The 69,893-nt window shown below is 37.5% G+C and overlaps 11 protein-coding genes across 11 annotated transcripts; 5 read left to right on the top strand and 6 right to left on the bottom strand.

Moving 5' to 3' along the window:
* Positions 1–151: 151 nt before the first annotated feature.
* EV154DRAFT_581703 (uncharacterized protein) lies at positions 152–1,517 on the top strand (the record flags this gene model as incomplete). The annotated part of the gene is made up of 4 exons (XM_051606650.1): positions 152–351; positions 401–911; positions 969–1,090; positions 1,154–1,517. Coding segments are annotated over 4 exons (1,197 nt in total), but the record flags the coding sequence as incomplete, so codon positions are not given.
* Positions 1,518–11,821: 10,304 nt separating this feature from the next.
* EV154DRAFT_487950 (uncharacterized protein) lies at positions 11,822–12,180 on the bottom strand (the record flags this gene model as incomplete). Its single annotated transcript, XM_051599045.1, has 2 exons — positions 11,822–11,915; positions 11,957–12,180. The coding sequence occupies 2 exons, from the start codon at positions 12,178–12,180 to the stop codon at positions 11,822–11,824; spliced, it is 318 nt and encodes a 105-aa protein (XP_051450982.1).
* Positions 12,181–23,140: 10,960 nt separating this feature from the next.
* On the top strand, positions 23,141–23,791 carry EV154DRAFT_487948 (uncharacterized protein; the record flags this gene model as incomplete). Its single annotated transcript, XM_051599044.1, has 2 exons — positions 23,141–23,383; positions 23,405–23,791. The coding sequence occupies 2 exons, from the start codon at positions 23,141–23,143 to the stop codon at positions 23,789–23,791; spliced, it is 630 nt and encodes a 209-aa protein (XP_051450981.1).
* Positions 23,792–24,103: 312 nt separating this feature from the next.
* Positions 24,104–24,841, bottom strand: EV154DRAFT_487947 (uncharacterized protein; the record flags this gene model as incomplete). The annotated part of the gene is made up of 2 exons (XM_051599043.1): positions 24,104–24,158; positions 24,423–24,841. The coding sequence occupies 2 exons, from the start codon at positions 24,839–24,841 to the stop codon at positions 24,104–24,106; spliced, it is 474 nt and encodes a 157-aa protein (XP_051450980.1).
* Positions 24,842–25,662: 821 nt separating this feature from the next.
* Positions 25,663–26,607, bottom strand: EV154DRAFT_487946 (uncharacterized protein; the record flags this gene model as incomplete). Its single annotated transcript, XM_051599042.1, has 1 exon — positions 25,663–26,607. One exon carries the CDS (start codon positions 26,605–26,607, stop codon positions 25,663–25,665), a length of 945 nt encoding a protein of 314 aa, XP_051450979.1.
* Positions 26,608–29,368: 2,761 nt separating this feature from the next.
* EV154DRAFT_571085 (uncharacterized protein) lies at positions 29,369–30,290 on the bottom strand (the record flags this gene model as incomplete). The annotated part of the gene is made up of 4 exons (XM_051606234.1): positions 29,369–29,700; positions 29,770–29,808; positions 29,867–30,166; positions 30,224–30,290. The coding sequence occupies 4 exons, from the start codon at positions 30,288–30,290 to the stop codon at positions 29,369–29,371; spliced, it is 738 nt and encodes a 245-aa protein (XP_051450978.1).
* Positions 30,291–45,149: 14,859 nt separating this feature from the next.
* On the bottom strand, positions 45,150–46,725 carry EV154DRAFT_581686 (uncharacterized protein). Its single transcript, XM_051606649.1, has 4 exons — positions 46,240–46,725; positions 46,054–46,163; positions 45,638–46,000; positions 45,150–45,571 (listed from the first exon to the last, which is right to left on the bottom strand). The coding sequence occupies exons 1-4, from the start codon at positions 46,505–46,507 to the stop codon at positions 45,245–45,247; spliced, it is 1,068 nt and encodes a 355-aa protein (XP_051450977.1). The 5' UTR covers positions 46,508–46,725; the 3' UTR covers positions 45,150–45,244.
* Positions 46,726–53,353: 6,628 nt separating this feature from the next.
* EV154DRAFT_487942 (uncharacterized protein) lies at positions 53,354–54,875 on the bottom strand (the record flags this gene model as incomplete). The annotated part of the gene is made up of 4 exons (XM_051599041.1): positions 53,354–53,463; positions 53,913–53,927; positions 54,095–54,422; positions 54,861–54,875. 4 exons carry the CDS (start codon positions 54,873–54,875, stop codon positions 53,354–53,356), a joined length of 468 nt encoding a protein of 155 aa, XP_051450976.1.
* A 1,096-nt stretch (positions 54,876–55,971) lies between these two features.
* EV154DRAFT_487941 (uncharacterized protein) lies at positions 55,972–56,699 on the top strand (the record flags this gene model as incomplete). Its single annotated transcript, XM_051599040.1, has 3 exons — positions 55,972–56,268; positions 56,361–56,481; positions 56,536–56,699. The coding sequence occupies 3 exons, from the start codon at positions 55,972–55,974 to the stop codon at positions 56,697–56,699; spliced, it is 582 nt and encodes a 193-aa protein (XP_051450975.1).
* An 882-nt stretch (positions 56,700–57,581) lies between these two features.
* Positions 57,582–59,282, top strand: EV154DRAFT_487940 (uncharacterized protein; the record flags this gene model as incomplete). The annotated part of the gene is made up of 5 exons (XM_051599039.1): positions 57,582–57,584; positions 57,960–58,077; positions 58,265–58,371; positions 58,461–58,508; positions 59,154–59,282. 5 exons carry the CDS (start codon positions 57,582–57,584, stop codon positions 59,280–59,282), a joined length of 405 nt encoding a protein of 134 aa, XP_051450974.1.
* Positions 59,283–62,789: 3,507 nt separating this feature from the next.
* EV154DRAFT_571075 (uncharacterized protein) lies at positions 62,790–63,647 on the top strand (the record flags this gene model as incomplete). Its single annotated transcript, XM_051606233.1, has 2 exons — positions 62,790–63,130; positions 63,530–63,647. 2 exons carry the CDS (start codon positions 62,790–62,792, stop codon positions 63,645–63,647), a joined length of 459 nt encoding a protein of 152 aa, XP_051450973.1.
* Positions 63,648–69,893: the final 6,246 nt, after the last annotated feature.

The following is a 69,893-nucleotide window of genomic DNA, read 5'->3' as shown; positions in this document are numbered from 1 at the left end:
TTGAAGGAGCTGCCATAATGTCTAAAACTCGTTTGAAGCTGTCTTTAAGCCCCAATTGGAAGCAACCGTTGACTCGTCTGGACTTCGGGTACTTCACGTTTCGTGGTGAGAGGGACTCTGTCAAGAATACCCACACACTTTGCTTTTGTAGGCCTTTTCGGAAGCCTACATGCATATTCATGTCCTCTTCCCGAACATGAGAAATGAAGCTTGGTGTAAAAATTCTAGAAGAATGTTGGGTGCTGCTGCTCAAAAGACTTTCACCGACCGCCTCCTTATTCCGGCCATTCGACGTGTTCTGATTTGTTCTCGTGCAAATCGATCTGGTGGATCTTATGGCGAAAGCCATTGGTACTAGGATTTGCATATGACGGTGCCCAAATTTTTGCTTGGTTCGGAGCTTAAGGCTCTTAGTCAAGTCTATGCGTGATATTGCGAAGGAGAGCGCGGATTTGGCCCGAAATCGTCATTTTGTTTTTGTGGTTTCTTCTTTCGGGTTTAAAAGCCCAATTTATGGTCCGGACTACACGTCCATTCTTGATACCATGGTCGACTGGTCCCAACTTGACCCTCAAAGATGCCTTATCGACATTGGCTTGAATCTGTTTGCCCAATCCGAGGATGGCCGACCATTGGTATTGTATGTAAAAGAGGAAAAAGTCGAAGCTATGGGAAAATTTTTTGGAGGTCCATCCATAAAGACCGATTTTTACGGAATGTCTTTGGGTTATTTTGGTGGCTTTTCGGGGAAAGGTCGTTCCGGTAGTCTTTTTACGCCTTCGAAAGTAATGGTATATAATGATATCAAGTATCCGTTCACGATGTCCAATCCTGGTGTAAACGGAAAGGTATCCGGTCCATGGATACCCGAGGAAATGAGAAATACCTTTCGACATCTTTTAAAGAATATGGTATGCAATACATTTAATATAAATTTTCCCATATATTTACTTCAAAAATTGTAATAGAGATGGTATAATGCCCGTGTTTCCGAATACCAAGGCCACCAGTTTACTACTCGTTTGGAGGTTCGTGTCCCGGCGATCTCGGCTACTACGGCTTACGTCGACGTCTTGGTCGCAAAGTTGAAGTAAGTTTTTCTACAGGCAACTCCTTTTAGATACTTTATTAATTATTCTGCTTTTAATGATAGGTCTTCTTTTGCTGATAAAGCCTTCATCCATATAGATTCGGGAATTTACCTTCAGTACGTTGGTCTCATGGCAAATTTTCTAAGTGACTTGGCAGAAAAATGTCTTGGTTCCGTTTTGTTGCAGTCGTTCTCCGGGTTGTATCTCTCCGCGTACATGCTAAATAACTTGATGCATTCTGATCAATCTTTAACCGACTCTTCAAATTTCGTATCATCAAGCAGATGTGATAAAAACAGGTTGTGTTTTTTGCCTGGTGCGTTTGCTGTCGATGGCGACAGAGTCATGTTTGGGCACACATTCGATTCTACTTGTATTCAACAGGCATTTTTCCGACTGCGCACACAAAATTTAAACACCTTCTAGGTAACCACCATTCCTTGTAGAGCAATTTAACACGAGTAGTTGTAAATCAACTTTATAAGCTCAAATTTAAGCACAAAGCAATTTTAAAAATATAGTACTTTTTTATATACGGCAATATATATCTTTTCCCCCCTGCGGCATTAAAAAATGTTTAAACTCCTTTGAGGTCTCACAAAATAATGTGGACCGGTCGGCACTTCTACATTCAGAAATCCCTTAAATTAGGTTAAATAATACTATTATGCCATGAATATGGTAAGGGTTTCAACGCAGCAAAAGTCATAAACATATTTAACAATTAGTAACTGTTGTTCCAAATATCGAAAGAATATTTTCTAAAAATCCAAAATTCCGTATAGAATTAACCACGATCTGCTAAACGTTTTAGAAGACTTTTAGGCACACAAATGCTCTTTTAATCTTTCTCGAAATTTTTATTTTAAAAAAATCAATAAAGCAACATTTTGACATATCGAATTCTCTACTCAAATATGGATATTTCAATTGCAGTTTGACCGTAAAGATTAACGGATGGGAACTTTGATAATTACTTACCACCGTGACGACGCGACAGAAAACAAGCAACTAGTGTTCAGCGAGGGTAGTTGAACCAAGAAGAACCAGGATCTGGATCTTCTGGAATGTTTGATAATGGGTGACACAACGTGTCAATCATCCAAAGCAAGGATAACAGTTTCGGCCAAAAGGCGGGAGGTTTGTGATTTTTCTTGGTGGGTAAAGAATTCAGAGCAAAATCAATACGGTGAACACCAGGAGGAGGGACAGGAAGAGAATCAATCAAGTCGGCGTCAATAGCACGACAAGTGAGAAAATGATCACGAGTTATGATTTGACCAAAGTCAGCACAAGGACATTCGTATCTTTCCATGGCAGTAAATCGACCAAGACGCCATCTTACCAAACGACTACGAGCGGAATTATTCATAGGGAGGTAGAGGATGGGGTCAGGAACAGAGGTGGATGGGCGACAAGCGCGAAGGAGGACATTTTTACCAGTAGTGGCGTGATGGGCTCTTTGATCGTCACAAAAATTCTGCCAATAATCACGATAGTGATTACGGAGATGGATTGGAGAAGTTGGTATAGGATCAGGGAGAGAGGTATAAAGAGCATTGGTTTCTAATTTGTTGCCAAGTCTTGTTTGAGAGAGAGATTCTTGGAGGAGGATGAGGAGAGAATCTTCTGGAAGGTTGGCAGAGCGTAGCACGTATTTAGTAACCAAGGTATTATAGCGGTGGAGCATACCAGGGAGACAAGTGATGTGTTTAGCAACTGTTGTATGTTTACTACCTACGAACATTGACACAAGTGAATTTTGTAGGGTGTCTAATTTACTCATTTCACGGGCTGTGAAACAAGAAATAGCCAACCCATACTCAATTTTTGGTCGAATGAACGTTTTGTATAGGCGTGCGGAGAGAAGGAGAGAAAAACCATTACGGTGTACACCGATAGAGGTAAGGAGAGACATGGTTTTTTTGGCTTTGGAGGATCGAGCTTCAATACTTTTACCGGCATTTAAACCTTTTTTAGTAAATTCCATACCCAGGTAACAGAACTGATCAACAGTGGGAATGGGTTCACCATAAAGAGAAAAGGCAAAATTGGGAGTTAGAGAGGAGCGAGGAGAAGGAGCGTTTAAAATGGCACATTTGGAAGGAGACCATCTGTAACCAAGTTTGAGAGAGTGATCGCCAGCGATCTGCAGCATTTTTTCAACTTCATCTTTTGTTCCAAAAATGGCAACATCATCAGCAAAGAGAAGAGAATTAATAGCTACAGGTTCATCATCGTCGAGACCGAACACAGTAGGAGTAGAATCAGAGGCAGCGCTACGCAATACACCAGGAAGAGAATCAATATACAGAGAGTATAAATGAGGACTAAGCACAGAGCCTTGCAACAAACCAGTGATGGGAGTGAATGGATCTGATCTATGATTGGCCAGCAATACAGAGATAGAAACGTCATCAAACATATGGATGAGCAGGTTGAGCAGAGGAACAGGAAAAGAGGATTTTGAGGCAAGGATATTCCAGACTACACGACGATCCACCGTATCGTAAGCTTGTTTGATATCCAGAAAGGCAACAGAAGGAAAATGATAATGCTTGTTAAAGTAATCATGCATAAGATCATGCAGACACAAAGCTTGGTCAAGAGGACTACGCTGTTTACGAAAACCACCTTGGGCGTGATCAAGAGCGGGAGATAGTTCTGTAACATGTGAGACTATAGTCATTTCAAATAATTTTCGAAGAACAGAAGTGAGTGAAATGGGTCTATAGTTAGCGGGGTCAGTACGATCACCTTTTTTAAAAATTGGAAACACAGTAGCCTGACGCCATAAAGACGGTGTGTTGGACCACTGGTAACAAAGAGTAAAATAAAGTTTGAAAAAAGGAGCGAGGATGTCAATGACAGGCTTGAGCATTTCGGCTTTGATGTGATCTGGGCCTGGAGCTTTGTTGTTCGGTAATTCCTTGATACGCCACGATATAACATCATCATCCAAAAAAAACCGACCTCCGGCCGGTTTTTTAGGCGTTCTTCAGACTGCCGATCGGGACCTGCGGCCCTCTCGTGTGACTGACGTTTTAGCTTATTTGCCGATCGGGACCTGCGGCCCTCTCTAAGACTGAATGAATTAAGTTTTTATTGTTTATCAAAATTATTTTAAAAGTTTTATCCATAAGGGCTCGTGATAGCTTGTAAACGATACATATTTGCCTGAATCAATCACTTGGTTGCTGGTAAAAATATTATCGATAAATGTGTTTTTTTTTGTTGTGGATGTAACTGTATCCATTAAAGGTGATGTCAAATTATATTGACTCAGGAGGTTTACCATGCTTGATTTTTTTGAAGAATAAGATGCAAAATCCACATTAAAATCCCCACCAATAGTAACTGATCCATGAGGGTGGTCCAAAATGAATTGCAAAGCTTCTAATATTATATCGGTCGAAGCATTTGGTGAGCAGTAAACACTGCAATAAACTACTATCAATGACCACAAGCGAAACACTGACTGAGCAATTTCTATCTTGAAAGTATTTACTATCAGAAGTATACGTGCGATTGTTTAAAAAGGTGTTATTATGAAACAACACGATCCAACTGGTTTTAGGATTTCCGGTTTGACCATCCTGTCTTGATGCTAAAATAAAATTGTCTAGTTCAAAAACTTCATTGTTAGGCAAAGTCCATGTTTCACAGAGCAGAATGATATCAGAATTTATATACACTTGATCTCTTTGTATTTGGTCGATATGGGCTCGTAAACTTTGGACGTTGTGTGACAAAATTTGTATGATTGATTCGTCTTTTACAGTCAACTTATCAAATAAAGGAACGAATTTGAAAGTATCATGTCTTTCTAATTCATTTCGCAACGAAGAAGCACCATTATCTCTGGCCAAAGAAGAAGGACGAACAAATTTGTTTTTTTTGCAAATCAACACCAAACCTTTAGCGGAAGTTGCTCTGGAACAAGCAACGTACTTTAACGAACGGCTCATTGTTCTTCTACCACAATCATTAACTACTACACCTGGATACGTACCACCCTGCGATTTATGCACAGTCATGGCTTCGGCAGGAACAATTGGAAATTGGGTCCTGTTTAGCTTGATGTGCGACTTCAAGTTTCGACGAATAATCAAGGTGCTTGGTTCAACACAGGTCCATAAGTTTGGAAGACCCAACGTTAATCTCAGTGTTACTTGTTTATTACGAAGAGCTCTTCCACTTCTCTCATCATCGAACAGAATCCAAACACGGATCGGTTTTCTTACCGTAGTATTGGCGTTAGATTTCAATCTACCGTAATAAATTCGTTTCAAAACACCAATGACTTCATTTACTAAGCCATCAGACGTATCGATGTTAACTGTCATCATATACTGTGCATCGACTTTCAGTATGATCTTTTTTGGTAATCCACGAGTTTCACTCAATGATGCATCTTCTCTTGCTGAATGGAGCATCTGATTGACAGCGGTTTGACTTCTACAGTCACCGAGCACACGATCGTAGGCCGTGGAAACAGCCCCCTCGGTATCCATACTATTTAAAATGATATCATTGGTTGCCTTTACATTTCTGTTTGCATGGAATAGATTGATCGATTTAATTTCGCTGGGGGGAGGCAGAACTATTTTACCCTCCTCTAATAACTTCAATTGTTGTTCATCTAGCACCGCAACACAACTTTGGAACAAGGCTATATCAACCGGTGTCATTGAACCAGTGGCCAAGTTGTTCAGGGCAACAGCAAACGGAACATCATCACGTTGGCGCATAATTTCGATTAATTTGTGTACTTTGAATAAAGACCAAAGATCAAATCCAAATAACGAAGAAATTGTTAAAGTTGTGTCGGAGGCAAAGACCGAAGAACCACCCACAGGTGGTAGTTGTAAAAAGTCACCAAAAACAATAACACTTATACCTCCAAAAGGGATTGATGGTTCGAACATGTCTCGTAAACGCTTATCAATCCATCCAAAATGCTTTTTGCTGACCATGCTTATTTCGTCAATGATGACAAAGCGAAGATCTTTTAATGCAGCTGCCATAGAGTGACCGACATCAGCAGACAATTGATTGATACATTTATCACCATTTTGGGATATGGGAAATTGGAATGCGCTATGTAGCGTCTGTCCTTGTATGTTGAATGCAGCTCTACCAGTTGGTGCAGTAAGAAGAACAGAAGGAGTTGACATATCACGCTCCCTCCCAAAATCAAACTCTCGCAAAAGAGACTGGTAAATGGCACAGATAAGCTTACTTTTACCAGCACCAGCGCCACCAGTCACAAAATTGTAAACTGGAGAATAGGTATTGCTACCATCTCTCAGAACAAACTCGGCTTTGTTATATCTAACATGACCAATGAGACTAGTCAGGTATGACCTCTGCTTGAAATTTAGGGTCGCCATCAGATTGAAGTAATCAATATCAGGTAATACGTTTGGAAGAACTAATTTTTCAAGATACGTTTTACGAGAACTTGTATTATCGGCATTATTGTTGAGATCCTCGTTAATATCGGCTCGGGTGTGATAATCACCTTCACTAGAATCATCCATCTCAGCAGTATATCTGGCAAAATCATTTTCTTCAGCGCCTGGCTCAGTACGATTGATTTCAGGATTGTTTTCACTGTCTTCATTTTCATCATTGTTTTCTCGGTCAGCTTCCTCGTCATTCTCTCCTGATAACTGTCTGTTATATTTGTCAAGTACAGCATCATCAATTCGATTGAATTCTGCCCTGGCCTCTTCAACTTCAGTGGAAAACTGGCGATAAACTCCCTCACAATCAGCATCCATAAGCTCTACGGTCTCATCACGCCATGGCTTATACAACATCAAGATTGCTCGAAAATAGCCTTCGCGGTCTAAATCAATATTAAATTTGTAATATCTGATGACTTTCGACTTAGTATGACGTTTGATCCATCCATTGTTATCTCCATTCAGCTGGTAAACTTCACCAGGTAAACCACCATGATCATTACCGCTAAGATCAGACGGAATGACGCTGTCATGATTGTCATCAATCTCACCATCGCCCTGATCCTCCTTATCACTACCATTAAATGGTCTACCTGAGGATCTTTGTCTAGGCTTTTTTCTAGAATATTCAAAATATGCTGCAAATTGGGCCAGATTTAAGTTTTCGAAAACTACAGGACGGACAGTGTAACGCTCTACAATCGAAGGTTCAAAACAATTTGTCGAATCAGGGTTACGCATAAATCCTTCATTTAGAGCCTCTGTTTTTTTAACCATGTGTACCCGATTGCAGGGTTTTGCGGTTGGAACGAAAATACATCCCGTGCAGGCTTCCGACATACGTAACTGCAAAATGTTGTAGGATGCTTCTTGAGCAGAAATCTCACAAGCATTATAATAAGTGGTTGCGATTGATCGAAGCATTTCCAGATTGTTGCTATTAGGGGTTTCTTTGTGTTTTTCAAACACTCCCTTTAACGCCTGGCTCATACCTTTGTCCGACTTATTTACATAGTCAACTACATAGGCACAACAAGCATAAGGATCCAAAATAAACTGAATGTCCATATTTGATCTGAACATACCAAAAATTTTGGGATTGTAATTATTGATCATAATTGCATTTGGATTACGCTTGATGAATATTTTGTTCATTTTTAAGCTGGAGCGTACAGCCTTATGGTATTGGTAAACAGAAGCCATGTTAATTTTAAGAAGGAACTCTTCGATAGTAAAATTGTTGGTGGACAAGCTTTCAATGTTATCTGGAATGAAGTCCCTAATTTTTTTGTAGTCATTTCGGTGCATTTCAATTTGAGCTTCAGATTCTGTGTCCTCATTTAGGGGTACCAAAATAATGGTGCGATCCATTGGTAGAAATGGTATATTGAAGCGGCAAATGACACGACCACCTCTTTTACGCTGACAAGAATGAGTGTGTTTACGTGTTTGCCGTTTCAACAAATGTTTCCAAGTATCTTCAGTGCATACTACCACATTACGTTCATGGGGGCTACCATCCCACTCCTTCTTGCAACTGATAATGGAATCTACAAATTCGCAAATTTGATCTGCTTCAGGTGATTCAGAATCCATTTCGTCTACATAGCATGGAGCATCTTTGAGCCAGATCAGCATATGAACATGGGGAGAGCCTTACGGTATGATTTAGATAAAGCATGCCAAAATGTTTATGTATTTAATTAACCTACCTCTGTGTTGGAATTCGATTCTGAAGAAATAATCGCTAATTTCGTAGCCGGCAAAAGGTCCGTTAGGATCTTTCCAGGTTTTCTTCAACTCACGAAATTTATAGTCGAAGTAACGAGAACAGGTCACTGGATCACTTTGAATTAACCTTGCTTTTTCGGCATAGGCCATTTCTTTTGCTTGATCTTCCGTTATAGTAACGTCATCTACAACTTTTTTCAAGATCACTAATAATTCGGGCCACTGAGTTTCGGCAGCCGAAAGAGTCACGAAAAGCGTTGGAATACCAAACTGACGGATCATGGCCATTACGTCTTTTTTCTGGGCTTTCCAATATTCTGATGAGGAACGCACACCATTTAAAACTCTATAAGCTCGATCTTCGTTTAAATAGCTATCAACCATCTCGTCGTTTAACATCTCATTTACGCTATATGCCCCACCATTCCCCTTCGATTTTTGTCTAAGCATGATATTGACATTACTTGCCAATTTTTTTAGCATCAATGATCCATCAAGATAAAATAAGACGTCAGATCTTGTGACACACCTTCTGTCTTTTCTACGAGCAAACGATTTGGCCAAGTTTGAGGGTGATACCTTCTTTACCCTATTCTGTACCCGTTTGCCACAAAATACTTTTGGGAACGATAAATAAATACTATCTTCATCTGTAAGAAGTGAAAGAGAGATTCTATTTTCGCCAGGGGCCATTCTTAAGCTGACATTGGCAGGATGGGAATCATCTGGAACAATAGCCGTTTTGTTACAGCCAGGATTTAGCTCAGTATCTTCTTGGTCTTAAGGAAATAATTATGTAAACATATTAATGATATAAAGCTGAATATACGAAGTAGCCCATACCACTTTGGGTCTCAGGATTATCATTTTCCTGATCAACCTCTTCAATTTCTTCTTCCTCAAGTTCCGCTTCGTTATCACTATTGTTTTGATTTTCATTTGTATTATTTGTGGGATCCTCATTTTCAGACAAGTCTTTAAAGAACAAAACAAACGAAAACGAAAAAGAAAAAAAAATAACAAGTAAGACAATGTTCACTAACGGATGGTATCTATATTTCATACCAATATCCGTCCCAACATAGTTTGTTTCAACCGTAGCTGATTCAATCCAAGTGTCATCCAACTCAATCTCATGTTCTATATAAAGAGGCTGCGTCTGCAAGAAGCTGGCAGCTATCCACACTTTAGCTGTGGAAATATTTCCCTTGATAGAGTGCATCTGCTTTTGAGTAGTTCCTAACGTGTTTTGTGACATTTTTGAGCATTCATCTCCGACTAGTACAAGTAATATAAAAGGAAATTTATTCATAGCCAGATTTTTTTTATGTGGGGATTTTTTTTTTTTTGAAGAAAATTTTTCAGTGGAAGTAATATTGGGCCCCCGGCTGCGATTTCATAGGCCGGCTCTAAACAGCTTTAGATCAATATTTCAAGCCTTTCAATAGATAAATTATTTTTAAAAAGGGTCACGCATCTTAAGAATATACTTTAATATATATATTCTAAATTACAAGTAATTCTACTTATTACATAAAAAAAATTTAAACTTTTTTACCCTTTTTCAAGGTTGATGATATTGAGCCTCCGGCTGCGATTTCATAGGCTGTCTCTAAACAACTTCAAATCAATATTTCGAACCTTTCACTAGATATATTAATTTTAAAAAGGGTCACGCATCTTAAGAATATACTTTATAATATACATTCTAAATTACAAATAATTCTACTTAGTACATAAAAAAGTTTTAAACTTTTTTATCTTCTTTTCAGTGTAAGTAATATTGAGCCTCGGTCTGCGATTTCATAGGACGGCTTTGAGCAACTTCAGATCAATATTTCAAGCCTTTCAATAAATACATTAATTTTAAAAAGGGTCACGTATCTTAAGAATATACTTTATAATATATATTCTAAATTTCAAGTGGTTCTACTTAGTACATAAAAAAGGTTTAAACTTTTTTACCCTTTTTCAGGGTTGATGATATTGAGCCTCCGGCTGTGATTTCATAGGCTGTCTCTAAAACAACTTCAGATCAATATTTCAAGCCTTTCAATAAATATATTAATTTTAAAAAGGGTCACGTATCTTAAGAATATACTTTATAATATATATTCTAAATTTCAAGTGGTTCTACTTAGTACATAAAAAAGGTTTAAACTTTTTTACCCTTTTTCAGGGTTGATGATATTGAGCCTCCGGTTGTGATTTCATAGGCTGTCTCTAAACAATTTCAAATCAATATTTCCAGCCTTTCAATAGATAAATTATTTTTAAAAAGGGTCACGCATCTTAAGAATATTTGTTTTAATGTATATTTTAAAATTCAAGTAGTTCTACTAAGTACACAAAAAAGGTTGAAGTTATTTCAAGCCATTGCTAACGATTATATAGTCTGTGCGCGGTTTTTTAAATCCGTGAGCACAAACAGTGGGTTATTCCAAAACCGACCACGGCTAATGATATTAGCGGCAGGTTATTATTGGCCTAAAAACTTTTTTGTACAGGTTGTGACATTTTTCCCCCGCCCCCACCTAAAAAAAAAAAGTTGAATCCAGAATCTGTTATGTTTTTTAATTTGATACATGTAGATTCTCATTTTAATCAACATTAAAAACAATCCTAACCTTTCAGATGGGATATTAATTATAAGGAAAATGTGTTTGACCCAACTAATTATTTGTCTCTGCTTAAATTTTTTTTTAGGTACCACCAAAAAGCAGATGCACTCTATAATCTTTTAAATATCTCATTCTACGAGCCAGGCTCAAATGAATAATGAAGCTATCATCCAATTGACGAGGGAGTGCCGAAACAGTCGTATCAACATTGACGGGCACGTTAAAAATACCACCTTTGATTCTGTATTGCCCACTATTGCCATGTAGTGTCCAGATTGATTGAAATACGTGTCTGGCAGCAACTAATCGTTCCTCCAATCTTGTCAAATCGTCCAAGCAGCAATGTGTCTCGGGAAAATCTAATCCATCAGCCAGTGCCAAAGCTGGTCTGACATTCTGCTTAATTTTATCTCTACAAAGATCGCAAAATCGAGCTGTCGTGTTTACATCAGTTGTGTTACTCGTGTTTACTCGGTTATTGTCTACGAGCCAAAAAGCCATTTCCACAATACTCTCGTCGCAATTCCACTCATTCCGTAATTTTTCTTTGGTGGCCTTGGTGTTGCAGTATTTACGAAAAAAAAATCCACGGCAACAGCTGCATACCTTGGTACAGCCTTTTCTAATTAGACTCTCATATTTCTGTCTGACTCTTTCCCAGGCAATTTCCTATTTATAAGCATGTTAGTTTTCCATTTTTTTTTTTTTTTTTTTTTTTTTTTTTTTTTTTTTTTTTTTTTTTTAGAAATACAGTTTATTACTTCAGAATTAAGAGGTCTTCTGTTGGGTCTTTCAGATCGATCATCATCACCATCATCATCCCCAGATTCAACATCTGAATCAGATGAACTACTAGAACTTGATTCTTCAGGAATGTTACTTCTATTTTCAGGAATGTCATTTCTATCTACAGGAATGTCACTTCTATCTTCAGGAATGTCACTTCTATCTTCAGGGACCAAACTCGTCTCACGGTTTCTTCTTGCTCTTTCGGCTTCTGTCTCCAAAAAAAGAGGATCATTTAGCACGATTATGTACGTACTGCCTCATATGGGCCCGGTTTGCTTCATTTTCCTCCGGGGTAAAGCTGTCTCGTTGTTTACGCTTCAATAAGTTATTTCTTTCCCGAATTCTACGCGTTTCCTCGACCTCGTTTTCTTCAATTCTCTGCTGTCGTAATCGCAATTGATACTTTCTTTGCGCCAACTTATTCTTTTCTCTTCTGCGTTCAGCCTTTTCTTGTGCCGTAAGCAAAGCAAGTGACATTTTACATTACTGAAAAAAAAATAATAAAAAAAAAGAACCCAAAACAAGCAGCCCTTTAAATTGTCAATTTTCCTTGGCCAGTCACTCCATCTAACTTAAATCGAAGGCCGTGAATCATCAGATAGTCATAATATGGATATCATGTTTGGCCGTTCAGGACTTATAGCCCTTCACTCACTAAGCAATTTAAATCATGTAAATGCTTATTGTATATATGCTATGTTTGGCCGTTTGGGACTTACAGCCCCTCACTCACTAATCAGTTAAAATCATGTAAATGCTTATTGTATGTATGCTGTGTTTGGCCGTTCGGGACTTTCAGCCCCTCACTCACTAATCAATTTTAATCATGTAAATGCTTATTGTATGTATGCTCTGTTTGGCCGTTCGGGACTTACAGCCCGTCAATCACTAATCAATTTAAATCATGTAAATGCTAATAGTATGTATGCTCTGTTTGGCCGTTCGGGACTTACAGCCCCTCACTCACTAATCAATTTAAATCATGTAAATGCTAATAGTATGTATGCTGTGTTTGGCCGTTCGGGACTTTCAGCCCCTCACTCGCTTATATATTCAAATTTTTAAAAAAAAGTGTGACTTCTGAAAAGTGATGATATTTTTAAGCACTGTTTTTGTTGGACATAGTATTTTTTTTTACCCTTTTTCCTTAGGCTTTCTAACTCCGTAAATACTCCGTGAAGAACGCCAAAAAGTACATAAAGAATGAGAAATATGTCTTTCAAATTTCCATAGCTTAAAAGACCAACTGTAACATAGGTCACTCCAATCCGATGGCTGATGTAAATAATTTTTTTTTAAAATGCTCCTCGTCATTTTGATACTAAGTAGAATCCTTGTAAATTGAAGATGTAGCTTATAATATATGTTTTAAATTTGTATTAGTTAACGCCAGTTGCAAGAAATATCCAAACAAGGTGCAAACTCTATTTTAAGTGTCAATAACTGTCCCCCCAAATCTTTTATATTTTAAACGCAGCAAGGTTTAGCTGCTGAATGGGAAAAATCTTTGAAGTACTTGCCATCATTTTTGTATTAAGTATATTCTCTTTTAATTAAAAGAGTTTATTTGTAAATATATGGATATGTTATATTAGTCTGCGCCAATTGTTAAATTGACTGAAAGATTAGTAATATTATATCAAAGTTCCATACGAAACTCTCTAGGAGTTTGAATCATATAATTTTTAAGGTTTGGGATTGAGTGTTTAATTTTTGACGTTTTGCAAAGTTTTTATCATCTATCAAAACAAACAATAACATATCCAATGGCTAAATCAAGAAAAAGAATGAACCAAGGAAAAAAAGTTAGAGCTGCAACGTTAGAGAAAGCTGCAATGCTTGCTGCTGAGGCTGCTGTGAGAGAATTCAGCGATGTTGAAATTCACCATTCCGAAGATGTTCAAGGTGATGTCGAAGTTATGCCCATCTCGTGGAAAAACGCTAGTGAGACCACTGGTGCGCAGAGCTACACGCGTAAAATTAAATACGCACGCGAAACTATCAGTCGAAAGAAGTCTGCTTGGATAAAAGCCGCTGTGGGCACACGTTCCTTGACCGATTTTTTCAAGTTGGCAAAACAACTTGCACCCATTATGCAGACGAAAAAGAGGCCACACAAGTCCAGATTCCCTAATGAAGCAACATTGGAAAGAATCAATACAATGCTGCCACTCATTGATCCAAAATTAGTTCTTTGTAATGCATCTATTGGAGAACAACATATGGAAGGTGTCACTCAGTATCTGAAATACAAGATCGTGAAGGAAATGATGGTGCTTCTTTTGGCGGGTGAAGCGTATTCTGATGCAGCAGATCGTGTGGTCAACAACTCCTGGCACGATCCATCAAAATTTTACCGTTTTCGCGTAGCCCTTATTTGGTTGGGGCTTTACTTGGAGACCGGAAGTATCCCTCTCCACCAACAAGAAACGCATGCGAAGAGGAGATCAATCCTGAGTGATCCTTTTGTGAAAGAGAAATGCGTGGAGTGCATTCGTGGCCAGAAAACCCCATTTACAAGTATCCCGGCTCTTCGACTTTATTTAAGACAGCACGTCTTACCGGAGGTCTTGGCCATGACCACGGAAGTACAGGTTGATGCAGATGTGATTGTAAATGATGAAGTACATCCTCTGTCAAATGATGCTTTGTCAACTCACCTGAAGTCATGGGGGTTTGAATACAAGACAGGTAAATACAAGATGCAATTAATTAATAGTTATTAATGGTTAAACTTTAATGTTTTTTTGTGGTATGTGCATAAGAAAAGATCAATGCTACTTTGATGGACATGAACGGCCGGACGTCATTTCCCATCGTATTAAGTTGGGCCCAACAAATGATGGAATGGCACAAACGTATGGAAACCTATGCACTCGTCGATGAGAATTCAGAACCAGTTCAGCCCAACCTGAAGGAAAATGAAAAGAAGATGGTTTTAGTTACTCACGACGAATCAATATTTTATTCAAATGATTGTAAAGTAGCTCGTTGGTGTGAGAAGAACAAATCCATGATCATTCCTAAGAGCCAATTAAGATCTGTTATGGTTAGCTCGTTCATGTGTCCTTGCCATGGAACAATGAGAGGTACCGTCAATGGCATTGAAATAACTTCAAGAGTTGTTTTTCTTCCTGGTAACAGTAAGAGCAATGGTTATTGGACGAACATTGATTTAACTAATCAAATAAAAGATGTAATTCCTCCTTTTAATCAATTACATCCTGATTGTATTGGTATCTTTGCCTTTGACCAGAGCTCTAACCACAAAGTCATACCTGATGATGCTCTTGTTGTCTTAAAGATGAGTTCCGGTGTCACCGAGTATAAAGATACAAATAATTATAGGTTTTTCGGATACCACTTTTACTGATAAGGAAGGTTGAGTGAAGGCCCAGCCCATGTACCGGACCGAGATGGTGAATCTGGAAGCCGTGAAGAAGATTGTTGCTACCGGAAGGGCAAAGCAGCAACCAGTGTCCTTTAAAGATCTCCTGTATCAATACAGGCTTCCAAGAGTAAATATTTGAACTTAATACATGATATGAAAATCTAAGTTTCAATTATTTCATTACATTTTGTAGGCAGGTGAGGTCTTCAGAGGTACGCTCATTTTGTTGAGGGAGCGCGACTTGTTGGACAAGAATGTTTCGCTGCGCAAGGTATGCCCTTCTGGTACAGTTCATGATCCTGCTGTTCGACCTGTCAGCTGTGCTGAGTACTTGGTTTCTCAGCAACCTGATTTTCTGGCGCAGAAGAATATGTTGGAGACTGTGATGTTCGAGGCTGGTCACCTCTTTACATTATACCCAAAGTATCACTGTGAGACTAACTGGATTGAAAGACATTGGGGTGCAGCCAAAAGATATTCACGTATGATGAGTGATTACTCCTTTTATACTCTGACGTCTAGAATCCATGAGTTTCTGGACAATGACGAGGTTGTGCACGGTCCTAAAATCAATAGACGGTATTATAACCGTGCCTATAGATATATCGACGCGTATAGCAAGTGTAAAGATGTCATGGAGGCTGATTAGGTTATCAGAAAGCTTTCCAAAGAATATCGATCACACAGACGAGCTGTTTAGTTGCTCCTTAATGGCTTTTATTCCATTAAAAAAAACGAAAAAAAAAACCTTAGACTCCCCCCCAAAAACAAAAATTAGACTCCCCCCAAAAATAAATAAACATCCTGAAATTTTTTTTCTTTAAAAAAAAACCTTCCCCCATATAAAATCTGGCTATGAATTTATTTCCTTTTCTATTGTTTGTACGAGTCCGAGTTAAATCTTTCAAAATGTCACAAAATTGATTTTGCTGTTGAACTCCGGATGCACTCTAATCCTTTTTATTTTGTTACAGGACAAGTGATGAAAATGGAAGTGGTGACACAGAAATAACGAAAAGTTTAGTGAAATTTTAAAAATTCTTTAGACATTGGGTGGTCTAATGGAGATATAGTTCTATCTCTTTATTTCTTATGTAAGTGTAGTGTATTAATTTTGGCAAATACCAAATAAACATTGACTATTAAAATGTGATGACATTTGATTACAGAAATCATTATACAAGAAAAAAAAGGGGGTCGAGAGACTACATACCTGATATTGCGTACAATCAGGGATACGCCCTTTTTTTATTCTGCATTACTCCTTTTGTAAAAAAAGTTGATTGTCTGTGCAAATTCAAAAAAAAGGAAATCTCGGTAAAAACCCAAATATAGCAAAAGACGGCTTCCCCAATCCTGCTGTACACATCTTTAAATTACTCCTCACGCAGTTCCAAAATACATGTGGGAGACACTTTGACTGTTTTCGCTTTGCGGTCGGTAATAGTAATGGAGTTGGGGAGGTGTCAATCTTCACGAGTTGCCATCTTTTTCTCTTTTTTTTTACTATTGCTCATGACATGTTTTAGTGTTCTTAATGGAGAATGGGGGTGCCATGACTAATGAGTCTTTTGCAAGAGTGCCACTACTTTATGACGTTTGTTTACTTGATTATACTTTTCATTTGTTTATACCATGTTATAGTGAAGGTGTCTTTGAACAAGGAAAAAAACGGATAATAATAAAATGAGGTTACCACAAAAAACCACTTTCCAATATCCTTAAAAATGACACTCGATGTATAACAAAAAAAAATTATGCGCACCAAGATCAACGCTGTGCACGTAATGATTGGAAAAAAAAAAGAATGTTTATGCAGCGCGATATACCCCTTCTCCTAAACGTATCGCACGTAACGATAAATCATACAAAATACTTTTATTGAAAATTGAAGTGATTCATTGTTTTATAACCGGTATAAAAGCAATCGAATTGGATTACCTTTATTTCCTTCTTTATTATTATCTTTTAATAAATTCTATTTCTTTCAAAAAAAAATCTATTTACTCCAATGCCATTCAATAGTGGTAAGACCTTTTTAGGGCGTTTTCAATTATTGAAATGCCCTATTGCTTTTGTTCAATGGCGTCCCGTTTTATAAAACAGTCACAAAAAACTGAAAAATAGGGGCATTTGCACTGTAAATGCCTAGATTTAAATTTACTATTTTATGGTGTCCCGTTTTACCTTTTTTGGAATTTGATTTTTTTTTTTCTGTTTTTTTTTCTTTTGAAGACTAATTGTTAATTTGAAAATGGGAAGGCCCAGATTGACAGAAGAACAAAGGCGAGAAAACGAAAGGTTGCGAAAAGAAAGGCGCAGAGCAGACCGAGAGAAAAGAGAACAGGAAAACGCACGCAGAAGAGAGAGAAGAAGAGCAAATGCGTCTCAGCCAGGACCTGAACCACAAATAAGAAGCAGTAATTCTAGCGAGAGGGTATTCATAACTTAAAAACGACATTTCTGTCAGACATTTTAACAATTTTAACTTGTAGGGTCCCACTCTCGAGTCAATTACGAGAGAGTATAACCAGCGTATTAAAGACGGGCCAACAAGTGTTTGTTGTTGTTGTGGCGGCACCTGGTTCCCAATTCAAACTAAAAAAATAATTAAGTCTCAACTGATAGAGAAAAAAGGTGCTTCAACTGAGTTTATCGATTTCTGTTTCGTAATCAATTCGAGTTTAGAAGAGAATATTTTCTGTGGAACTTGTCATGCGGAAGTGTCAAAGTTACGAGTACCTAAATTATGCTTGAACAATGGATTTCATTATGCGCCAATCCCTGAATGCTTGTCTAAATTGAATCGAATTGAGGAAAGACTGGTAGCACCTAGACATGTATTTCAATCCATATGGACTGTCGCAGGTCAGGGGGGTCAGTTTCGCCACCGTGGTGCGATTGTTAATATCCCGGTTAATGTGGATACGACTGTTAGCCAGCTTCCTCGTAAATGGTCAGACACAAATATTATAGCTGTAAAATTAGCACGTAAAATGAGTATCCAAAAAAATTATATGGAGGGCAATGTGAATGTAGACAATGTTTGGGAAGCAGTATTGTACTTGATGAATAGTACTGTTTATAAAAAGCATAATATCACTATCAATAGAGATTGGTTAGAAACATTGGCTGAGGCTTTGAATGAAGAGGACACCAGTTTAAATTCTGAACAAACTGATTGTGATGATTTGGAATCAGGTGGAATAACCGAAGATGACATACCGGTGGGAGGAAGTGAGACCTTTTTTTCGGGTGCGGATGGTATACGGATGGCCCCTGGAGATGGTGCTACACCACTTTCTCTATTGACTGATGAGGATAGCGAACCGTTGTCTTTTCCTAAAATTTTTGTTGGAGAAAAACTAGCTCCTACACATAATGGAAAAGATGTGACCTATAGCAGTATTTGTAAGTCTATGGTTCGTCATCATGATAGAAGAGCAGTGAGAACAGATTTTCTTTTTTATATGGATTCCAAAAGACTGTTACTAAATTTGGTATCAAAAGTGTCTGTAACTGATGCGAAAGTCCAGATCAGGTTCGGCAGCTGAGGTTAATGCATCAACTGCGTTGGATGAAGAGAAACTTCAGAAAATGATTGGTAAAGATGAGGCTTTTCAAGTTTTTAACACTGTTAGAAGCTCTCCGGCCTATTGGAAGACTGAAAAATCAAATTTGATGGCTATGATAAGACAGCTGGGTATACCAACCTTTTTCATTACTTTATCGGCGGCGGAAACAAAATGGCTAGAACTTATAGTAATTTTGAAGAAAGTTGTCGATGGCGAGGACATGACGGAGGAGGAAGCGGCACGGATACCCTCAGCAGATGTATACCGTTTGATTCAGTCAGACGCACCCACCTGCTCGAGATATTTTGACAGAAGATTTCGTCATCTTAAATCCACTTGGAAGCCTCCGCATGGCCCTTTCGGAAATTTTGCAATGAAAGATTACTACTACCGTATCGAATTTCAGAACCGTGGCAGTCCACACGTTCATATGATGGCTTGGTTGAAAGATGCACCAATTTATGATCCCGAGAAAAATAACGAGTCAGATGTTTGTCAGTTTGTTGATAAAATTATTTCGTGCAAAAAGGTTGGCAACACTGAGGATCCCGTTTTGGCAAGTCTGGTAGAATCACGACAAACTCACAGACATTCGCACACTTGTTGGAAAAAAGGAATTAGATTTGGTGTCAAGATATGCAGGTTTGGTATACCTTTTTTCCAATGGATCAAACAAGAGTTGTTCACCCTTTTCTGGATGACGATTGTTTGACTGGTGACGAGATTGAGACTAAAGAAGAGTATGCCAAATCTGGAAAAAAAATCAGAAAATATTTAGAAGAAAATCAAGCAATGTTACTGAATTCAAGTATGACATTTGATGAGTTCCTTTCAGAACTGGATATGGATTTGGAGCATTATCTCAAAGCTATTCAAACTACAATTTCATGCAGCAAAGTTATGTTGAAAAGAAGTGTCGCGGAAATAATCATCAACAACTACAGTCCTTTAATACTCAGTATGCATCGTGCAAACATTGATATTCAATATATTATGGACCCCTATGCTTGTTGTATCTATGTGGTGGACTACATTAATAAGTCAGACAAAGGCATGACTCAGGTCTTAGATAAAATCTTAACCGAAAGTATCGAAGAAGGCTCACCTACAAAAACAATTCTGAGAAATCTGACATCGAAGTTTTATAATTTAAATGAAGTTTCCGCACAAGAGGCCTCTATAATCTTCTACAATTAAAAATGGTTGAGACGAGTGCCAAAACTATTTATATTCCTACAGGCCCAGAATCTTCTAGATCAAGGATGCTTAAACCTAAGGCCAAATTAGAGCAGCTACCCGAAAACTCGACTGATGTATATCAAAGAGGATGGGTGGAACACTACCAGTCAAGACCTGATACTTTGAAAGATTTGAATCTTGCTCAATTCTGTGCTTGGTACGAATATTCAAAGAAAGAAAGAGGAAACAAGAGGATTACAAGTGTAAACGAAGAGGATGACGACGCACAGCCTGATGAAGATATCGATCTTATCCAAGGTACCGACAATGTCGACAGTAACTGGATACCATTAAAAAATGACACTGGTTATGTGAAGAAACGAGGAAGACCAAAAATTATAAAATACTTTAGAAACAATATCGAAAAAGATCCCGATAGCTATTTTTACTCAGTAATCATGCTTTACTTTCCTTGGTATAATCAGAAAACTGATTTAGATGATGTCAATTGTAAACTGCTATTTGAAGAAAATTCAGAACAAATATACGACAATATATCAGAATTTAGCAAAATACCGGACCAGACAATTTTAAACTACATGGAACAAGCTGATATGAGACAGGAAGGAGGTGAATGTTTAAACGAAGAAGAACTAGAAGAAGAACCAGTTGATGGGAATAATATCAATGATTTCAGCATGTACACTATGCCGGATGAAACAGATATTAATTTACAAACAAGATCTGGTACAGGTACCCAGTCGAGAGAAAGATCCAGCGCCTCAAGCACTCCATCATCAGAAGGATTTGCTAGGCCAGATAAACTTGAGAATACGGCATACGAAACTCTTTTAAGTCTTTTAAACTGTGAGCAAAGGAACTGTTTTAATCACATAATCAATCATGTCAGACATGAAGATTGCAAATTAACACCTTTGCATCTGTTTATCACTGGTGGTGCCGGTACTGGTAAAAGTCTTTTGATCAGAGCTCTCTACCAGTCTTTGATCAGATTTTATGATGAGGATAGGGATAGAGATTTACAAAAATCTTCGGTAGCGCTATGTGCATTTACTGGTAAAGCGGCATACAATATAAACGGGCAAACAATACACTCCTTATTTCATCTTCCAATCAACCAAGAGGATATAAATGACTTATCAGCTGATGTGTCCAACAGTTTGTCGGTTGAGATGTCTGAACTCAAGGTAGTTATTTTGGACGAAATTAGTATGATTAGTTCGAGACAATTCCTATGGATTGATAAGCGACTTCGTGAAATTTTCCGTAATGACAAGCCATTTGGAGGATTACATATGCTTGTATTTGGTGATTTCTTGCAGTTACCACCCGTGCATGATTCCGCTATTTACTCTGGCTTTCCTAAAAACCCAACAAAGCATCTTCGGGTAACAGAATTATGGCATTCATTCCACATTCATAGGCTGACCCAGATCATGAGGCAACGAGATGATGCTAAATTTGCTGTGGCACTAAACAACATGGCTCGTGGTACCATGACAGAAGATGACATTGCTTTATTTCAAAGTCGCACATTTAAGTCAGTACCAGCTCATGCTATTGAAAGGGGAAATTTGGTTAGACTGTATCCAACGAATGCACTTGTAAATCAATGTAATGAAGAAATTGTCAGTATCATGAAAACAGAGCGGTTTGTTTCGATAGCATTTGATCAGGTTCATGGGCAAGGTGGCAACGTGGCTGGTAGAAAAGCATTGCTAGACTATGCGTCAAATAGTGACCTGCCTTATCAAAAAACCGCCGGATTAGCAACGAAGCTACAACTTCAACTTGAGGCAAGGTACATGATCACAAGTAACATTGACACTCTTGATGGTCTGGTAAATGGTACAACCGGATATCTTAAAAAAGTAGACTTGGGATTACCAGTAAATTCTGGTAGAGATGTTGCTGATGCAGTTTATATACCTTTACGGCTATGGCTAAAGATGGAAAATGATTCAAGCGGGCAAAAACGAAGAATGCAATTCAGAAACTTAAGAGAAAGTAAAGGCTATCCATCCGATTGGACTCCTTTCGATCCTGTTTCAAACAAATTTCAAAGAGGAAAAAAGGGTCAGCTGTCAATTAACAGAACTCAGTTTCCCATGGTGTTGGCAGAGGCTTTAACTATCCACAAGAGTCAATGAGCCACTTATCAAAATGTTGTACTTGATTTATCCAAAGGACCCTTACCGACAAGATCTTCTTTGTATGTTGCGTGTTCTCGAGCCACTAGTGCGGATGGGTTATTTATAATCAAAAACGATGCATTTAAACCAACACTCCCACCAAAACCTACAGAGAGTATATCCTTGGAGTTGATTAGACAAGAATCTGTAAAGCTCAATCCTGTATTTTTGCATTTGCAAGACCTCAATAAGAGCAGAATACAGTTGATAAGTCACAATGTTCAAAGTTTAGCAGCTCATGTCAACAGGATTACTACAGATAATGTTTATAGTTGCTCAGATATTTTACTTTTTAACGAAACGTGGACCACTCATAATCATGACATTCAAATACCTGATTTTGTTGAAGCCGGTCGTGTTGATGTAGTAGGTGATAATCCTAAACCATACGGATCCGTATGTTATATCAATAATCGAGTGTTGAAAGACATTGGGTCTTATGATGTAATACAACAGCTATGGAGAGATGATGAAGGCTCAATTTCAATAGCAGGATTTGTGAGTGACTCCCTATCTGCTCTGTCTCTCTATATCTCGCCACGATGTAATCTAACATCTGCGTTAATGGAATTGGACAATTGTTTATGCAAATTGAATTGTGAAAAAATTATTCTTGGAGGAGATTTTAATGTGGATTTGAGCAAAGCATCACCCAAACGTACTGCACTGTATGAGATGTTTTGTAGATATAATCTTAAATCCGCACTTCCTGACTTATTTAGTACAACAAACAAGGGTACTCATATAGATAATATTTTTGTAAACTTTGATGTAGAACAAAGTGGAAGATATATATCTTTAACATCCTACCACGATCCAATATTCGTAAAGTTTTAAAAAATAAAAATATGTTTATTATATTATCCGCACGTGATTGGGTCCGCTGATGTAGAAAACGCCCCCGGAAAGACTGATAGGATTTAACCGGCCCACTGGTTTTAATTGGAAAGAATGAAATATGTATCCTAATTTTAATCCTCTTTTTTCCCCGTAGCTATTCCTACCAAGTCTTTTTCTAGCAAGAGAGTTCATACTGGATCTTCAAGCAACAAGGTAAAGTTAATCACGAGCAAGAAGTCATGTTCGAAAAACATGAATTCAACGTTGGCAACACGCCATCCACCTCCATGTCCAATTCGGCCATGCCAACAAGATCACCTATGCTACATATGCCTCATGCAAGTAGGATGCCCGTCCTTTCGGATGATAATGATGCTATGGATATATGCCAAGAGCAATCTACGAAAAGAGCTATCCCCATGCCAGAGTCACCAATTGCTAAAAGACAAAAGGCAACCATGCGAACACCACCTGTCGGCAATGTTTTTGGAAAGGCCTTGTAGGGAAGCCTTAATCAGGGCATGGTGCCTCATCTGGATGTTTTTTGCGCTGCTCTTTCTTTAAACAAACAAGCACACACCCTTGTTCTGCGTTATTACGTATCTGACATTTCGTCCATGTTGCAGTCCAGCAGAACGTACGTCGCCGTGGATCTGGTGGAAATATTCCATTTTGAAGATGCCTTCTCCATATTGAAACTGGCAGAAAGAGATGACAGCGTTGAGGTCCGGGTCAAGATCAGAAGTGTTCAGGTGGATAACCGCATCCAGTACTTTTGCTTGGTCTTTCCTATTCCTGACGACCGACGTTTGGCTTTCGCTCAAGCCATGGTGGATGGTAGGGTCCAAAACCAATTCAAAAAGGTTGGTATCTGGCGTACAAATGTGTAGTATATGCCAACCTGATGATGGATGGTCGAGGAAAGGGAAGCTACTCACTTTCATCAATTACTCCACCGTGCCTGTTTCGATACTTTTCGTATCATCCCATAAATTGGAGCTGATGGTAAATTTGTTGTAGTGAAGGGCAAGCTGCTCTTTGCCCATATTCCTCCAGGTTGTCAAGAATAGTTTTTTTATAGTAAACAATCTCTTTTTCATTTATAAATAATAAACAATCCTTTTTCTGAGTGATGCTCCGGTGAGTATTTAATAAAATCTTAAAAAAATCTTTTCTTTTTCTTTTTATAAACCTAAAACCCACTACACATTACTACGAATAGCTGGCTCTTTTAAACTGTAAAGCAGCTCGTTAGAACTGCTGATTTATAAAGACATGGAATCATTTTAACGATGCATCAGTTACGACGCAAATAACCAGACATACGGGGAACCTTTATTAGCATTGAGGGATTTTTTGCTGGCGACCGGTGGAGTGAATGTTTGTTTTCTAATTGTCGACCGGCCGATTGACTGGTCGTCATTTAAATCTTGACCGGCCGATTGACTGGTCGTCATTTAAATCTTGACCGGCAGGTGGGCCGGTCGTTATTTGGACTCCATCACCAACAAGTAATGATACCAACACAAAATATTTGTCATCACATAACCCGCGCTCTTTCGTACAGTCAAAGTAGCTTGCAACTGGTTCAAATAGGACGTAAACATTTGCAAGTTATCCGCCTGCAACAACGTCTCAAAGGCATCTTTTGTTCCAATTCTTGTTGTTACAGTATCCAACAAGGCAGCACGATCCGCCAACACAGAAAAATAAGCGTCAGTCGTATTCTTACGCATTATTGTCACGAGCTTGATCGTTACAAAACGCATCTCCGCGTCATCCATGACATTATCGTCACTCAATTCAATTACCTCAAGAGCGGTAATCTGAGAACCAAACACCCGTTCCAAGTCAACTTCGAAGAACATTTCGACCTCCGCTTGTTCCTCCTCTCGCACTTGGCGTTCCTCCTGACTCTTCCTAAGTTCCACCACCGTCATACCTTACCAGTCAGTTCTTTCCTTATCGGCATACACATGCACACGAATACTAACAGTATCACGCACCAGCTGGATTTCGCGACGCGTCGTCAACACAACCTCTCAATGAACTGGTCCACACAACCAAGCACCGCTATTGTCCAGAATGTCTCTCAAGTCCCTCAAACCAGTCACAGACTCTTCTCGCAACGCCTCCTGGATCATGATGGTTATATACTCCTTTGTAGCTTTATTCATATTGGTGTATCACAAGACTATCTCACCATAATAACAACTACTCTAATGTAAATACGGAACATATAAGAATCACTAATACAACAAATACAAATCACCGACTTAACAAACATGAACATATAATATATATACAAGAGCAAATTAAGCATTTAAAAAAGAAGTATATTATATTTGATTGAAATTATTGTCTCTTAGACATCGAATATTACACATATTATAAAAAAGTTTTAATTGTAGAATGAAAAAAGAACAAAACCCAATTAAAATCTTACTTTTATAAATCATAAAAAAGGTCCCCAATTTTCCCACATTTATAAATCGGAACCCCATTTTAAACATAAATCGCATTTCAGGCCACACTTCACAAAAAACCCAACACTAACCACATTACGAAAATAGACTAACGACAACATACAAGAACTTATTGCCGTGAGAAAGCCTATTATTCTGGATCAAATTTCTCGCAAAAAAAACAAACTCTTTCATAATCTAAAAAAAGACTCCCTTTCACACGTGTCACATCGTCATGTTTAAACAAAACTAGAAATAGTAGTGGAACAGACATATTTATTACAAAAAAAGAAATTTTAAAAGAAATTATTCATATCCATGTTTTGCTCATAAATCCCATTGGGCGCCGTCAATGCGACCTCCACGTCAGTCACCCTGGTCAACTGCGCTCTCATGTTATCCGTAATCCATTGGGTTGCCGGAATAGGCAGATTTTGTAGGGAATCTGCCAATGGGTGTTGCAACAAGAGGTCCAGTTCCTCTTCAAAAGTCCAAAAACTACCCCTGTAGCTTCTTATAGTCAGGAGTTCAATTGCCATCACCTCAGCCATTCCTACCTCTTCATGGACACGTTCTACGCGGTCACCGCGGTTCAAATTCGCCGTAAATGATAGTCCTGGAATGCCATTTTGGATCATCAATCGTCTGGCCGCAAGCCCTCCTAGAACCAATCTTCGCGTAAACTCGTTATACATCACGCGCATCATCATACAAAAAATATTTTTTAACACGCGAGTATTGCTAGTGTTATCGTTCATAACAAAACACATGTTTATCAACAAAGTCGTGTATTGCCCAATGTTTCTGGATCGCATCATATCATTGAACTGATTACCAGGCCCATTTCCACGAATCATGTTGCTGATAATGTTGGAGCATTTAGTCAACCTCGTCAGATATCGCTCCGTGTCATGTCGGATTAGTCGGCGCGTCATAACCTCCTCAACACGTTGATTACGTCGAGTTCCTTGTTGTTCCTCCACAGGTTCCTCCACAGGTTCCTCCACAAACGGGGCCAAGACAGGCTCTCCTCCTTCGTCTCGACGCAACAAGGGAACAATGTCAATGGCACGATTGGCCAAATTTAAATGCCCATGAACCATATGTCCAAAGAATATTCGATTGTTCTCAGACACAAAGCGAACTCCACCTTCCTCCAGCAAGTCAAATAAGTCTCGAGCAATGTTATTCACCTCGTTTTGCAAGTATTCTAAAAATTGTCTCCGAATAGTAGGGTCCATTTAGTGTATTAACAAGATAATAGTTGGGAAAGAAATAATAAACCATTTCGTAAAAGAAAAATCTTATTTTATATCTTTTTGAAATCATTTATCTAATAATAGCAGCCAAACATGTATCATGTCTTTTTTTCTCACGTCGCATGAAATCCAGTTTATCTTCTTTCATTTTCCCATGATACATCATTTCATCCCATGACCACATCACCCCCTTTAACAAGACTTTATCTTGACTACATTCCATCCCGTCATCACTCGTTTATCTTGTTTTCTTATCAAACTGACATCATCTTAAATTTGTCTTATTTTTAGTCTTTTATCTTTCAAACAGGTTCTTTTCCAATTTATCATCATTCCCTTTACAACTCTACCCCTTTTATCTAACATAACATGACATCAATTAAATAAAACATGTGTCAAAAATATAATTTACTTGGTGTATTAAAATGATAGACTACCACTGAACCACACTTATCAAGTATGGCCCTTCCTTGGAATCTTACATTTGCTCTTATTCGTAACACTCCATGTACCTCTGCTTCTTTTTCTGTCATCTTCTTCCGTACTCTTTTCTCTACCATCGGACTTGAGACGACGTCGTCATGTTTTCAGTCAATTATCATCACAAAGTCCAGGATTTTTATTTTCCTTTCCATGCGGCGGAATCCACGAACTGACATATTAAGGGGTCTCAGTTTGAAAAAAAAAAGTTTCCCAAAAAAATGGGAAACTTTTTTTTATCCAATAAAATCGCTTTCCCACTTTTTCAAATAGAGACCCCCATATTTCCCCTGATAACTATCCCATTTTATAAATGCAGAGAAAAAACACGAAATATCAAATCATTGCCACATTTAATGATCAAGTATGACTGTATGTATTAGTAATATAAGCAATAAAAATTATAAATGTGTATCCGATAAGTCGTATCAATTTTAGATAAGATAGAAAAGTGGCGAACAAAGACATAGAATTAATGAGCATGTTTGCAACCAATATAACATCCGCTACTGATGACTCAATGTGATTTCAGGTCAGCGATTGGTTATTTGTGTCTATCTTAAAAGTATAAAAGAAGAACGTTTTAATCTGGATCAATAATAGACTTCTTTAATACTATTAACATGACCAAGCGTAGTACCAATTCCAAGCAAACACCTGTCAAGCCAAACCCAAAGCCAAGAGTTGTCAAGCCATTAAAGACAACTACTAAACCAGAGGAGACACCTTCCAAGCCCAACACAGCTACCAAAACAAACAAGGCCAAAGTTGAATAGGAAACTGATGTAGCAGGCGATGATGATTTGTCATCAGATGCCCGCCTTCTTGTTTTCCTTTTGGATAATAATGCAAAAAACTTGAACCTTCTCACACCAACCAAAAACCAAAAAGGCGCATATAGAGTTTATATGTCCAAGAGAAGATTAACCTTAAAGTGTTTAGATTATTTTTGTGAAAAAAAGGTAACTTACCGTACGATGGAAGACATTCGTGGACGAATGAAGAAATACATGGTCGATTATAGTAAAGCAGTTTTCCTTTTTTTGCAAACCGGAAACGGCGCAAAGGGAGAAACTAAGGATACTGGTTCAAAAGAATCCGAAAGTAAGTTGTAAAGAGTCAAAATGGGTACAGATTAAGTTATTAATATCTCACTTACATTAGACATGGTGTTGCAGCCAATCTAAATTGACTTGGTGTTACACAGGATAGGATCTTTTCTATAAATACGTCGCTTTTTTTTCTAATAAATATTACTTCAGGTTTATCTTAACTAAAAATCTACTTTCTTAATAATTTGTAATTGACTCCTTTGTGTTTCCCTCAACTTTCATACTTCTTGTTTATCTTAAGTCTATACTTTTCATACAACAATTAACTCAAAGTTCATATTTCACACTAGGACTTGAATCTCTTTATTATTAAAACGGTATATAAAATGTTGTTTATAATAACATAATTACTTTTCTTTTTAATCTTGGCAATCAGTTTATATTTATATTAATTACGCCCTCTTAAAATCATCGTTGATTATCTTCTTATCCTAAAAACTCTATATTATAAGATTTCTTAAGTTGACTACTTCCAATCTGGTGCTCACTTTCATAACTACTTTATTATTAACTCCAGTGTTAATAAACTATATTCACGTTATCCTTTAAGAAATAATACCAGTGTCTTAACAACAGTTACTAATTGTCAAATCTTTTTCTGACTTTTGCTGCATTGAAACCCTTGTCATCTTGATCGCATAACAATATTATTAAATCTAAATTAAGGAATTTCTGAATAAACAAGTGCGGACCCGTTGACATTTTTTCGTGATACCGTATGGTGTTTAAATATTTTTTAATGCCGCAGGCGAAACAGATAGAGTATATATTCGCGTATAAAAAAAGTACTAATAATTTTAAAACCACTTCGTGTTTAAAGTTGAGCTTGGACAATTGCTTTACCGTGACTCCTATTAAATCGCTCTAAAATAAATGGTTTTTACTTAGAAGGTGTGTTTAAATATTTTGCCCGCAGAAAAATTGTTGAAATTAAAAAAATAAAAAATACACGAATTATTTCGTCTTGCAGTTTTCAAGACAAACTACTATTAGCACAAGTGGCTCTCCAATAGTTTCAGAATGCCGATAGTTATATCTACTGGTTCTATTATCGGGGTTAATTCATGTGGCTATTAAACTCATATTTTGGATTTTCTGAAAAAAAAAACAAGACAGCCTGGTACCTTTTCAAGAAATTTAGCAGAGATTGATCATGGTATAGAGGTTTCAGTACGCATTTCCACACCAAGCTCCTTCATGTTTGGAAACATGATATGGATTTCCAGATGGCATTGGCCATCCATCGTAAAACGTAACGTGTGATGGTAGTCCTTAACAGGCATCTTGATATTGTGGTGCTCATACGTGCCGTAATCCAAACGAGTGATACGAGTACTAAAGGGAGGGCTCAGGTAAAAGCGCACACAGTTATCCGGGAGCAAGGGAATGTTACGCAAGCCGTGAGTGATGAAGGCATCGACATTTACTTCACAGATTTCCAGTTCTTCAACAAAATCGGTGCTGTTCACGATCAAGACCTCATCTTGGTCAACAATTCTATTGTTACGACCAGCAAACAATCTGGCATATCAGCCCTTGGAATCAACAGCACCATGGACAGGAGCAAGGAAATAGGTAAATGAGGCAACATCTTATAATAAACACGTGTTAATAAAAGAAAAGAGAAATATATAAATGTCTTTACTTACTATCATGTTCGGACGATTTCTCCAGAATTGATACGACGTTGGCAAAGTTAACAACCTGACTATCGTCGTTTAATTCGCGATCATCTTCACTATCATCGAATTCTCTCCCAGCGAATTTACCAACAACGACGGAGGAAGCAACACAGTCGGAGTCACTGTCGAAGTTACTAGCAGCATCGTCATAGTTGGATTCAGTATCTGAATCAGAGTTCAAACTAACCTGGGCAGGAGTGACGTCGGAAGTCAAAGAGGCAGGACGGGTAGAGGAACGGATATCCTGAGAATGGGCACGACGTACAGCTTATATATGTATGTATAAGTAACAACTAAAAAATAAAAAATAAAAAATAGACTTACCATTAGCAGAAGAAGAAGTTTGAGAACGAGGGAGAGCAGTAGCAAAAAGTTCGTTAGAGAGATTCATGTTTAAAAAATAAATTTATGTTTATGAAAAAATAAAAAAGAAAGAAAGAAGAGAGAAAAGGAAAAGAACCCCCTTTCATACTTTTTCTTTTAAAAATCTTTTGCGTCAATTTTTAAATATGGCGTGATAAAATGTTTTTACCCTAAAAAAAAAATTTGGGGCGCAGCAGTTGAAAAAAAAGTATAAATAGGGGGCCTTTTTTCATCTTTCTTTCACTTTTAATACTTTTTATAAACTTTTCTCTCCGTCTCTTGTTATCTTAGTCTCTTGGTCTCTAGGTCTTTTGGTCTCTTGGTCTCTTGGTCACTTGGTCACTTGGTCACTTGGTCACTTGGTCACTTGGTCACTTGGTCACTTGGTCTCTTGGTCTCTTGGTCCCACGGTCTTTCTAGTTCAATGTCGTCTTCCCTTGTTCCCATAGCGACAAGCAATTTGATTTGGATGCGTATACCATTTTTTGATTTAAATGTACAAAAATGAGAGCTATCGAATAATACTACTCTTGAGCTCTAGACATCAGTAGCCATTGTAAAAAGTACGTTTAAATACCGGCATCTACACAAACCTCATTTTCCTGACTGGGTTCTATTTTTAGAAGAAACAAGTTTAGGATGCTCACATCGATCAAAATATATTGATATCTTAAATAGGAGATGTACTAATGTAGACAAGAGCCGTTTTTTTTTAATTTTTTTTTTTTTGAAGGTCAATCTTTTTCCAAAACCTGATTTTTAAAAAAATATAAAAAATAAAAATAAATATTATCCTGGAACTAGTGCAATTCGATTTTGCTAAGAAATCGGCAAGATTTTTTTTTCTTTTGTTCCTGTTTTACCTTTTGTTTTTTCGTCTTCTCTGTTTCAATTAAATTTCTCAATAAATTCTCAAACTGACCAACAAATTTTTCTCTTTTTTAAAATGTTAAGCCAACAACAAGATGTTCTTTATGCATTTAGAGAAAGCATTGCTGCCGAGAACCAAAAATTGTAGACCTCTGCACCTTACTGTCAGTAATGTGCATTTGCTTAGAGAACAGCAATTGCAGTACGACTTTTTTGCTGCCGATTTTTACGAGTCAATTTGGAATGGCTATTACTTCCATGCCTTTGTTCATGACCGGGGCAATTATCACCAGAACGCGAACTGTCGGTGTGGGTGCCACAAGAGTGTCTGAAAGATACACTTTTTGGGAGGTACAACATCCCAACCTCAACGACGACGACGAAAACCAAGTTGATAGCTTCCGTGCCACATATCGAATGGGAAGGGACTCTTTCAATTGGCTTGTCAACAGGTTGTCTACTCATCCCGAATTTGATTTCAAGACACCAAACCACGTTCCTATCTACATCCAGATAGCTACCTTTCTTTTGAGACTAGCCAATTGTCATCTTGGATTAGAAACATGTATGTCCTGTATGGTGTTTCGTATGGCTGCTATACCAATTTCACGAGGCATACGGTGAAGGCCATCAAGGATGTGCTTGGCTATATGATTGATTAGCCTACGAACTCATCCATGGTGGGTGCTATATCTGCTAGATTCGACAAAGGTCCTGGTGTGAGTATTCCTGATGCAATTGGTGCTATTGATGGCAAAAACTTTACCATTCGTAAGCCAACTCCAGTCGCTTATGGAGCAGGGTTCCGTGACAGAAAAAACAACTACACCATTAGACTTACCGCTGTTTGTGACGATACATGTAGGTTTACTTACATTCGTGTACGAGACTCTGGTAATAATGACCAATATAAATATGAGAGTTGGAAGCTAATTTATTTTTAATACACTAGGCAGAAGTCATGACGCCTCAGCCTATAATTCCAGTGATCTCAGCTTGAAGATTATGACCAATCCTGGGCATTACTTCCCTAATGGATCTTATTTTCTCGGTGATTCGGCCTATCCGACCATTGCCATTTTGGTTACACCATTCCCTGAAGGTGAATGTCTCCGGGATCTGCGCAAGAGGTTATTCAACTATTCGCATTCAACCAGAAGATTGGCCATTGAAAGAACTTTTGGTAAGTTCGTTCATCGGCGGAGATTCACACAATTTCATATTTACGTGTATGATAATTTGGATATCAATAATATCATCGGGTCGTGTGCTATTCTACACAATGCATGAACGGCAAGAGGGGAGCTAGGTTTCGATGGTGTGTTTCTTGAGCCTGCTGGTCTTGTAGTTGGAGAGCAGGGTGATACATGTGTTATAGGTAACCGAGCCCGCTTGCGCATCTTTAATGCAGCTTTTCCTTAAATGTGTTAAGTACCAAAATGTTTTGAAAAATAAAACAAATTTATTATTGAAGAAAAAACCCCATTATATTTTAGTGGATGTTATGAAATTTATATTCATCGGACGAAGGATAGATGATATCCAGCAAGTCTGACGGAACAGGAGAAACCGTCGTGACACTGCCATCGATCGTCATATCATTGGCAGAGGGGCTTGTATGGGAGGATGCTGTTGGGAAGGGTGCTGCTGACGACGATGTTGCTGGCGTCGGTGTTGTTGTACGCGCTGGTGCTGCTGGCAGAAGTACTGTTGAACTGATAGTCATTGGCGACAGGAACACCATTGACATCTGCGCGGAAGTAGGGGCTGGTGTTGTTGGTGTAATTTTAGTCACCGTTTTCAAAGGGATTGTAGCTGGTGGCGTTGTTGTTGCTTGAGCCAAAATCCCCTTTCATCACCATTAGCATCAGGCACTGGATATTCAGACCGACCTGCATCTACTCAGCAATGCGAGACTGCATCTGGTCCAGTTTCGCCACGGACTCCAACATCTGACCGAGAAACGTTGTCGAACGAGCAACATATTTAGCAAACTTTCTACGCTCCGACTCTCCATGATCCAAACGACGTGCCTCGATCTCATTCATGGAGGTGACCAGATGCTCGATCGTTTGGTTGACCGCTCTACTTTAACTGGCTGCCCCACGAACCACACCCTTCTCAGCACCATCGCTTTTGACGGCACTTACTTGTCTAGCACAGCAACTTCACCACGATTATCTGTCGTCTCTCCAGCAAGAGAGGTATACACAGTAGTTGGCGTCACGGTGAGCATCTCACTGGTAGGGTTCTCCATCGCATCATGGTAAAACCAGTTTTCAATCGGTACCGTACCAGTTGGATTCAACCTATCATTACGATGTCTGAAAGCAGCACGTAGAGCATACCACTTAGACTTCAATGGACTCAAAAGTCATCTTCCATTGGTGCTGTTTTTTGTCTTGAATGAGTGCAACATGCACGGTACAACTCATTTTGTTTAGCTAGCGTACGATTGGACTCCAACCGGTTGTTGTAATCAGCATGCAATTCAATAAGAGCAAAGGTGCTTGCTGAATTCCATTTTGAGCGCGTGTATCTGGTATCCGAAACTTAATAGTCGCAGCAGCATCCGTGGCATCAGCAGTGGCAGTAGCAGGTGCAGCAGAGGAAACGGCAGCAGCAGCAGGAACGACGACAGGATCCTCCTGTTCTTCTGAGACAGTAGTAACATGGGACGGTTGCTACCATAGGTTACACGATTCGGTGTCACTTCAATAAATTGGTGATTGATAGGGTTGTTGTTGTTGTTTTGATTGTTCATTTTAAAAAAATTAAGGTAAGGAAGCAGTTATAAAATTTATTTTGTATTTTGGCATTTTAGTAGTCCATTTTAGGACCGTTTATTTTTGGAGGCTTCACATTCGATGCCCACAAATTTTTCATTTTTAAGCAGTAGATTAATAATAGTTTAATAATAACAAAATATGACAACATTATTTTTGACAAAATTCAATTTAGGAAAAAAATATTGATAAAAAAACATTTTAAAAAAACAACGGACCTTGTCCATATTAGTACATCTCCTATTTAAGATCTCAATATATTTTGTTTCATGTCAGCAGCCTAAATCATACAAATCTGAGAATTCTGGTCCGTTATCCGTCAAGATCCAATAGGTTTGGGTACTCTGGTCCGTTATCCCTCAAAATCCGTTCATTTCAGGGTACTCCGGTCCGTTATCCCTGAAAATCCGTTGACGTTAGGGTACTCCGGTCCGTTATCCCTCAAAATCCGTTGACTTCAGGATATTCCGGTCCGTTATCCCTGAAAATCCGTTGACTTCAGGGCACTCCGGTCCGCTATCCGTTGTTATGCGATACTTCAGGGAATTCCGGTCCGTTATCAATACAGATCCGACACTTAAGAGTTCACTGATTACATTTAACTAACTGTGATAGTCGAGGATAGATTAAAAAAGAGAAAAACAATAAAATACTTTGAGACTGCTTATAAGTTTTATTAAGAGTAAAAGTAGATTCAAAGATTGAGGGTTCTATTCTAACTATCAGTTTGCATATTTATATATGTTAAGAGAAATCGGATTATGAATTTAGTTTGATGGATAAGTTACACAGCACTAAAATAGTGCTTGTAGTTGGATATGATATAATGTATAAGAGATTAGTTCGTGTTGTGATGTAATAATGTATGGGGTGATGAAGTGAGATTTAATTTTAATATTGTTTTATGGTGTGATTAGTAACAATAGTAGGTGGATCACCACACTAACAACTAAAATATATTATAAGCAATTGGAAACGGTTCAAAAATGGTTCAAGCATTCTAAGCTTGTATGGGAATTATCTTAGTTAATTTCACATATAAGATAAGTTGCAAATCATTTCGGAACGTCCTTAAACGTGCGTTGGATTTCAAAAACATATATACGGTGACCTCTAAACTATCCTAACTGTTTGAGGTTTTTGCATTTTCTAACGACATCACATACTCATATCATAGGGACACTTTGTGAACATTTTCTTTTTTCCGTCTTTTGTTATTATTAAGTTATTTATCCGGTTGAAAGCGCTTCATAAAAAATGTATAAGCTATTATCACTCTTATAAGAAGTTAAACCCTTCTTTTTTATAAGCTTTACTAGAATATTTTTTATCCCAAACATATCACACATTTTTGAGTCTACCAAATTTTTGTTTCGTACAATACTGCCCTAATCGTATCATTGCTTTGGAGACTGGTTTTAGTAATGATGTATTTAACAGAGTTATAAACAGAATTAACCAAGACGATTCGTTCAAATTAGTGGGCCTGTGAGGAGTGGAGCGGGGCAAGCGCAGAATAGAATAATTATTAAGGTGACGACCAAAGAAACAGACATTATATCTATTAGTATTAACATATATAAACTGTATCATAGTAGAAAACATTTAATTCAAAGAAAAAGAAAAAATAGATAAGATCTTCAATACAGAAATAGGATTAAATAGACATGAGTACAGTACCAGAGGAATTTACTCCTGACTAGAAAATTCGTAACAACGTGTAACATTTTTTAAAAATGTAGATACAAAAAGCGGATTTTCAATATTTTGTCGTATCTGGCCGAGGGGAAAACTTTAGACGCGGAATTTTGTTTTAGACTCAGATCCCAACGAAATATATACAATGTTACAAATCCTAAAACGGGCTTACCCATACCGCAATTTTGCATAGTCTAACGTAAATGAACACGTAGAACAAAATTAAACTGAGAGGTTCTGTTCTAAAATGAAATGCCTACGATACATTGATCATTTTGCGATGAAATATTTGTTACATTGATAGACAACAAATACGAAGTAATCGGCCTTCTATTTCATGAAATGTTTAGTTACTAAGGATTACCATACATAATGGAAGCAGTATATACCAAGTATTTATGGAAATATTCGAAACGGCAATCAGGAACTTGTGGTGATCTACTATATTATTGCTACATTAAATAAATCCATATCTATGACATCAATACATTAAGAATGATTAAGGAATCAATTACCCAATATAGATAGTTAGTACTATCATATCACAAGGTTGCAAGAACACAGTGACAAAGGCTTACTAAAGATATGGAAGTACAATGTGTCTAAGATGACAGTAATTCCAAGTGTAACATATTTACAAAATAAGCAGTTAAAGGTAACAGGATACACACTGGGAAAATGATAACAACGTCAAAGATACACTAAAGATAGTGATACAGCAGATAGTCTTTTTTATATAAACGAGGCTTTTTCAAACCAAACCTCCGTTTCGGTAAAAATTTGACCTTCGCTGCGCTGCGGTAAATTTTTGACCTACACTATGGTTCGGTACGCTGCGCTTTGAAAAAGCCTCGTGCTGCCGCAGGCCTGTTTTTGAAACAACAAACTTAACATATATTAATTAACCATGAAGCCCTTGCACCATTATAACTTAAGCTACACTACCTATTATTAGTTTGATACTGGAGAAAACTTTGATGCTTCTCAATATATGTATAAATATCTTGAAAAAAGACGATATCCCTAGACCCAGGCAGGAAAGTTGATCTACGCAAAAAGTATTAATTGTTTATTTATCTGATTAGCTATTCTATGCGCAGTGTTTTTGTTTCATAATAAAAGACTTGATAATCCAAAATATTGATTTCAAAGGCGACCCCTTCATCGACCTAAAACAATCAATTTTCCAGTTGTTCTCGAATAATGACATATTGTTTGTGAAAAAGTGTTCATAGACTGTTTCTCTAAACTCGATAATATAATGCTTAATACTATTCGTTGTTACACTGAGCCGGAGTGTAACCTCCACCCCGAAAACCCCATAGTAACAATTTTATTTGCAATGATTTTTTCCGTAAAAGTCACTTTTTATATTATGACTTTCTCCAAACAATCAGTTTTTATATACGATCTTTTTTTTTTAGTCTAACGTTTAATATTATGGGTCGCATTCTTGGGAGGAGTGGTTTTCCCATCCTCTAATTTTGTATCTCGGCTCAGAAATATTACGCCATAAAAAAATCATGCTTTAAAAACACAGCGCTGTAAAAAAAAAAGGAATATTGTTTTTCAGAAGGTAACAATTTAATGCTAAATAATATGGGCCGTATTCTTGGGTGGAGGGGTTCCCCCTCCCCCCAAACCCCCCAACCCTCTTGCGGGGGAAACCCCCGCACCCCCTCAAAAAATTCGTAACTTTGTGACTGTTTTTTACAATTCCTAATTCCTATTATTTTTATATATTAATACTTGTTCATTTAATTTCATAATAAAGACAATCTTATAAACAGTCTCAAATTATTCATAAACTGCCTTATAATTTTTACTTACCTCTAAACACAACAGAACTGACAAAGTAGTGGGAGCATGATAAACACCTAATAAGCCGTCAATAGTACCTTTCCGGACAGGAAAAGAATTGAAATATATTTGGAATATAGTCGGCAAAGCGAAGAGGAATGAATGCGGTATTCAATATAATTCGTCACTAAAAACCAAGAAAATAACCATATGAACAAATACTATTATTTTGGCACACGTTTAAACAACCTTCATTGTACGGATATCTAAAACACCGTTGCCTACCCGGCTATGCAAAGTATCAAAACAAAAAATCTTGATTTCGTCTCAAGCCGAAAGGAATTAAAAAAAAAGCATATACAAGACAAAGACAAAAACATATTTCTTGAAAGTCGAGAACAATTTATAAAAATGTGGAAATAGTTTTAATATATTAGGAATTATCTTTTCTATGTATTTAAGTCGTTATAAAAAGTATATCCTATAAAGCAGATCGGATACATGAACTTAAAAGATAATGGTGTCAAGACACAAAACGTCAAACAGCCACAATTCCAAGCCATGTTTTAACAGTTTTAGAATCATATCAATTAGACATCTACGAAATAATAGGGACAGATATCTAAAAACGACCAGATAACCATAGGATTTTGCAAAACAAATGCCCACGTTGAAGAATAAGTCTTATTTATAGCATAAGTTTGAAAAAGTAGTATTTGTAAAAGTTTTAGCGGTAACTAGATCATTTCGAAATATGATATTTATGGACTAGCAATTTTAATAACAGTCAGCTTTTAAAATAGTATAAATAGACCACATTATTTCATAGTTAAAACTTCAGGCAAATAAAGTAACAAGGACTTATAATCGTACCTATAGTACCATTGTTTTTTTATATACTTTGTATTTCTTTCATCCAATCAGAAGTAATTGATTTGTAATAGTGCTCTTCACCAAATTAGCAACGTTGTGTAAATGATTGGTAGACACCATCAGTCTTGGCTTCAACTTGTTATGAGCACCGTCAACTCTGGATGTATTGATGGTGCCAAGGTGAAGGTGCTTATTGATCCAAGGGTTGGCAAAATGTTCTTTCAACGGCAACCATGTTGACTCACGATACGGAAACAGTGGGAGGTATCTTACGTTCAACCCGTAATTATCTCTCAGGACACTCCAGTTTTGCTCCTATTCTTCTGCATTGTAACTGTTCATACATCGATTCCATCTGACCTTAAACTTATTCCAGTCATCATCGGTTAAAAAATATTTTTTACATTTGGCCAACACGTTCTTGTTGATATGCTAACGGCAGATAAGAATTGTGCTGGATTCTAAAATTGTCTCTAAAGCACCTTTTAATGCCAAATGACGGTCAATATCAATAATGCTAGGAGCGCAATCCTCTAAATAGCACCAAAACAACTTCATACATAATGTTGAAACCGCCCACTCATAATTGGCTTGGGTTTCCTGTTTTAAAAAAACACCGCACATAAAAAATGTCTTATTGAAGCAATCCATGCCAACAACGTGCAACAATGGCATACCAAATTTGTTGGTTTTTTAAGTGCAATCCATCAAAAGCACTTGAGGAAAACACACAACCATTTCCGATGAATGAGAGTGCGCAAAAAAAGGTTTTTGATGGTACCGCCTCATTCCAGTTGTACGCGTAAATAAATCCAGAGTCGGCTTTAGAGAACTGATTCAAGAGAGCTTGCAAAGGAGAGTTACAATCAAAAAACTCTTCACGAATCTTCTGTCTGGCATAGTAAAGCGTAATAGGTCTGAAGTAATCACCAGAGAAGTTTTAGCGAACGTAAATCAAGATATCTTGAGGTGAGCTATTAGCAATCGTCATATCCTTGATTACCTTCATGTGATTCTCTCCAATCGAGCATGCAGTGGAATGACCAGCGAGAAAATTAGCAGACTCATGATTATGTCCAGAATGGTTTAAGTGCAGGGTGAATTTTGCAGTATAAACACCCTGATCTTTTCCCCCACTGGAACCGACCACCCACTTGAAAGGGCATTCGTTGCGTCCTGTCTTCGAAAGTATTTTACCCGTGGACGTACTGCTGTTTTTTTCATTGCGATCGCACTTGAAATCCAAAGACTTAAGTCGACGATCGGGGTAGTAACGAGAACGGCCCAAAGAAACAAGGTAGCCGTTGTCCTTGCAGTGATCGATCACATTCTTTTCGAGTGTTTCGCAAGAGCTAAACTCAAGTTGAGATGGGGCAGAAGTAGACAAAACGACGAAGGTTTCGCCCTCGAGTTTTTCGTCGAGATCATTGTCGTGATCATCGTTAAAATCATCTACTTCGTAGACACTTTCAAAATTTCTTCTGGTTCGAAAGGGAAGGGGCTCCTGCAAATCATCGTCAGAAACGTAAGAGGTGTTTCCGTTTGATAAAGACATTAAAACAATAAAAGTTAAAACAAACGTAACGGGATTGGGATGAAAGTAAAAAGGTACAATTTATTAATGCTTTGACAGAGCAGTCCCGCCGAAATGTCAAAAGATAAGTGAAATCAAATACGCAGTTCTATAGGTCAAAAAAGACCAGAACAAATCGAGGGGGTAAAAATACGAAAAGAAGGGGTGAAAATAACAATTCCCTTATCAGGTCAGAGATTCTGTGTGTGGTAATCTGCTATATTGTTGCTACATTAAATAAATCCATATCTATGACATCAATACATTAAGAATGATGATGGAATCAATTACCCAATATAGATAGTTAGTACTATCATATCACAAGGTTACAAGAACACAGTGAAGGACAATGTGTCTAAGATGACAGTAATTCCAAGTGTAACATATCTACAAAATAAGCAGTTAAAGCTAACAGGATATACACTGGGAAAATGATAACAACTTCAAAGATACACTAAAGATAGTGGCACAGCAGATAGTGATTTTTATATAAATACTTGTTCATTTTATTTCATAATAAAGTCAATCTTATAAACAGTCTCATATTACTTATATACTGCGTTATAATTTTACTTTCCTATAAACACAACACTCTGTTCAAAAAAAATCGGTTTTCAGGTTAGAGGATCTGGTACCTAGCTCAAGATCTTTCTCATTGTCACTCAATCTCTCACTCTCTGTACTATGAATGTCGTCAACAAAAAAAAATGTTTTGTTTTTGTTTTTAAAAAACTGATTGTAGAAGTCCCGCAATGTTTCGACACCGGAAGCGAGAACTGAAGGCACCCGTTGTTTTTGGAATAACTCACGCCAGTTTAAACCTGCAAAAAATTTCGATAGTCCGCAACGACTGCTGCTCTTGCCCGTTGTAATTTGGACGGAGGGAACAAGTCCACCAACAACAAAGCGGTAATACCTGCGTCCTCTACAATGGGAGCAAGAAAGGCTCCAAGTTTCAACGCGAGTCGGATTGATTCCAACTCAGAACGTGTTGGGTTGGGTGAGTGCAGCACTACTTTTTTGTATGATAAAGATAGATAAGTTAAGGTGATTTTGAAAACATCGTTGAACAACTTACAAGCACGTTGGCGCACGGTGAGCACGCCATCATTCATTTAAAAAAGGATCAAAGCCAGAAGAATGTTTCGAACCTGTGCTGCGACCATGTTTCCTTGTAAGAAATTTTACTTCCCTACGACCGTATTCAACTCCAACTGCCCTCTAGCGACACGAGCAAAGGGGAAGGGAATGGCATTTGTGGTGGTGGTGATTGGGTGTACAATCTCACCAGGAAAACGTCGAAAACGTCACCAACTAGAGAGAGAGACAACATTAGATGCAGGTTCCTTTTATCGAATAACCATTGCCATGGTAACAAACTTACCTTTATACTGACGGGCGAAAAAATCAGGGGGAGGGGCCGCCACAAAGGGAGCCGCAGAAGGAGCCGCAGAAAAAGGCGCGGGACTAGCCGCAGGAGGAGCCGTACCTTGAGCCACAGGAGAAGCCACAGGAGAACCCGCAAGAGTAGCCGCAGGAGAAGCCGCAGGAGAAGCAGCCATAAAGGAAGCCGTAGGAGGAGCCGCAGGAGGAGCCGCAAGAGAAGCCGCAGAAAAAGAAGCCATAGACACAGGGGCGGCAGAAGAAGAAGCCGCAGAGCAACCCCGGACGAAATAGTGATCGATAAATGCACGAACGCCATCATACGTAAAAAAACGAGCCCTTTTAATGGTTTTATTCTTGTCCAAAGAACGGTGATCTCATTGACTTATTTATGTTTTAGTGACATACACTTGGCGCACTACACCAGTCTTCCCTCAGAAGGCCCAGCCTTACCAGAGATAGCAACCCTGGATGAAAGTTGGAACTACATAAAGTTATAATGAATGTTTTCGTGGCTTGCTAATGGTATATTTCTAGGGCAAAGACGTTTCTTCGGTTTTTTGATTTTTATGGGTATGAAGTTAGATGAATAGAGTCTAATGGTATACTCATGTTTTAGATATACGGTCACGAACAAGTAAAAATCCGGTTCGAAAGATAATCGACACTAATCTTTAAGAGCATCGACGGTTTTTTCTATATAAGATTATAGGAATTAATAAACAAGTTCTAGTTGATGAGCGTTAAATTAGCCGCATGGTAAACGTTGGGTCGAAGGATGAGATTGTATCTCCAACTATTAAGAGCGAATTATCTGCTTGATACTGGAATATTTGAGTGGATGACCCTATTTTTGGGATATTTATCAAATTGCGTACAATAGTCCGCTTGGTTTGATATCTCATAAATATACAATCGGCAAATGTCAAGAGCGGAAAGGCGGACAGGACAGACAGAAGAATACTTGCTTCCACAAACAGAGTTGTTCACCGAATGAATTTTGACATTTTTACCCGAAAATAGCCAAAGGTCGAACAAAAATGAAATAGTTAGTTTTGACGAAAAAACTATTAAGTTAATGGAATAAATTACCAAGTATCAAGTGATGCAGTGTATAAAATATATTATAATCAGCAGTTACTTGAAATTAACTTGGTTCTTCCATACTTTTTTGGATGGAAAATGGGAAGACGTGCTTAAATACCAGCGAGTACGGAGTAAGTTATTAAAAATTTTACCAATCGGTATGGTAGGTAATTTTATGCCAAGAACCAGTACTAATAAATAATTGGAGTAGTTTTGGCATGATAAAGGAAATCTCTCCACTGTATATCGGGCAAACAGCAACTGAATAGGCACCGTATTTACCTTGAAAATTTTTTAAATACATAAAAACCCGACCATGTAAGCTGAAAATATTTTCTCCGACACTTGTAAAGGACTGACGCAATTTAGACAGTTTTAGGAAAAATTTGTACGTTCATGGAGCAAGTATGAGAACAAAATTCCAAGTAACTGTTACCAGCCAAAAAATACTTTGGTAAAAGTATAATTTACATAAAGGCAAAAAATATCCCTCAGAAGTCGAAAAAAATTTATAAAGATGTAGGAATAGTTTTAATAAAATTCCTATAGCCTGGGCAGTCTAATTGAATGGTTAAAAAAAAGTTTCTACCATAAAGGAGGTAAGACACGACACATTCAGATTTAAAAGCCAAAAAATACTTGCGTCAACTAACCAAAAAGTTTGACTGACACAGTAATAAGGATTTTTATAACAATCCTAGCTTTATATAAAGAATATATCTCCCAAATATTACGAACAGAGAACAATGTGCGAGCAGTTAACTGGAGTTTGTGGCCAAAAAACCTACGTGGTGTTTTATTTGTGCCGTTTGTTTATATAAGCAGTATTTATATCAAGTTTAGCATAGGATAGCGCATTTTAAAACCAGATACGACACCTTACAATCATTGTTGATGAAGTAGTACTTAAATTGTTAAAAGATAATTAAAAGGCTTAACAATATTTGATTGAACAGATACAATTGATGGGAAAATATTTCGAACAGTCAACGTATTTACCGGAGCAACTCTGATCTCCATCAACAAAAGAATTTGCAAATAATGATTTGGTAGCAATGAAGTTATTACAAAGACTAATATCTGGTAATCGATGGAATTACTTGACACACCAAGTACTGATTGCTGATTGAAATAGTTTTGGCATCGTATAAAGAATTTGTGAATTATACACAACGTAAGCAGAATATGAATGGACACAATGATGAAGAAAATACTTTACAAAATATCTTAAAAATAACAATAATGCCCATTAAAACTTTCGAAGACATTTGTGAATGACCACAACTGCATTGAAAAATCCAAAGACAAAAAAGAAAATAAGAAGAGTATTAACCAGATTGCAATAAGGAACTGAACTTTATTAAACTTAAAAATGTGGATTTCGTTTATACACAACGAATACAACTGTCATGAACCACGTACTTTGCACTTTGCCCTTGACCACTAATCCCGGACTATTGGAATGTTCTGGAATCTCATGCTGAGATTCAACAACCCCAGTGTCCAGAACCTTCCACGACCTTCCAAGAGATTAGTAATCATGACTCATGGGTCTCGGCCACTTAAGCTGAAACCAACACTAAGACTAATAAGTAAGCCAAGACATTCTTAAATGCAAACCCATGTTATCTGAAAAGATATAAATACTCCCCCTTTACATCGTCTTCCCCGTTCCATGTCGATTATCTTGTATCCTTCCCCTTCCCATTATAATCATTTATTATTATTAAATACTTTGTAAACCGCTCTTCCTTTTTATTTGTATAACTAGTAGGTATCTTCTCATATTATTGCTATAATATATCACCGCAAAATTTCTATCGCGGTCAATTTTTGATCAAATAATAACCAGCAAAAATGCGATGAATTTTTGACCGCAATCGCCGCGACGGCGGTCAATTTTTCACCGTGATCGCGGCGATGGCGGTCATTTTTTTCACCGTAATCGCGGCGATGGCGGCCAATTTTCACACTTTTTGACCGTAATCTTCGCGAATGCGATCAATTTCTTCACTTTTTGACCGTAATCTTCGCGAATGCGATCAATTTCTACACTTTTTGGCCGTATTTATCAAGAATGCGATACTATTATTGGTCGTATTTATCACGAATGCCATCAATTGTTTTACTATTATTGGCCGTATTTCAGCGGTATCCTTAAATTTTCCCTTGCTTATCAAATTTTATACCCTTGTATTATGAACAGTTATGTGTTTATGTTATGAAAAATTTTATTTATTTTTTATTAAATGTTTATAAAATAATAACGGCGAAAGGGATTATGGATTATGAGGTGAAATTACAGGTACAATGGAAGGGTATTATACAAATAGAAAAGCTACATACCTAAAATTAAAAATATTAGTGGGTGGCTTATGTAGATTACAGTGCTATTTTATTTACCTTATCCTATCGCGTGCTTTGTATTGATACGTAAGAGTATTATACGAATAGAAAAGCTACATATCTAGAGTTAAATTATTAATGGGTGGCTTACACAGGTCACAATCATTTAGTTATTTACCTTAGCCTAGGCTAGCGAGAGTTTTGTATGCATTATATCTATAGACTACAGTGTTAGAGTATAATACAATCAAATATAATCACTGTCTTACATTACAATTGAATGGCTACAATCAAAAAGAGCAGGTTTAGTTAGTTGCACAGAAGAATATTGAACTTACCTTCACGGATGCGAGAAGTCCACTACTAGTTTACCTTATGGTTAGGGATAGGATGGGGGCTGGACACCTCTATATTCACAAATATATAATATATATATTATCATACACATACATCAAAGCTAAATACAAAAAGATATTGTTGGGGAAAGAAAAGAAAAAATTTTATTTTAAGAAAAAATAGAAGGTTTTTTATACAAAATTTTTTTAGTTGACTTTTAAAAAAACGGATCTAAGCATTACGAGACCGTTGACTTTTTCTTCTTTCACCTTCTACATTTGAATTGGCAAGCTGTCTCTTCGCACCAGACACCTCCTCAGACACCTCCTCGGACACCTCGTCAAGCACATCGTCAAACACATCGTCAGACAAACAGTTGAGAATGTCTCTGCCAGAAGAGACTGACGGAGCATCGTCGTCTAGCATTCTGACCCGCCCAAAAGAACTCAACGTACTCATGCTGACATTGAATGTGGACGTGTTACCCAGAGGCTCTTCGGATAACCCCAAGCTGTCAAAGTTGTTGGAAACGCCTGAGGAAACTGGACGTCGTACTGGCTGATCATACAATAAACTTAGTTAGATACCACATTATGAACCATTGTATACAAAAATATTACTTACTTTAACTGGGACAGCAGTTTGAATGGCTGAAATCAGCATACGACGTGCCATCCAGTTCTTGTCGGCACGGTACAGTGGCATCACCGGGGTGTGAGCTTCTGCATCCGAGATCATCTCAGCGGCGAAAGTTGTTGGGAATCCACTTATACCCACACGCTTGTTCCAGAACAGAACGATGTACTCAAACAAGGCGGTCATCTCCTTACGGACCTTGACATCAAGTGAGCTCCATGTGAAATGTGTCAGCAATTTGTCACCGAGATATGCTACGACAAAATGCTTACACAGGGAATGGACGTTGTTGTATGACTCTTTGGCTCTAGCCGTGATATCCTGATCGCTGCAAAGCTCAGACGATATTGACTTGAGATACGCCTCGGTCACGATCTCAAAGTCTTCGATCTTGTTCTCCTTACGCATTTCAATTGATCTAGATCCAAAATTATCATCATGGCATCAATTTTTTCGACCAGACCATTATCCTTGTAGTGCGCAATTGCTCGACGGAGTTGATCTTGCAGATGCTCTATAAGTCGCAAAGTAAGAATATTAAAACCAAAATACTGTTACAAGATAAACCGAAAATGTTTGATATTTCATACCTGCTGACTCTACTGCGAGTGGCTTTTGGATGGAGGCCTTGCTGTTGGATCTTTGAAGCTTTTTGGGTTGACTGCAGCACTTACAATGTTCTCCAGATTTCAGGTACATGTGATTGCTCACGGCTACAGGAACATTACGAAATCCACGATTCATATCTGCAGTTAACTGAGCAAACTTAGTCTCCCACTTCGCTTCCATACGATTGATGGCAGTTTCGTAAAGACGGATAAAATCGGCGTTGGATAATGCAATATTGTTGGGGTTCATGTTATAAATTTTAAAAATAATTATTTAGAATAATATCAATGATTTAGTATAAATGTTTAGTATTTATAACATTTTGTCAGTTACTTAGCTTCGATTTGTATGGTTCGCATACACCAATCACAGTATTGTATCATTAATTCTGAACGCCGTTTTGGGAAGACAATTTGACAACAGCTCCCGACAGGTTCGTGTATTTGAAAGCCAATTTGCTTGGCAGCCATGACGGCATAAGAATTTTAAGTGGTTCCGACCTGTGATAGTCTAATTCTATAATGAATATAAAACCTATAAAAAACAGGCCCATATAATTTCACTTACTTGTTTAATTCAAATATTTTAAAATCATGCTGCAACCTAATCGAATTCAGAAATCGCTTACACCTTCAAGAGTCCATAGACAGGGCAGAGCCCACCGTATCACGAGCTTTATGTCTCCTGCTGCCAATACAAATCAAGCAAATAGTGAAGCAAATGATGTGGACATGGATGCTGTCCATACCGTTCCTTTCGCGCATGTCAATGTCGAGACTATCCCTGCGGAACAACGTTTTGACGAAGCATTGGATTGTAATGAGTTCTTGGATAGTGACATCCCTGATGTGGACTTTGAACAACGTAGTAGAATGGAAGAAATGGCGTATGTAAGGGAGATCATTCTTCCCTCTGCTGCGGAGCCAACTGTAACTGAAGAAGACACAGATGAAGGTTCGTAACGATAATTGAAATTTTAAACACTTATGCTTACCCAATAATGCTCCATATTAGCCCAAATGTATCAAGATCCCGACACCAAGGATATTCTTATTCCTGAACATCCATTCAACAATAATGAATATGACAGTATCCAATTCATGTATAGTTGCGTAAAGTCAAACATGACAGTCGAAGCAGTGATAGAAATGAAGAGATTGTTGGAGTTTTTTACGAACAGAGAACGATCCAGTAAGTTACTAAAATTATCGATCAGTTTTAAATTATAATAATGATACTAATTGACTTCCCTTTTTTTAGCATCAATCCAGAAGAAGAAATTTCATGCTCAAGAAGCTGGCCTTGCCATGATCAAAAGAAGATTACAACTTGATTTTGTCCGCGAGTATGAGATATGTTCGAAGAAGGGTTGCTATCTTTTTGATCCCATCATCGATGTCAATATGGCTGCTTGTCCTCAGTGTGGTGCCGTAAGACGTGCAACATCTGTTGTCAAAATGGTCGACATCGGTGATCATCTTGCTCATATGCTGACCTGCAATAATTTCCGTAAGGAGGTCGAGCAATACCGAGAGGTCATTGATGGTATGGAGGAAGACGATCCTTACACCGACTTTTTCTCTGGTTTGGCTTTCAAGGAGCTGAAAGCGAAGGGGCTTTTCTCGGGTAAGCATGATTTGGCCATTGTTCTCTGCGTCGATGGTTTCACATCCAAGGTTTCCCGACAAAGTATGGTAATGGTACATGTCATCATCCCCAGTATCGATCCGTCCATTAGGTAATGTATCACATATCTGTAGATATACTTCAAATTATTATTAATAACTTTATCATTTAATTAACAGATATACGGATGAATATACCTTCCAAGTAGCAATTTTTTTCGGCGATACCAAAACAAATTTTGAGTCGTACCTCCGTCCCATAATTAGAAGCCTTGATCAATTAAGCAAACAACCGCTTGTCGTTAAGCGTAATGGTGAACATGTTGCTACGTCTAACGTATTTTGTTTCGGGGTTATTGCTGATGGTGTTGAAATCAAACAGCGGCTGTTAATGTTTGGTGGCCAAACAGGGTTCCATGGATGTAGATTTTGTTTGGGTATGTGTTAAATTCCAACTTTTACGATTTAGAAAACTTATTCGTCTCCTTTATTCGATTAGTTGAAGGTGTTCACCCTGTTGAAGACAAAAAAGGTGGCATGTACTTCATTGAAAGGGGTATGCTATGAGAAGTAAGGAATCCTTGTTATCCGTAAGTTCTCACATTTTATATTCCCGTCTACTTTGTACTTACATTTTACACCCAAAGCCCAACGCTGATAACACTTATGGCATCAAAAAACCAAGTCCTTTTGGTCGATTAAATACCTTCTTGGGAATAGATTTCTTCTTTTGCGATGAGCTGCATATGTTCTCCAATGTCAGCAAACTCTGCTTTGATCTTCTTTCCCCAAGGTACAATGCCCGGTTTAAATTTGTTGGTCACGAATCCAAGTACCCTTTTCTCCTTTCCCCTGCGAACTTTGCCAAGATTCAACAATCGATGAACGATTCGCGCTGTAATATCCCCACAGATTTCAGTGGCTCTTTCAAGGGCATACATTCCGACAACGTCCGTTCTATGTATCGATCTGTTGATTGGATTGCTTGGTTGCTGTATGTGGTACCTACAATTGTCGCACCTCTCCTTCCCGCCAGTAGTACCACAAAGTCATTTATTGCTCTCTCCCGAGGCATTAAACTTAGTTTGCAGTGGGTTGTAACCGAGTCCAACCTTAAAGAAATCGAAAGGTAATTAGCTACATATTACAAATGCCTTATAAATATCTAACTCACTAATCATCCAATCTGATAGATCATTTGACACTTGGTTTGATTATCTGGATACGTGCCTTGTCCAAGAAACGATCTCCCGTACCATTTACAAGTCTAATATGCATCAATTAAATCATATTGTGTATATGATTAAAAGAATGGGGTAAGTTAAAATAATAGTACTAGTGCAAAGAAATCCACCGTCTAACCTGATTTTAATATAGTCCCTTGCGTTGTTACTCTGCACGATCTTTAGAAAGAACCATCGGTACATACAAAAGAAGAATCCGTTCAACTCTTCATCCTGGTGTCAATGCTGGCAACATCTTAGAAACTCGAGAAATATTTGCCTTCATCCAGTCGGCTGATATTATTGATTTTTCGATTGGCCGCGCCTCTGTTGATAAATCCTCGAATTTTGTAGAGCATCCGTCAAATAATCCAACCCGCCCATAGCTCTGGTCTCCTTTCATGTCAAACCCACCTCCTTTGGTGTTTGGCGATTTGTACCAGAGATTCACCGCCTCGACTTCGTTCTCCCTTAGAGGATACCCTTTTATCTTCTGGATCAAGGCTTTGTTACATTGCTTTGTTCGTCTAGAAGGAAATAAGGATGTATCTTTCGGTCAATTTCACGCTGATCAAACGATCATAATTTCGGCAAAATTATGGCTCAACAACCAAGTTTTGATCTCTGATTTTTTCAAGTCCAATAACAATTCGAGTTCTCGTGGTGGTGAATTCTTGATGTTCAAGGCCGTCCATCAGAACTTGTAAGTATCTACCCCTGCAATTGATTCCTTTGTGTTAAACGCTAAAATTATCCATTATGTAGACAATTTCGTTCCGTCGAGAGATGGTACGTTTGTAAGGCCTTGTTTTTTTTTAGTTTCAGTTTCCGTGAGGACTCTAGGTCCCATTATGTCTATGGTGAGTTGATGAAGACGAATGGGGTGTCCCCGTACTCCAAGGCTATTCCCCGGGTCAAGGCTTACTCCAAGAATGAGCAAAAGAAGTTTGTCGTTTTTGACGCGGAGGATATTATGTGTTCGGTCGGGCTGGTCAATGCCACTGATCAGTCGTCCAACATGTATGTCATACGTACGGGTGAGGCATTTGAGGAGGATATGTCGAAACTGGCTGGAAAAGTGGGCGACATAACTTTATAAAATAAAAGGCAAAATTAAAAAAATAAAAAAATTCTTTTGATTAGTGCGAGAAAATTTATCTGACGTGATACAAAATCTCAAACCCAGTCCATGAACCAAATCATCCGTTTTGTTTCTCTTATAAAATCATCAATAATTGTCGTAAAGAACTATTTTTTTCGACCAAATTATTCTATTATTTATATCTAACCTCTAAGGATAGCAAAATCAATATTTGAAGCTATTTGTTTTTTTTTCGGAGTTAAACTTAGGCGATTGCGGTCAAAATTGGATATTATCGCCAAAAATGCGATACGGTCAATTTTTGACCGCAATCATGGCGATTGCGGTCAATTTTTAAATAATCGTTCTTCAAATTTTGCGGTGTATTCCTAGCCACGTTTCTGACAACAACTATTTACAACAAACGGGAAGATGACTACCCTGGGTAGATTCTATTGACGTATTGTTTAAACTGTCAATATCCCGAAAGGTACATCTAACATAATAAAATAACAGTCCGTAACTGAAATAAATATATGTACTAGTGTTACGTGAATTATGAAATATCATCTGACATATGCCAAAAGCTGAAAGATGATAAATCACTTTAATCGTCGGAGTGCAAGTATGTCACCGCAAATGTGCTGCATATACTGTCGGAATACAACATAAAGACTCTAATTTGTCTATAATTGAAGACTACGCCTTGAATGCAAAATGGTATGTTATTCCTGGTTGCATAGTACATTTAGTTAAGTTTTGCTTTTAAGAAATGTTTCTGAAAATCATGGAATAATTATAAACGAGGTAGATTTTGGAACTTCTGGTCTGATATCCATCCATATTCAATATATTCGACTGCTCTATGTGCATTTCCGGACAGCCTAGAGTAAATGGATAAATACCACCACGGTCCAACCCGACTGTCATGAACCGCTTAGGTTTCAGTTGCATATTATCAAGCAAATTATCTCAGATCATTATTCAAACCCAGCTAGCCCATTGTCGCTGTTCCACCTGTTCCCTGTTCTCTGTCTCCTGTCACACATGTCACTGTCCAACATCATTATTGTATCCCGTCTAACGTCTCTGTTCCAAATAATGTATCTCCGCTATCCCATGTCCTTGTAAAACCCATTTAACACCCGTTTCCTTTGTACCTCTGCCTTTGAACTCCCTTGTAAAACATTAATAATATCAGCCAATGTTATCCTATGCATCTATCCCCGAAATTATCTGTATCTATTCCCGCTACCCAAAGATGTCCCGAACTCAATATGACTAATAATCTGGCTCTGTATATCTGATCCGCGAACTCTTGTTTACCCGATATGTCAATTAATATAAATAACAGCATGTTTATTTATTCATTCTTATTTCTGTATCCAAGAATTTATCTATTTTTCTGTTTCTTTGAATAAACCTTTTTCTACCTACATTCCTTTTATATATATATTAATACTAATAGATATATAATTTCTCTTGCGTTGTTGTCATGATCGTGTCACGTAGATGCATTAATTTTGGTAATTCTTTGTCAGCACCTTGTCATCTACGTGTCAGCTATCAATCATCGAATATGTCTCATAAATAAGTAATGGCTTACTAAACTTTGTCATTGCTTATTTTTATGCTAAATATCTATACAATCCTTTACTATAAATATAGCCTAACTTTCCCTCTTCTTTCTTCCCCTTCATCAGATATATTACCTAACAACCCTCTCTCCTCTTTTCTTCTCTCTCTCTCTCTCTCTCTCTCTCTCTCTCTCTCTCTCTCTCTCTCTCTCTCTCTCTCTCTCTCTCTCTCTCTCTCTTATAATAAAAATAATAATTATCTTTTATTTCTTTGTTCTTGTAAGCAAGTATCCTTCTGTCTGTCCTGTCCGCCTGTCCGTTCATGACAGTTGTACTCACCCTAATAGTCATTCTGTTCTGCTCTTGCCCCGCGCCGCTCCTGACACCGACATGAGTTTAGCCGTCTAATTCTCCAGTAGTTACTAGCTGAGTTCCGACATCTGTCAGAGTACAATACAAAGTTTTAAACGAATAGAAATAGCCATTGAAGTTACTTAAAACCCAATACTGAAATCCCTGTGTTAAATTTTTGACGAAATCATATTTTAAATCTGTACTAACAGCTTGGACAGACGACGCCATAAAGCATCTCTTTCTGGTAATTGTCTGGTCAAAGTTAAACTCCATAAATATCCTAAACAAACAAATTTTCACACAGCTATTGTGTATGCAAGTCAATATTTGCAAGATGTGGACTCTAACTTCTTAGCCCTTGCCAAAACATCGTATGAAAGTCAAGTCAAATTTTTTTTTAACATAAAATGCCTGTTTAAAAATGAATAAACAGCTAAACAAAACATTTTTTAGAACATGTGTAGTCGATCGAATAAAAGTTTTAGTGGGACTATATTTTGGTAACTCCAGTTTGTTTTCTGTATAAATCATAAAAATCTCAGATTTCTCGTCCGTTATCTGTCAAGATCCAATACATTTGCGTACTCTGGTCAGTTATCCCTCAACATCCGTTGACTTCAGGGTACTCCGGTCCGTTATCCCTCAAAATCCGTTGACGTTAGGGTACTGCGGTCCGTTATCCCTGAAAATCCGTTAACTTCAGGGTACTCCGGTCCGTTATCCCTGAAAATCCGTTGACTTTAGGGTACTCCGGTCCGTTATCCCTGAAAATCCGTTAACTTCAGGGTACTCCGGTCCGTTATCCCTACAGATCCGATACTTAAGGTTTCCCTGATTAAATTAAACTAATGACCAAAATACATTATAAGAAATTAGAAACGGTTCCGAAAAGGTTCAAGCATTCTAAACTTGTATGGGGATTATCTGAGCTAATTTCACATCTAAGGTAAGTCGCAAATCATATCAGAACATCCTTAAACGTGCGCTAAATTTCAAAAACGTATATACAGTGCCCTCCAAAGTATCGTAACCGTTTAAGGTTTCCGTATTTTGTGTAATGACATCACATACTGATTCATAGGGTGACTTTCCAAACATTTTTATTTTTCTGTTTTTTGTTATTATTAAGTGATGGATCCCGTTAACAGCGCTTCATAGGAAATATATAAGCTAGTATCACTATTATAAGATGTTAAACCCTTTTTTTTCATAACCTTCACTGAAACATTTTTATTCTAAACATGTAACCCATTTTTGAGTCTACCACACTTTCGTTTAGTCCAATGCTGCTCTAATGGTGTCATTGCTTTGGAGTCTGGTTCTAGTATTGGTGTATTGAACAGAGCTATAAACAAAATTAATCAAGATAACCTTTTCAATTAGTAGGCCTGTGAGGAGTGAATCGGGGCAAGAGCAGAACAGAATAATTATTAGGGTGAGGACAAAAGAAACAGACATTATATATCTATTAGTATTAATAAATATATAAAAAGGAATGAAGGTAGAAAAAGGTTTATTCAGAGGAGCAGGAAAAATAGATAAGATCTTGAATACAGAAATAAGAATAAATAAACATGCTGTTATTTATCTTTATTGACAGATTGGGTAAGCAAAGGTTGGGGGATCAGATTAACAAAGACAGACTATTAGTCATAGGCCGTCCCCAACCAAAACTTTTTTTACGTTTTGGGAACAAAAGTATTTAGCTCAAAATAGTAATTCAAACTATAAAAAAACATTTTATTAGCCAAAATGTATGGGGGGTTCGGCAATTTACAAATTAGTAATTTATACCCTCGTAGGTGGGGGCTATAAATTACAAAAAAGTAAAAACAAGTGTGACATGACTTAAAATAATATTTCTAATTAGTAAACTAGCTTGTTTTATTTACTGGTTGTATATGGGCCACATTGCTATCCTCAGTATACTAAAATTATAAGCTAGTACTTATACTGGGGCTACCAAACCTTTTTACAAATCGAGCGATTTGTTTTTGAAAATAAAGTTTGCTTGTGAACGGCCATATTTAGTTTGGGACATCTTTGGGGTAGCGGGAATGAACACAGATAATTTCGCAGATAGATACAGAGGATAACATGAGCTGATATTATTAATGTTTTATAAGGGAGTTCAAAGGCAGAGGTACCAAGGAAACGCATGTTCAATGGTTTTACCAGCACAAGGAACAACGGGGATACATTATTTGGAACACAGGCGTTAGACAGGATACAATAGTGATGTTTGACAGTGACATGTGTGACAGGAGGAAGAGAACAGGGAACACGTGGAACAGGAACAATGGGCTAGTTGGGTTTCAATAATGGTGTGAGACATTTTGCATGATTATATGCAACTGAAACATAGGCGGTTCATTACAGTCCTCTTACTATCAACCGGCGAGCTGACCGATTGTCTTTCAGTTTTCGACCGGCAGGTTGACCGTTCGTAAATTATTTTTTGACCGGTCAGTTGACTGGTCGATGTTTAATTGCTAAAACGTGGCTGTAGTGTTCGTTATTTCAAAATATATGGAGCTTTTACAAAAACTGCAATAGCAGAAGGTCAATTATTGTGTCCAAGGCCAATTTGTATATTGAGCTGAAAATTTTATGGCTAGAAAAATAAACACATTTTCAATTTTTTTTACGCAATCTCTGCCATAAACTTGATATAGTCATACTCCTGATTATTATTCCGCCTAATCACGTGGGCAAGGAATGTCCAAAAAAACAGAAGTTTACTATTTTGGTTGCCATGGAATCGCCTGTAAAGTCTTACCCAACATAATAATTGCCTGTGTTGAAGTTACGCAACTCCTTGTAAAGTATATCACTACAGGTGTCTAGTCCTAATGTTGTATTTTGTACGCATTATAATTAACCTGACTAAGTATTTCGATACCATGTTTTATATACCAAATAATGCGATACGAATCATTTCTCATGGAAAACAATTAATATAACGTGTCCCTAAGCCTAAACCTGATAAACGTTTTGCTCTTTTTTAATTAAAATTTTATACCCCAAAAAACGTTTTGCTACAGATTTCTGACAGACGAACGATTGTAACATTGGTTTGAAACATAAGCAATTAGTTTAAATATTTAGTTATAAAAACGTTTTACTGATAGTTATCAAACATTATTAGTGCTAAAATATTAAAGGGGGGAGTATAGGGAAAGCCCGTCGTTGGAAAGAAACAAAAAAGAGCAGACAGTAATTTTTTAACACCCGACTTCGATCCAATATAAGGCTATAAGATGACAACAAAATGCTTTTAATTTAAACATCCCACCCGTCTTTCGACACGTAAAGCAATGAATGCCTATCGGTTTTTTTCTGACCATTTTCTGCGCATACAATGATCGTGGAATAGACATAACACAGCTATTTCTGATAGTAAAGTAGGGATAGTATTTAATATAGCTCTCGGCTACTATTAAAAGAAGAACGCGAAAAAGAAAAACAGAATAATTCGACTTTTGCACCTACATACAAAAAGTCGCTTTCCGACAGGTACGCGATTGAATCCAAAATGCATATTGAAAGGTGGTGATGGACGTCAAATTTCTTTATCTCTCACCCTTTTTATTGTTCGACATCAAACACAAAGAAAGCATAAATAACTAAATTAAATAACGTGCATGTTAGTATCAAAAGCGAATGTAAGTACAAGGTAAGCCAATCATCTTGTAACAGATAACCAATTATTTTTGTTAGATCCAGAAAACCATGCCATCTTATTAGTCAAGGTTTGAGAATGTAAAACATTCAATTACCAACCGAAGAAGGTGAGCTCTTTTTTTATCTTACAAATGTATATATATTAAGATGTACATAATCAGAACAATCTATGGCCTCGCCAATTGAGGAGAGACCAATGGCTGTGCCAAGAAAAAGAATGGCCAAAGAAAACCATGAGGGTAGCTCTTCTGCCAAGAAAGGCAAATCGTATGCCTCAAACCCATACATTGATGACGAGGCCTCGTGTCAAAATGACACTGAAGAATCCAATACAATCAGTGTCGTCGAACCAGTAGAGGTTCCTACCACCCCTTCCAAGGAGGCGGATGCTATCATTACCCCAACTGTCGCAATTCGACAAAACATGTCGATTCTAAGCGCTCCACTCCGACTCAAGGCAATCAGAGTCTTAAAAATGCCTACTATGACAGCACCACCGAGCAAAAAGACATTGATAACTTTCTGAAAGATATCTTCTTTTATTTCAATGCTGGTCAGACTTACGATGTCTTGGGAAAGTGCATCCAATACGTCGGATGTTATCACTTTTTTTGTTTCTTGGCAGAATCGAAATTACAAGGCCAAGGAACACATAAAAAACACATGCAAGCAATCAAAGGTAAAACATACATGGCCTATTGCATACTTTAAAGATTTAACCTTCTTTCAATAGACGGTCAATCCATTAAATACCAGACCAGACTTTTAAAAGCTGCCGGTAAAAGACACAATGTGTTACTTAAGGACTTTAAGTACGGCGCTCTTGCCATTGTAATTCCTAACTCCGTTGCAGCCTTTGAGCGATGGAGCTGGGAAAAATTCCCAAACATTCATTAGTGTGATTAAGCAGGATAAAGCCTTAACAAAGGAATTACAAGATCTTCAGCTTCACTCCTCTTTCTTAGACAAAACTGGAGAATTAAATTACGTATATTATAAAGACAGCGGCTAAATTCGTTCCGATCATATTCAAAATAATAAGGAGTTCATTTTTGCTACTTGGCTTTAATTCAAGGTCGTAGTGTTTCATTGATCCTAATTGTGACACAATAAAATATCAATACGAAAGACTTTTTTTTTCATCCTCTCTTATCATTAACAAGAGCCACGGCTCTTTGCAAGGTAATTGACAAGATAATGGTAGTAATGTAGTGTGAAAGACTAAGGCGGTGCGTCGGTCCATGAGAGTGCCAGGTCCTATGAGAAGGAACCAGTACGAGATTCTTCTTTCATGTATAGAAACACCAGACAAATGTGGGAACGATACATGGAAGAACAATATTCTACTTAAAACAACGAGCTCTTTTTAACGGTTCTATTCTTGTTCCAAAGAACGATGATCCCATTGACTTATTTATCTTTTAGTACCCTACATTACGCGCACTACACTATTCTTCCCTCTGAAGGCCAAGCCTTGACACACATAGCACCCTGAATGAAAGTCGGAACTACATAAAGTTATAACGAATGCCTTCGAGGCTTTCTAGTGTTATATTTCTAGGGCAAACTTGTTTATTCGGTTTCATAGTTTTTATGAGTCTGAAGTTAGATGAATAGAGTCTAATTTTAGACTCATCTTTTAGATATACGGTTACCATATGTAAGAATCCGGTTCAAAAGATAATAGACACTAATTTTTGAGAGCATCGACGGTTTTTTCTATATAAGATTATAGGAATTAATAAACAAGTTCTAGTTCATGAGCGTTAAATTAGCCGCATGGTAAACATTGGCGCGATGGATGAGATTCGATCTCCCTGTATTAGGAGCGAAATATCAGCTTGATACCGGAATATTTGAGTGGATGACCCTATTTTGAGGATATTTATCAAATTGCGTAAAATAGTTTACTTGTTTTGATTTCTCATTAATATACAATTGGCGAATGTCAAGAGCTGAAAGGCCTACAGGACAGACAGAATAATACTTGCTGCCAAAAACAGAGTTGTCCACCGAATGAAATTTAACATTTTTACTAAAATATAGCTAAAACTAGTACAAAAATGATATAATCATTTTTGACCACATTACTAATACGTTCATGTTATAAATTTCTAAGAATCAAGTGATGCAGTGTATAAAATATATTATAAGTAGGAGTCACTTGAAATTAACTTGCTACTTCCATTTTTTTTGGATGGAAAATGGGAAAATGTGCTTAAATACAAGCGAGTACGGAGGAAGTTAATAAAAATATCACCAATTGGTATGGTAGGTAATTTTATGCCAACAACCAGTACTGATAAATAATTGGAATAGTTTTAGCATGATAAAGGAAATCTCTTCACTGCATATCGGGCAAACAGCAACGGAATTGACACCATATTTACCTTGACAATTTTTTAAATACATAAAAAACCCGACAATATAACCAAAAAATATTTTTTCCGGCACTTGTAAAGGACTGACGCAATTTAGACAGTTTCAGGAAAAACTTGTACGTTCATGGAGCAAGTATGAGAACAAAATAACATGTAACCGTCACCAGCCAAAAGATACATTAATTAAAGTAAAATTTACTTAAAGGGCAAAAATATTTTTCAGAAGTCGAAAAACATTTTTAAAGAGGTAGGAATAGTTTTAATAAAATGCCAATAGCCTGGGCTGTCTAATTACATTGTTAAAAAAGTCTCTACCATAAGGGAGGTAAGACACGACACAGTCAGACATAGAAGCCCAAAAATACTTTGCTCAACTACGCTAAACGTTTGACGGACACAGTAATAAGCATCTTTATAATAGTGCTAGCTTTAAATAGAGTATCTATCTACCAAACATTACGGACAGAAAACAATTATTGATCAGAAAACCAGAGAAATTAGCAAAAATGTCGATGTTACAGAATACCTATTATTTATACGATATGCTTAAACAAGTAGTACTTGTAACAGTTTCATAATTGACTAGCTCGTGTTGAAACAAAACATGAACACCAAACAGTCATTGTTTTTGAAGTAAGTCTAAAATTGTTATATTAATAATTAAAAATCGCGTACAAATATTTGATTAACGATATGAAGTAATAGCGGAATATCTGTGACGGTGGTAGTACTTAATAGGGCAGCTTTAATTAAAATGTAGAAATGAATCAGCAAATAACACAAAGTGAGCAATGAATTTACTAAAAACACGAATAGTCAGTAGTTGATGGAATTATTGTGTTTTGAGGTAAGTAAAATTATAACGCAGTATATAAGTAATTTGAGACTGTTTATTCGATTGTCTTTATTATGAAATAAAATGAACAAGTATTTATATAAAAAAGACTATCTGCTGTACCACTATTTTTAGTGTATCTTTGAAGTTGTTATCATTTTCCCAGTGTGTATCCTGTTACCTTTAACTGCTTATTTTGTAAATAGAGGAACAGTCTGCTCCACTACCACGTATCAAGCATGTTACAACCTGAGAACATCATGATACCATACACACAGTCCAGAAGGTTGCACAAGCTTACCTTCACACGTCAGACTCCCTCACTGACCGTTTTTGTTATTATTAATACAATTAAGAAATTAATGATACGTTTGAACATTTTTTAAAAATAATTTATTAAATATTTATTTTAGAAAAAGGTCATATTTTTAGATACTATTTTATTATCTAATGAATAGTATACTTTTTATATCGATAGCGATAGTTCCTCATATGTTACACTTGGAATTACTGTCATCTTAGACACATTGTACTTCCATATCTTTAGTAAGCCTTAGTCACTGTGTTCTTGTAACCTTGTGATATGATAGTACTAACTATCTATATTCGGTAATTGATTCCTTAATCATTCTTAATGTATTGATGTCATAGATATAGGTTTATTTAATGTAGCAACAATATAGCAGATCACCACATGACAGAGTTGGATGGAATTGAATTTAATCTGGCGGAATACGACAGAAGAGGATGTACATGACCAGAATAACATTGAATAAAATTGAATAGCATTGAATACCTTTGAATTGAATGTTGTTGAATGTAATTTGATGGTATTGAATGTACTTGCATGGAATTGGATGCCATTGGAGTTAATTGAGTGTAATTGGATGGCATTGAATGCTGCTCGATGGAATTCAGTGTAATTGCATGGAATATAATGTAATTGGATGGAATTGAGTGTAATTAGATGGTATTGAAAGCAATTGGGTGGAATTGAGTGTAATTGGATGTTAATTGACGTAATTGGATGGTACTTGATGTAATTGGTTGTAATTGAGTGTAATTGCATGAAATTCAATGTAATTGAATGGAATTGAATGTAATCACATGGAATTGAATGGAAATGAATTTAATCCGATGAAATACGATGGAATAGGATTGCATACAATGGAATCAATCCGAATGAAATGGAATTGAATGAGATAGGAGGGATTACGACAGAGTATGATTGAATGCAATGGAATCAATCGGAATACAATCGAATGCAATGGAATCCATCGAAATGGAACAAAATAAGATGGAATTAAAAGGTACATGATGTAATTCAATGGATTAAATGAAAGCAAGGTGTCAATGAATTAAGTAACTGTTAAAATTGATGTTGCAAGGTACGATAGGATTGCATGTGAGTGGATAAGAAAAAGAAGATATAGTTACATACAAATAGGATGGAAGATGATCGATCAAGAAAAGCAAAGATGAAATAGAGAGAAGTATAATTAAATTTAAAAAAGAATACAATCAACTAAGAAGAGAAAGGATAAAACTATGAGGATCATGAAGACATAAGGTCAAGTACAATGTATTTATAGAGGAATACCATCAAGTATAAAAAAAAGAAAGTAAATCTGCATGAATAACTATGTTTACGAGATGGAATGCCATTTGGATAGGATCATCAATAAAAATACATGACAGATAGAAAACAAAGTAAACAGCAATAAACTGACTAAATCTAAAAGAGAAGAGATGTATACTTGTATTCTAAAGACAGAGATGGAACTGAAAAAGGGAATTGTTTTATAGCGTCACAATGAAGACATAGGGGGGTATATAAACGCTGTCCGAAAAGAATGTTGTCTGTTTTTTTTTCCTTTTTTCCTTATAACTTTTTTTGACGTTATGGAATACCCTGATTTTGAAAAGTTTATAAAGTACTTTCAGTAAAATAATGCTCGTGAACCCCATCTTGGAATAAAACAATTCCAAAGAATAATGCGTGAGAGTGGCTTCCGCCTGGCGCATATGAAAAATCATATCACATTAGCCACGAAATGTGATGGTTATTATGTAACGGATCCAACTCCTTTGGACGTATTGACCATTAACTGGGTAGATTCGTGTGGCGATGATGAGTTAGAAGAGCACGATTCCGGCATATTGTTGGGTTGAGCAGTAGGAGCAGTTGATGACGAGGATGATGAATTTGAGGTAGCAGCTGCCGAATTAGCAGCAGCAATTGAAGCAACAACAACAGCAGCAACAACAACAACAGCAGCAGCTCCAGCAACAACAACCACAGCAGCAGCAGCGGCAGCATCAGCAGCAGCATCAACAACAGCAGTAGTAACAACAACAACATCAACAACAACAGCAGCAGCTCCAGCAACAGCAACAACAGCAGCAGATCTTGAAGCAGCCGTTCAAGAAGCGGCTAATGAGGCAGCAGCTACAGCTGTTCTAGCAGCAGCAGTAGAAGCAGCAGCAGCAGCAGCAGAAATAGCAGAAGCAGCAGCAGCTCCTCCAAAAACCGAAAGGGAGGCTGCATTAGCAGAAGCAGCAGCAGAGTTAGCTGCGGCCTTTGAGGCTGTTCATGAAACAACAGCGGCAACATCATCATCATCAACAGCAGCAGCAGCAGCAGCATCATCATCATCAGCAGCAGCAGCAGTAGCATCAGCAGCAGTAGCAAGCGTAGCAGCTTTACCGGCTCCTAGACCGTCTCCGGTCATTGAAAGATTGGAAACGTCCATGGCTAGAGCTACGAGCTCAAGAACAGCTGTAACAGCAGCAACAGCACCATCATCAACAACAGCAGAGCAAGAGGAGCTTGCTGATATAGAAGGTCGTCTCTTGAATCGACTTGAAAAAAATGATAATTCCAACTACCTCGCCAAATTACAAAGAGGGGACGATGAGCTCAACCCATGGTCCAGAAGTGTGGTTATGGGTACTACGTTCGATCGCTTGTTAGAATCAGGCGACTTGGCTGAGTTCACGTTTAGATTGTCGATAATCAAGGATACGTTTACAATGACAAACACCACATAACAAGTATTTAAATATATTGTCTGTTTATACCACTACCTGACATATTCGGAATACGTTGTGTACCAAAACATGCAGCCTGGAGACGCAGAGGATCTTATTGTCATGAACCGCTTAGGTTTCAGTTGTATATTATCATGCAAAATGTCTCAGATCATTATTGAAACCCAACTAGCCCATTGTCCCTGTTCCACCTGTTCCCTGTTCTCTGTCTCCTGTCACACATGTCACTGTCAAACATCACTATTGTATCCTGTCTAACGTCTCTGTTCCAAATAATGTATCTCCGTTATCCCTTGTCCTTGTCAAACCCATTTAACACCCGTTTCCTTTGTACCTCTGCCTTTGAACTCCCTTGTAAAACATTAATAATATCAGCCCATGTTATCCTCTGCATCTTTCCCCGAAATTATCTGTATCTATGCCCGCTACCCCAAAGATGTCCCAAACTCAATATGACTAATAATCTGTCTCTGTATATCTGATCCCCGAACCCTTGTTTACCCGATCTGTCAATTAATATAAATAACAGCATGTTTATTTATTCTTATTTCTGTATTCAAGATCTTATCTATTTTTCCTGTTTCTTTGAATAAACCCTTTTCTATCTACATTCCTTTTATATATATATTAGTACTAATAGATATATAATTTCTCTTTGCCTTGTCCCTCACCTTAATAATCATTCTGTTCTGCTCTTGCCCCGCCCCGCTCCTGACACTTATGATCCAAAATGGAGCAGACCAAGTCGGCTTCTATAAAAGGAAAGTACGGGGAGAACGTGTTCTCCATCTTTATGGATTGTTAGGAATCGCAGGTATTTTAGCCAGTGAAATTATCAATGTCACAAGCTACACCACGATTGAAGCTGGATTTCATCGCGAAATGGCTGTTTTGATGGCGCATCCGTTGGCGAGAAAATTAAGTTTTTTGAGAACAAATTCGATCGATTGGATGTTTGATCAAATTGAACAAAAATTACGAGCAATCAATGCCGATCATAGGGAAATAGCCGTGGCAAATGAGATCTTTTGGGATGACATGGAAGAAGACAAGAGGTCAAGGTAAAATAAAGTGTTTCGCAAGAGGTCAAATTCAAAAGAGACATAAAGACCAAGGAAAACGTAGAGAGTTCCGAGTAGAAAAAAAAAGGATTTTAAGCAAGATTAAATGAGAAAAAAATTTTGCACCCCTGTTCAATATAACGTGAGAAAAATGGATGACTCGGCACGTATGTTTATATTATCGAACTTGCTGAGAAATGGTATAAATAGGGGTACTTTATTTTTCAAGTTTACATGTGTTTCTCTCTCAAATATTTTTTTCTTATAAATCATGACGCAAACCTCACTAGAATATGAAGGGGATGTTTGGCAAGCTCAAATTCAAGATAACCCGGATGAGGCTATGTACCGGATGAAACGCTTGTTGGAGACGGCTGGTTTTGTGTTTGCTACAAACAGTGGTCCTATTTATATGGGTGTATCAGTAGGAGGAAGATTGGTGTTTGATCATGTTCCGTTACAGGTGTACATGTTCGAAAAAGATCTACAAGATGAAATAGCACGTGAAGGACAATAAAGTCAAAGAATAACGTTGCGTAGTTATCATGCTTTTGAAATAAAACTTGATTGCACTAATTTTTTGGTTTACAAGTGTGGGAGATGATAACTGCACAAAAATAAAGGGGATAAAGTTGTAATTCATACGGAAGCCGGGTATAGGCCTAGCGCATCTTTTGGAAAAATGAAATCAAAGATTAATAAGTACAGTATGGAGAGAAATGTAAAAAGAAGATAACGTCATGGGTTTTTAAGTGATAAACTTGAAATGAAAGTCAAGGCCGGGTCTAGGTCTAGCGCATCTTTTGAAAAAGTAAAATCAATGATTAATAAGTGCATTATAGAGCAAAACGTGAAAAGAACATAACGGCATGGGTTAGCGACAAGCAATTTGATTTGGATGCATATACCATTTTTTCATTTAGATGTAAAAACACGAGAGCTATAGAATGTTACTAGTCTTGGGGTCTAGACATTGGTAGCTATTGTAAAAAGTACGTTTAAATACCAGCATCTGTACACACCTCATTTTCACGACTGGGTTCGATTCCTATAAGAGACAAGTTTAGGCTGCTGACATCGAACAAAATAAATTGAGATCTTAAATAGATGTGCTAATACAGACAAGCGCCGTTTTTTTTAAATATTTTTCTTTGAAGGTCAATCTTTTTCCAAAACCTGCTTATTAAAAAAATATAAACAATAAAAATAAATATCATCCTGGAACTAGTGCAATTCGATTTTACCAAACTAACGTGCCACCAAGCTTAAATCGACCAAAAATTTTAACTTTTTTTACACCCATTTTTATCATCCAAAAATACTTTTTTTAAAAAAATAAAACGTATAGAATTATTATTCAAGACTTTTTAAAGCCGAATCAATTAATACATTTGTCATTTATTTAAAAAAAAAATTCTCTGATAGTCGGCAAAGTGTGTCGGTAATAAAAAATTTAAGCGGGGAAGTATATGTAGGCATAAATTTTTGAAACACGCGTAATTTTTCATGTATATTTTTTAAACTCAGAATAGCCTTTTAACCAATAACATTGTACCAAACCCGTAAATTCATATATTTTTCTTTGAGAGCTATGAACTCGATCAGTTTTTGGTTTAAATGCACAGGAGTACTTTTATATTATTATTATTCAATTAAACAATATTTGTATACGTTTTGTTTTTAAATTTTATTTATAAAAAACTCTTTTTTTTTTACTTTTAGTCAGACGCCTTTTCAATCTAAGAACCCTTGGAATTGGGTTGGGGGAGCAGAGTAGTAAATAAGTGGTGTAACATAAAAAAAATTAATTGAAAGCTATCAAGTCCATCAATTTTATGATCTATGACTTTAAAACAGTTTTAATCTATTTGTATTTTGATTAAGAGTGTTTCTTTACCTTTTGTTTTCAATTTATTATTAAAAACATTGTTCAACGGTAGTCAATATGTCGCGCTCTTTTAAAGGTAAGCCGTGAAGCTATTTACGGGAGAGGGGAAAATTTTTCAATTTTTGTAGTCACGCGAGTACAAAATGTTTGAATGCCATGAACTTAGTCAATTTTATGTTCTGTAATTTCGGAAAAGTTTTAAACTGATTATAGTATTATGGGAAACAATTGTATACGATTAGTTTTTTGACTTTGATATTCAAATCGTAATTAATACAAAGACTTAATGCGCCGCTCTTTTAATTTAAGGGAAAAAAAAGAAGCAAATAGAAGGGCCAACCAAATTGACAATGACTCCGCAGTTACCGATCAAATCTGGGTAATATCATAACATGCAATTTTGTGACGCGCTGGTTTACTTCTTTATACTTGTCACTTTGTTATAATTGAATAATGCCTCCACTCAACGCAAGACAACGTGCTTTCAAAAATAGAAAACAATGTGCTGATGGTAAACTTGCTTCCGAACCTATTGTTGAAAACGACTGGGAAGATATTAATGACAATGAAACCGCAATTGATTTGGATGATTTGAGAAGTTTTGCAGAATCACATAATTATCAAAAGACAATCAACAACGCACTTGTTGATAATACCTTGGCTGGAAACAGACCAAAAACGTATCAAGGCACCTCTAGAACATCGGTTTGGAGAAACAAGAAGGAACTTAAAGCTGTTGATATCAAACAAAAATTAATCAGCTTTGGTTTTGTCCCTGTTACTGTTGCTCCAAACACCGCCAATCCTGTTTTAAGCCGCAGCCAAAAGGAGATAATCAACATCCACAAGATGTTAGATAAATTACAGGAGTTTATTAAACCTGTAATGAATTTGAAATCAGAAGACAGCAAGATTTTAGCTTATAATTTTGTACGTTACTCATCAATCAACCTTTATTTTCTTAAAAGACTTGAAGGATTAAACGTTGGAGACGCTTCAGCTGATGCTGCTCGGTGTTTTTGGAGACATAATTATCAGCCGTATCGTGCTAAGACTATTGTTAAGTGGGCTAAGGAGTTTTTGCGCGATCATAAGCTTTCTGATCATTCCCAAGGCAAACACAGCAAAAGAAAGTGTTTTCTTAATGATTCTGACGTAAAGACCATGGTTCTCGAAGAAATTCGAAAGACCAAGCCAGCCGAACGGTCATTAGTTGTTATCAAAAAGTATATTGAAGATGTAGTTGTTCCGTCTCTTTTGGGTGTTGCCAACCGAACCGTTTCTGAAACAACAATCAGCAAGTACTTATACGAATGGGGATATTCATATAGAAAGAACAAAAAAATGATATACTTTGATGGTCATGAACGTGAAGATGTGGTAGCATACCGTGAAGTATGGTCAAGACGTATGATGAAGTATATGGAAAAGATGGACTTCTATGCTGGTGACAACGAAGAGAATATTCTCGAGCCTTCCTTGGAAGAAGGTGAAAAAAAAATTGTATTTGTGACACAAGATGAAAGCACCTTCTACGCCAATGATGGAAAAAATGATCTTTGGCTTGAGGATGGTGAAAACCACATTCGTAAGAAGGGACCTGGATCTTCCATTATGATCAGTGAGTTTCAGTGTCCCTGTCATGGTACGATGAAAATCAAAAATTGGACTTCCAGGACAATCTTCAAGGCTGGAGATAGCAGAGAAGGTTGGTGGACCTACAAGCATATGGTTGAACAGCTTGAGGAGAATGTGATTGGCCTTTTTGATGCACTGCATCCGGATTGTACTGCTGTTTTTCTGTTTGACAATAGCTCAAACCACGGAGCATATTCCGATGAAGCTCTTGTGGTTAGCAGAATGACCTTGAACGAAAAGGTTTGGCCGGTCACTAACAAGTATCAGTTTCACGATACCGTTGTCACTTTGACAAATGGTGAGGTTCTTGAACAGTCCTTTTTTTACGAGGCTGTTACAAAAACTACCAGCAAAAAAAACAGTACCAAAACCAAGACAGTACGCTACTTTAAAGGAATTAAAAAAATTTTGCAGGAGAGAAGACAATGGATCGGCCATGACATCGAAGGCAAAGCTTGGAAGTTGGATTGTGGATCTCCAGTCATAGCACCCAGCAAGATTTGTTGTGCTCGTCATTTCTTGGGATCTCGCCCGGATTTCTGTAACCAGAAGTCAGCCCTTCAAGAAGTAGTAGAGGATGCGGGGCACATCTTTGAGCTATATCCAAAGTACCACTGTGAGTGTAATTGGATTGAAATGTATTGGGGCGGAGCAAAGCGGGAGGCTCGCCTTAAATGCGATTACACTTTCAAGTCTTTGGAACAAAATATAGACTCTTTCTTGGACAAGGCTGGTGGAATTGCTCGTATCAGAAGATACTTTAGACGAGCAACAGAATATATCGAAGCATACAGTAAATGTAGTGACGGCCGTGAGGTGGTACAAGCAGTCAAAAAATTTGCTGAAAAGAAGTACCTTTCGCACAGAAAAATTAGAATCCCTGCGGATTTAGACCGCGAATAAAAACTATTTTTAACTTTTTTTTTCTATATATATAGTAAGTAGACTTCAAATGCTTTACTTTATTTTTGTTCTGTCTAATGTCGAGGGTAAAAAAAAAAAAAAAAAAAAAAAACGCAGGATCAACATTGCAATTGCGAAAAAAAAATTTGAAACAATTTCAAAATTTGGTCGATTTAAGCTTGGTGGCACGTTATCTGCAAGATTTTTTTTTATTTTGTTCCTGTTTTACCTTTTCTTTTTTCCTTTTCTCTGTTTCAATTTAATTTCTCAATGAATTCTCAAAGTCACCAACAAATTTTTCTGATCTTCAAAATGTTAAGACAACAACAAACTGTTTTTTATGCATTTAGTGAAAACATTACTGCCAAGAACCAAGTAATTGTGGTTTGTTGCACGTAACTGTCAGTAATGTGCATTTGCGTAAAGAACAGCAATTGCAGTACGACTTTTTTGCAGCCGATTTCTCGAGTGAATTTGGAATGTCTATTACTTCCATGCCTTTGTTAATACTGGAGAAATTATCAACAGAACGAGAAATGTCGGTGTAGATGCCACAAGAGTGTCTGAAAGATACATTTTTTGGGAGGTACAACATCCCAACCTTAACGACGACGACGAAAAACTAGTAGATTGCTTCCGTGCCCCATATCAAATGGAAAGGGACTCTTTAAATTGGCTTGTCAACAGGCTGTCTACTCATCCCGAATTTCATTTCATGACACCAAACCACGGTCCTATCTACATCCAGATAGCTACCTGTCTTTTAAGACTGGCCAATTGTCCTTTTGGATACAGAAACATGTATGTCCTGTATGGTGTTTTGTAAGGCAGCTATACCAATTTCACGAGGCGTACGGTGAAGACCATCAAAGATGTGCTTAGCTATTTGATGGATTGGCCTACCAATCCAGCCATGGTGAGTGCTATATCTGCTAGATTCAACCAAGCTCCCGGTGTGAGTATTCTTGATGCAATTAGTGCTATTGATGGCAAAAACGTTACCATTTATAAGCCAACTCCAGCCGCATATGGAGTAAGGTTCTGTGACAGAAAATACAACTACACCATTAAACTTACCGCTGTTTGAGACGATACATGTATGTTTACTTATATTCGCGTAGGAGACTCTGGTAATAATGACCAATATAAACATGAGAGTTGGAAACTAATTTACTTTGAATACACTACGCAGAAGTCACGATGCCTCAGCCTATAATTCCAGTGATCTCAGCTGGAAGATCATGAACAATCCTGGGAATTACTTCACTAAATGATTTTATTTTCTCGGTCATTCTGCTTATCCGACCATTGCCATTTTGGTTACACCATTCCCTGAAAGTGAATGTCTCCGGGATCCCCGCAAGAGGTTATTTAACCATTCGCATTCAGCCATTGAAAGAACTTTTGGTAAGTTCGTTCATCAGTGGAGATTCGCACAATTCAATATTAACGTGTATAATAATTTGGATATCAATGATATCATCGGGTCGTGTGCTATTCTACACAATGCATGAACGGCAAGAGGGGAGCTAGGTTTCGATGGTTTGGTTCTTGAGCCTGCTGGTCTTGTAGTTGGAGAGCAGGATGATACATGTGTTATAGGTAACCGTGCCGGCTTGCGCATCTTTAATCCAGCTTTCCTTAAATGTGTCAAGTACCAAATTGTTTTGAAAAATAAAACAAATTTATTATTGAAGAAAAAAGCCCATTATATTTTAGTCGATCTTATGAGGTTTATATTCATCGGACAAAGGATAAGTGATATCAAGCAAGTCTGACGGAACAAGAGAAACCGTCGTGACATTGCCATCGATCGCATGTCATTGGCAGAGGGGGTGGAGGCAGTGTTGTATGGGAGGGTGCTGTTGGAAAGGGTGCTTCTGACGACGATGTTGCTGGTGTTGGTGTTTTTGGCGTGGGTGTTGTTGTACGCGCTGGTGCTGCTGGCAGAAGGACTGTTGTACTGATAGTTATTGGCTTCAGGAATACCATTGACATCTGGGCGGAAGTAGTGGCTGGTGTGGTTGGTATAATTGTAGTCACCGTTTTCAAACGCATTGTAGCTGGTGGCGTTGTTGTTGCTTGAGCCGAAATCCCCTTTCATTACCATCAGCATCTGGCGCTCGATATCCAGACTGGCCTGCAACAGCACGGCGATGCGAGACTGCACCTGGTCCTGTTTGTCCATGGACTTCAACGGCTGACCAAAAACGTTGTCGAAGGAGCAAGATTTCTACTGAACGTTCTACGCTCAGGCTCTCCACGCTTAAAACAACGTGCCTCAATCTCCTTAATAGAGGTCACCAGATGCTCGATCGTTCGGTTGACCCTGTA

The sequence above is a fragment of the Mucor mucedo genome, assembly GCF_025094135.1.
Source record: "Mucor mucedo strain NRRL 3635 chromosome Unknown EV154scaffold_212, whole genome shotgun sequence".
Classification (NCBI taxonomy): Eukaryota; Fungi; Mucoromycota; class Mucoromycetes; order Mucorales; family Mucoraceae; genus Mucor; species Mucor mucedo.
This window is presented reverse-complemented; position numbering and strand designations above follow the sequence as displayed.

Coding starts and splice junctions, on each gene's coding strand:
- EV154DRAFT_581686 (XM_051606649.1), bottom strand. CDS start 46,507: ATGAACCCCAACAATATTGCATTATCCAACGCCGATTTTATCCGTCTT. Junction 46,164..46,239: donor ACTCGCAGTAGAGTCAGCAG/GTATGAAATATC, acceptor TGCGACTTATAG/AGCATCTGCAAGATCAACTC. Junction 45,572..45,637: donor AAACTGCTGTCCCAGTTAAA/GTAAGTAATATT, acceptor TTGTATGATCAG/CCAGTACGACGTCCAGTTTC.